The sequence below is a fragment of the Cyclopterus lumpus genome, chromosome 4, assembly GCF_009769545.1.
Source record: "Cyclopterus lumpus isolate fCycLum1 chromosome 4, fCycLum1.pri, whole genome shotgun sequence".
In the NCBI taxonomy this organism is placed as follows: Eukaryota; Metazoa; Chordata; class Actinopteri; order Perciformes; family Cyclopteridae; genus Cyclopterus; species Cyclopterus lumpus.
In genome coordinates, this window is record NC_046969.1 from 27595999 (window position 1) to 27668087 (window position 72089).

A 72089-nucleotide genomic window follows, 5' to 3' on the forward strand; every position below is an offset into this window, starting at 1 on the left:
TCAACACGTATATCAATACTACTGATCAACACGTATATCAACACTATTGATCAACACTATTGATCAACACGTATATCAATACTACTGATCAACACGTATATCAACACTACTGATCAACACGTATATCAACACTACTGATCAACACGTATATCAACACTACTGATCAACACTGTTGATCAATAGTGTTGATTAGTAGTGTTGATCAACACTATTGATCAACACTACTGATCAACACTACTAATCAACACTACTGATCAACACTATTGATCAACACTACTGATCAACACTACTGATCAACACTATTGATCAACACTACTGATCAACACTACTGATCAACACTACTGATCAACACTAATGATCAACACTACTGATCAACACTATTGATCAACACTACTGATCAATAGTATTGATCAGTAGTGTTGATCAGTAGTGTTGATCAACACTGTTGATCAACACTACTGATCAACACGTATATCAACACTATTGATCAACACTATTGATCAACACTACTGATCAACACTATTGATCAACACGTATATCAATACTACTGATCAACACGTATATCAACACTACTGATCAACACTATTGATCAACACGTATATCAACACTACTGATCAACACTACTGATCAACACGTATATCAACACTACTGATCAACACTGTTGATCAATAGTGTTGATCAATAGTGTTGATCAGTAGTGTTGATCAACACTATTGATCAACACTACTGATCAACACTACTGATCAACACTAATGATCAACACTACTGATCAACACTATTGATCAACACTACTGATCAACACTATTGATCAACACTACTGATCAACACTACTAATCAACACTACTGATCAACACTACTAATCAACACTACTAATCAACACTACTGATCAACACTACTAATCAACACTACTGATCAACACTATTGATCAACACTATTGATCAACACTACTAATCAACACTACTGATCAACACTACTAATCAACACTACTAATCAACACTACTGATCAACACTATTGATCAACACTACTGATCAACACTACTGATCAACACTACTGATCAACACTACTGATCAACACTACTGATCAACACTAATGATCAACACTACTGATCAACACTGTTGATCAATAGTGTTGATCAATAGTGTTGATCAGTAGTGTTGATCAACACTATTGATCAACACTACTGATCAACACTACTGATCAACACTACTGATCAACACTAATGATCAACACTATTGATCAACACTACTGATCAACACTAATGATCAACACTACTGATCAACACTATTGATCAACACTATTGATCAACACTATTGATCAACACTATTGATCAACACTACTGATCAACACTACTGATCAACACTATTGATCAACACTATTGATCAACACTACTGATCAACACTATTGATCAACACTACTGATCAACACGTATATCAACACTATTGATCAACACTACTGATCAACACTATTGATCAACACTACTGAACAGGAAGTAGGAAGCTGCAGACCAACAGATCTCATTTTTGCACCAGTTCAATGGAGTTTTATTTGAGTGTTTGAAAACAAACATTTGACAAGAAAGACTTCAAACGTTCCGCCGAACTGTGAATATAAAGTGATCCTTTGATCCTGAACGAGCATCAGAGAACATTAGTTACGCGGTAACAACAACCCGGAAACACTGAGTCGACTCTACAACACAGGAAGCTACATTTCCATTTTAATAAAACTATGTATACATTGAGGCACACCGTTCACTCCAAACACCGACATGTTTCACCATCATCAAAGGACCCGCCGTCTGTACCTGAAGCTCCACTCGTCACAGACGTACACCTGTATGGGCGCATTACGACACAGTGGGCGTGCGGACACCGGAAGTTATGCACGCCGTTTAGATTAATCCCATAATGTAGTTATTAATGAGACCCGAGTGTGTCGGGTTGTTGCTGCGTGCGCGTGCGAGTCGTGCGTGTGCACGAGGCCCCCGCTGGAGACCAGCAATGCTGCGGCGCTAACAGCTAACAGCACAGAAACAACTTTATCGACAGTTCAGAAGTCCACAACACGAACACCAGCGGACTTCCGGGTCACGTCGCCTGACGCCATGTTGACGCTGCTCGCTTTAGCGCGTGAGAGGAAACAGAGAAAAGACACATGAAGGAGAAGCCGCCGCAGAACTCACCCGTCCATCGCACAACGCGGAACTAGAGCAACAGGTCCCATGCAGCGCGCCGTCGGAGACCCCGCGCACACCGCTCCGACTGACAAAATGGCGTCCGGAAGGAGCTCCCTGATTGGCCCGTCAGCAAAACATTGTAGGCGGGCCAGACCGGAACCGCGTGCTGATTGGCTGAGTGGATAAAGCGCTCCGTGGAAATATAAAAGAACAGTTTTATACTTAACTTTAAAGGCCCAATGACGTTTCATCGATCAGAGCTCGTCTCTGACAGAGAGGTGTCACATCGATCAGAGCTCGTCTCTGACAGAGAGGTGTCACATCGATCAGAGCTCGTCTATGACAGAGAGGTGTCACATCGATCAGAGCTCGTCTATGACAGAGAGGTGTCACATCGATCAGAGCTCGTCTCTGACAGAGAGGTGTCACATCGATCAGAGCTCGTCTATGACAGAGAGGTGTCACATCGATCAGAGCTCGTCTCTGACAGAGGTGTCACATCGATCAGAGCTCGTCTCTGACAGAGAGGTGTCACATCGATCAGAGCTCGTCTATGACAGAGGTGTCACATCGATCAGAGCTCGTCTATGACAGAGAGGTGTCACATCGATCAGAGCTCGTCTATGACAGAGAGGTGTCACATCGATCAGAGCTCGTCTATGACAGAGAGGTGTCACATCGATCAGAGCTCGTCTATGACAGAGAGGTGTCACATCGATCAGAGCTCGTCTATGACAGAGAGGTGTCACATCGATCAGAGCTCGTCTATGACAGAGAGGTGTCACATCGATCAGAGCTCGTCTATGACAGAGAGGTGTCACATCGATCAGAGCTCGTCTATGACAGAGAGGTGTCACATCGATCAGAGCTCGTCTATGACAGAGAGGTGTCACATCGATCAGAGCTCGTCTCTGACAGAGAGGTGTCACATCGATCAGAGCTCGTCTCTGACAGAGAGGTGTCACATCGATCAGAGCTCGTCTCTGACAGAGAGGTGTCACATCGATCAGAGCTCGTCTATGACAGAGAGGTGTCACATCGATCAGAGCTCGTCTATGACAGAGAGGTGTCACATCGATCAGAGCTCTGACAGAGAGGTGTCACTCAAGAGCAAAAAAGTGGGCGTTAATAATAATATATAATATTATGGTGTAACAAAACAAACAGAGATCTGGGACTATAAGTGTTCCTTGGTGACCAACACTTCTTCAACAATCATCAAATGTATTAAAGAAGACAAACATTTATCTGTATATATATATAGATAAAGCGAGCGCATCGCTGCAGCTCGTCATCACAACAACAGTCCCCAAGAGCGAGATGGTGGCAACGACATGAGGAACTGTTACAGCTCCCCAGCACCCTCTACTCTTCCTGCTGACTCCACTCCCCAAAACCGGACTGGTGCACTCCAAGATGTCGTCCTTTCATGCAGTTCTTTGGTTCCCCTATTTTAGTTTGTCTGTTCTGCTTTATTTTGTATTTGTAATGTTCTATTCCTCTATTGTGTTCATTGCCTATATGGCATTGTCTCCTTTGCTTCATGTATTTTCTGAAATGTTTACTTGTTTTTACCTTGTAAACCCTGTTTTTAAAGTAATAAATAAATGTATTATTATATATATATTACATGTATCCAAAGCAACTTACAATCATGTTATATTCATACAGAGTAGAACAGCTACAGGGAACAACTCAGGGTTCAGTGTGTTGCTCAAGGACACATGGACTAGGGCGGGGATTGAACCACCAACCCCCTGATTGAAAGACAGAGCTGCTAACCACTGACCCACAGTCGCCCATTTAGAATTCAAATTTACAAAAGAATATATAGATATATTTTAATAATACAAAATAGATAAATGTTCTTTCAGCACAGCATGTTATGATTCAATCAATGTGAGATGATATAATAATGATATATTAATAATAATATTATAATACCAAGTCAACATATCGTCTGTTTGAAGCCTCTGAGGATTCTTTCAGGTCTAATAAGAAAATATCTTCATGCTGAGTTCAGCTTGTTCTGGACTTCATGGGTCCACGTGCAGGACCAGGTCCTGGTCCCAGCAGAGCATCCTGATGCTCGAGACTCCGGCTGGCATTGGGGATCGAACCTGTGGCTGAACCGCTCAGAGAGGAGTCGACTTACACGCTCATGAATAATTCATCTTTCAGGAGAATAAGAGCCAGCTGCTGAAACATGAATAATTCATCTCACACACACTTACACACATACGCATACACACTCACACACTCACACACTTACACACTTACACAGATATGCTCACACACACTCGCACACACACACACGTACACACACATATAAAAACACACACACACACTCACATACACACACATATGCTCGCACAAAGACGCACACACACACATAGATTTTTAAATATTATGTTAAAAAAAAGGAAAACGTTCAGTTTGGACTGGTCAGGGATGTCGTATGTGTACATTTATATATGTAATTCAATTAAATGTACACATACGACATCCCTGACCTTTGACCTCACATCGGATCAGGAAAAACTCCCCAAAAATAACCTTTGACAGGGAAAAAAGGGAAGAAACCTTCAGGAGAGCAACAGAGGAGGATCCCTCTCCCCGGATGGACAGATGAATAGATGTCATGTGACCTGATGAACAGAGTTACAGAGTTACATAAACATTACATGAATATGACAGAAATTATGAATAATTAGTATTAGGCATGATGAACATGTTACACCTACCAACAACAACAGTGGATGTATAGAATAATGATGGAGCAGTGATGGTATTGGCATAGCAGCAATGCAACTAATAATAATAATGATAAAGATAATAGCAGGAGGTGTTAGGCAGGACCAGGGTCCAGATAAAACCAGGTCCAGATGGTCCATGTCAACAGAAGGAGAGAAGGGGCATCAGCAGGGCCGAGGCAGGAGGAGATAGAACGCTGGTGTTTGTTTTTTACTTTCCAGATGAAAACTGTTCTCCTCAAAGAACTCAGGGAATTATTCTTAAATCTCTATCATGTGTGATTAGGAAAGGACTTCTAATTAATAATATTATTCATTTAATTAAATGAATAATGACTCTGTAATTAGACTGTATAATGTACTTTAAGTCCTCGTTTGATTGTATTGTAGGTTTACTGTTATTTTTTTCTATGTGTTTCTTTGTGTTATATATGTTTTTTTGTGTTATTTCTGTGTTTCTTTGTTTTCTTTGTGTTATTATGTGTTTCTTTGTGTTATTTATGGGTTTCTATTTGTTATTTATTGGTTTATTTCTGTATGAAATGTTCCTGTCTTATCTTGGTGACGTTTCTTTTATACAATATTTTAACTGTGAGCTTGTATTTTTGCTATTATCATTATATTGTGTAATACATACTAATATAATATAATAATAATTAAGGAATTTATTTATATATAATAATAAAAAACAATACAACGTTGATTTAAAATAATACAATTCCGCTTTAAAAAAAACATTCCTCCGTCTGACCATCCGGGGGCGATGTGGAGCTTCAGTCCGTTTGATCTGCCGACGACGACACAAGAAGGACACAAAGAAGACAAAGCGACACGTCATTGGTCAGAATTGTCCGGCAGCGCTTCCTATTGGCTGGTTGCGTTGCCGCGCCAGTGGAGGCGAGAAACAGCGCGACGATTCAACCGCGTCCATCTTTTGTCTTTTTGAGAGTTAAACCAGCAGATGAACTGAAGTCAACGTCCGGTTACCTTGTGTGGAGCTAACGAAGCTAGGGGAGCTAACCTCAGATGAGCTGAAGTCAACGTCCGGTTACCTTGTGTGGAGCTAACGAAGCTAGGGGAGCTAACCTCAGATGGAGATGAGCTGAAGTCAACGTCCGGTTACCTTGTGTGGAGCTAACGAAGCTAGGGGAGCTAACCTCAGATGGAGATGAGCTGAAGTCAACGTCCGGTTACCTTGTGTGGAGCTAACGAAGCTAGGGGAGCTAACCTCAGATGGAGATGAACTGAAGTCAACGTCCGGTTACCTTGTGTGGAGCTAACGAAGCTAGGGGAGCTAACCTCAGATGGAGATGAGCTGAAGTCAACGTCCGGTTACCTTGTGTGGAGCTAACGAAGCTAGGGGAGCTAACCTCAGATGAGCTGAAGTCAACGTCCGGTTACCTTGTGTGGAGCTAACGAAGCTAGGGGAGCTAACGGTTAGCTGTACTCAGCGCTGAGTTGCCGTTAATAGGGCCTCTCTGTCGGCCATAGCAGCGATGAGCTTCCCGGTGAACCTCCAGGATCTTCCGCCCGGAGTGTTGGAGGCGGTGTTTACTCCGGAGACCGTGAGAGGAAGGTGAGTCTGTTCAGGTACCAACAACAACAACAACAATGAGTCTGTTCAGGTACCAACAACAACAACAATGAGTCTGTTCAGGTAACAACAACAACAACAATGAGTCTGTTCAGGTACCAACAACAACAACAATGAGTCTGTTCAGGTACCAACAACAACAACAATGAGTCTGTTCAGGTAACAACAACAACAACAATGAGTCTGTTCAGGTACCAACAACAACAACAATGAGTCTGTTCAGGTAACAACAACAACAACAATGAGTCTGTTCAGGTAACAACAACAACAACAATGAGTCTGTTCAGGTAACAACAACATTACATGTCATTTAGCTGACGCTTTTATCCAAAGCGACTTACAATAAGTAACCTTGGTGTGACACTTGACAGTCAACTCTCCTACACTCACTTCGCTCGGCTTCTGCCAATCGGCTTGTAGCTCCTTCACTTCATCTCACGACTAGACTACTGTAACTCCTCCTTCAGGTCTACCTGCTAATACCATTCGACCTCTGCAGCTCATCCAGAATGCAGCAGCTCGACTGGTCTTCAACCTCCTAAATTTACCCACAATCCTCCGCTCCTCCGTGACCTTCACTGGTTACCGGTGGCTTCAGCATCCGCTTCAAAACATTGGTACTTGCGTACCGTGCTGGGAACAGATCGGGTCCAGTCTACATCCAGGACATGGTCTAACCTCACACCCAGGACATGGTCTAACCTCACATCCAGGACATGGTCTAACCTCACACCCAGGACATGGTCTAACCTCACATCCAGGACATGGTCTAACCTCACATCCAGGACATGGTCTAACCTCACATCCAGGTCATGGTCTAACCTCACACCCAGGACATGGTCTAACCTCACACCAGGACATGGTCTAACCTCACATCCAGGTCATGGTCTAACCTCACACCCAGGACATGGTCTAACCTCACACCAGGACATGGTCTAACCTCACATCCAGGTCATGGTCTAACCTCACACCCAGGACATGGTCTAACCTCACACCAGGACATGGTCTAACCTCACATCCAGGTCATGGTCTAACCTCACATCCAGGACATGGTCTAACCTCACATCCAGGACATGGTCCAACCTTACACCCAGGACATGGTCTAACCTCACACCCAGGACATGGTCTAACCTCACACCAGGACATGGTCTAACCTCACATCCAGGTCATGGTCTAACCTCACATCCAGGACATGGTCTAACCTCACATCCAGGACATGGTCTAACCTCACACCCAGGACATGGTCTAACCTCACACCAGGACATGGTCTAACCTCACACCTAGGACATGGTCTAACCTCACACCCAGGACATGGTCTAACCTCCACCAATCAGCTTGTAGCTCCTTCACTTCGAGCTAAACACTCAAAGTCAGACTGTTTGCTGTGCTGGCTTCTCATTGGTGGAACGAGCTCCCCATTGACATCAGGACAGGAAGTCTCTACAGACTAAAAACACATCTTAGTGACTACACCTTGAATAGGGAAGGTAGAGCCGTAGTAGCACTTTAGTAGCACTTAAATGTCTCTTACTGATAGCACTTTGTAGTTTAACACTTTAGTAGCACTTAAATGTCTCTTACTGATAGCCCTTTGTAGTTTAACACTTTAGTAGCACTTAAATGTCTCTTACTGATAGCACTTTGTAGTTTAACACTTTAGTAGCACTTAAATGTCTCTTACTGATGGCACTTTGTAGTTTAGCACTTTAGTAGCACTTAAATGTCTCTTACTGATAGCACTTTGTAGTTTAACACTTTAGTAGCACTTAAATGTCTCTTACTGATAGCACTTTGTAGTTTAACACTTTAGTAGCACTTAAATGTCTCTTACTGATAGCACTTTGTAGTTTAACACTGTAGTAGCACTTAAATGTCTCTTACTGATGGCACTTTGTAGTTTAGCACTTTAGTAGCACTTAAATGTCTCTTACCGATAACACTTTGTAGTTTGGCACTTTAGTAGCACTTAAATGTCTCTTACTGATAGCACTTTGTAGTTTAACAATTTAGTAGCACTTAAATGTCTCTTACTGATAGCACTTTGTAGTTTAACACTAGTAGCACTTAAATGTCTCTTACTGATATCACTTTGTAGTTTAACACTTTAGTAGCACTTAAATGTCTCTTACTGATAGCACTTTGTAGTTTAACACTTTAGTAGCACTTAAATGTCTCTTACCGATAACACTTTGTAGTTTGGCACTTTAGTAGCACTTAAATGTCTCTTACTGATAGCACTTTGTAGTTTAACACTTTAGTAGCACTTGAATGTCTCTTACTGATAGCACTTTGTAGTTTAACTTTATTGACTAAATTGTACTTTCTTGATTCTTGTTGTTCTGAGTTTGGACTCATGGTTTAATGCACTTATTGTAAGTCGCTTTGGATAAAAGCGTCAGCTAAATGACATGTGATGTATAGAGTACAATACTTGGTATAAGTAGAAAGTAGAATACTTATTAATAATTAGAATTATAGAAAGTAAGAACTTGAAGCTTTTATGGAGAAATAAAACAAAGACTAAAAATACAAACCATAACTACACAAGCAGTACAAATACACACAAACGGTTCCAGAGGAAACGTTTGTTTGTTTGTTTAACAGATTATGAAGAAGTATTATAATAATAATAATAATCATCATCATCATCAACAGAACCTCCAGGAACTCTCTCATCGCGTTGAGTTTCCCCAAATCCAGATCTGCTCTGTGGGACGGCAGCGCTGCAGGAGAGAAGCTCCGCCTCCAGCTCTGTGCTCACAGGTACACACAGATATACACACGCACACACACACACACATTATACATACAGATATACACACACACAGATATACACACGCACACACACACATTATACATACAGATATACACACACACAGATATACACACGCACACACACACACACATTATACATACAGATATACACACACACAGATATACACACGCACACACACACACACACACACACATTATACATACAGATATACACACACACAGATATACACACACACACACACATTATACATACAGATATACATACATATACACAGATGTACACACACACACACATTATACATACAGATATACACACACACAGATATACACACACACACACACATTATACATACAGATATACACACACACACAGATATACACACACACACACACATTATACATACAGATATACACACACACAGATATACACACACACACACACACATTATACATACAGATATACATACATATACACAGATGTACACACACACACACACACATTATACATACAGATATACATACATATACACAGATGTACACACACACACACATTATACATACAGATATACACACACACAGATATACACACACACACACACACACACACATTATACATACAGATATACATACATATACACAGATGTACACACACACACACACATTATACATACAGATATACACACACACAGATGTACACACACACAGATATATACACGCGCACACACACAGATGTACACACACGCACACACACATTATACATACAGATATACATACATATACACAGATGTAAACACACACACATATACACACACAGACACACACACACACATATATGCACATGCACACACACACACACACATACAGATATACACACACACATGTATACACAAACACACACACATTATACACATACAGATATACACACACAGATATATACACACACAGATATACACACACAGATATATACACGTGTACACACACGCACAACTTTATCACTTTTGAACACACCCAGAGAGACACGCACACACTTGTACACACACAGATATACAGTGTGTGTGTGTGTGTGTGTGTGTAGGAAGCCCCACCTACTGCTGATGGAGAAAGCTCTGCGTCTGGCTCAACGTCACGCCCGTCACAGCAACAAGCCCCGCCTCCTGAGCTTCCTCCTGGGGTCAGTGAGTGTCGACGCAGGTAAGAGTTCACCTGTTTGTTTATTCATCATATGTTTATTTTTTAATTATATGTATTTATTTTATACATTTGGTTTCGACTATTTTAATGAATTCAGATGTTTTTATGTTCGTCCTTTTTGAGAAACGTGTAATAAATGTTAATATACATTAAATAAACATTATATTTAATACACATTATAGATGTTAAACATTATAGTTGATAAACATTATAGATGATAAACATTATAGATGTTAAACATTATAGTTGATAAACATTATATTTAATACACATTATAGATGATAAACATTATAGATGTTAAACATTATAGATGATAAACATTATGGATGTTAAACATTATAGATGATAAACATTATAGTTGATAAACATTATAGATGATAAACATTATAGATGTTAAACATTATAGTTGATAAACATTATAGATGATAAACATTATAGATGTTAAACATTATAGTTGATAAACATTATATTTAAAACACATTATAGATGATAAACATTATAGATGATAAACATTATATTTAAAACACATTATGGATGATAAACATTATAGATGTTAAACATTATAGTTGATAAACATTATATTTAAAACACATTATGGATGTTAAACATTATAGATGATAAACATTATAGTTGATAAACATTATAGATGATAAACATTATAGATGTTAAACATTATAGTTGATAAACATTATAGATGATAAACATTATAGATGTTAAACATTATAGTTGATAAACATTATATTTAAAACACATTATAGATGATAAACATTATAGATGTTAAACATTATAGTTGATAAACATTATATTTAAAACACATTATAGATGATAAACATTATAGATGTTAAACATTATATTTAAAACACATTATGGATGATAAACATTATAGATGATAAACATTATAGATGATAAACATTATAGATGTTAAACATTATAGTTGATAAACATTATAGATGTTAAACATTATAGATGATAAACATTATAGATGTTAAACATTATAGTTGATAAACATTATAGTTAATAAACATTATATTTAAAACACATTATAGATGATAAACATTATAGATGTTAAACATTATGGATGATAAACATTATGGATGATAAACATTATAGATGATAAACATTATAGATGATAAACATTATGGATGTTAAACATTATAGATGATAAACATTATGGATGTTAAACATGGATGATAAACATTATAGTTGATAAACATTATATTTAAAACACATTATAGATGATAAACATTATAGATGTTAAACATTATATTTAAAACACATTATAGATGATAAACATTATAGATGTTAAACATTATATTTAAAACACATTATGGATGATAAACATTATAGATGATAAACATTATAGATGTTAAACATTATAGATGATAAACATTATAGATGATAAACATTATAGATGTTAAACATTATAGTTGATAAACATTATAGATGATAAACATTATAGTTGATAAACATTATAGATGATAAACATTATGGATGATAAACATTATAGATGTTAAACATTATAGTTGATAAACATTATAGATGATAAACATTATAGATGTTAAACATTATAGTTGATAAACATTATAGATGATAAACATTATGGATGATAAACATTATAGATGTTAAACATTATAGTTGATAAACATTATAGATGTTAAACATTATGGATGTTAAACATTATAGTTGATAAACATTATAGATGTTAAACATTATAGTTGATAAACATTATAGATGATAAACATTATGGATGATAAACATTATAGATGTTAAACATTATAGTTGATAAACATTATAGATGTTAAACATTATAGATGATAAACATTATAGATGTTAAACATTATAGTTGATAAACATTATAGATGATAAACATTATGGATGATAAACATTATAGATGTTAAACATTATAGTTGATAAACATTATAGATGTTAAACATTATGGATGATAAACATTATAGATGATAAACATTATAGATGTTAAACATTATGGATGATAAACATTATAGATGATAAACATTATAGATGTTAAACATTATGGATGATAAACATTATAGATGATAAACATTATAGATGATAAACATTATATTTAAAACACATTATAGATGATAAACATTATAGATGATAAACATTATAGATGATAAACATTATATTTAATACACATTATAGATGATAAACATTATAGATGATAAACATTATAGATGATAAACATTATATTTAATACACATTATAGATGATAAACATTATAGATGATAAACATTATAGATGATAAACATTATAGATGATAAACATTATAGATGTTAAACATTATATTTAATACACATTATAAATTATAAACATTATAGATGTTAAACATTATAGATGTTAAACATTATAGTTAATAAACATTATAGATGTTAAACATTATAGTTAATAAACATTATAGATGTTAAACATTATAGATGTTAAACATTATATTTAAAACACATTATGGATGATAAACATTATAGATGATAAACATTATATTTAAAACACATTATGGATGATAAACATTATAGATGTTAAACATTATATTTAAAACACATTATGGATGATAAACATTATAGATGATAAACATTATAGATGTTAAACATTATAGATGATAAACATTATAGATGTTAAACATTATAGTTGATAAACATTATAGATGATAAACATTATGGATGATAAACATAATAGATGATAAACATTATAGATGATAAACATTATAGATGTTAAACATTATGGATGATAAACATTATAGATGATAAACATTATATTTAAAACACATTATAGATGATAAACATTATAGATGTTAAACATTATATTTAAAACACATTATGGATGATAAACATTATAGATGATAAACATTATAGATGTTAAACATTATAGATGATAAACATTATAGATGTTAAACATTATAGTTGATAAACATTATATTTAATACACATTATAAATTATAAACATTATAGATGGTAAACATTATAGATGATAAACATTATAGATGATAAACATTATAGATGTTAAACATTATAGATGTTAAACATTATATTTAATACACATTATAAATTATAAACATTATAGATGATAAACATTATAGATGATAAACATTATAGATGATAAACATTATAGATGTTAAACATTATATTTAATACACATTATAAATTATAAACATTATAGATGTTAAACATTATAGATGTTAAACATTATATTTAATACACATTATAAATTATAAACATTATAGATGTTAAACATTATAGATGTTAAACATTATAGATGATAAACATTATAGATGTTAAACATTATAGATGATAAACATTATGGATGTTAAACATTATGGATGTTAAACATTAAAGTTAATAAACATTATAGATGTTAAACATTATAGATGATAAACATTATAGATGATAAACATTATAGATGTTAAACATTATAGTTAATAAACATTATGGATGTTAAACATTATAGTTAATAAACATTATAGATGTTAAACATTATAGTTAATAAACATTATAGATGATAAACATTATAGATGATAAACATAGATGTTAAACATTATAGTTAATAAACATTATAGATGTTAAACATTATATTTAATACACATTATAGATGATACACATTATAGATGATAAACATTATAGATGTTAAACATTATGGATGATAAACATTATAGATGTTAAACATTATGGATGATAAACATTATGGATGATAAACATTATAGATGATAAACATTATAGATGATAAACATTATAGATGATACACATTATAGATGTTAAACATTATAGATGATAAACATTATAGATGTTAAACATTATGGATGATAAACATTATAGATGTTAAACATTATGGATGATAAACATTATAGATGTTAAACATTATGGATGATAAACATTATGGATGATAAACATTATAGATGATAAACATTATGGATGTTAAACATTATAGATGTTAAACATTATGGATGATAAACATTATAGATGATAAACATTATGGATGATAAACATTATAGATGATAAACATTATAGATGATAAACATTATGGATGATAAACATTATGGATGTTAAACATTATAGTTAATAAACATTATAGATGTTAAACATTATAGATGTTAAACATTATAGTTGATAAACATTATGGATGATAAACATTATGGATGTTAAACATTATAGATGATAAACATTATAGATGATAAACATTATAGATGATAAACATTATAGATGTTAAACATTATAGTTGATAAACATTATATTTAATACACATTATAGATGATAAACATTATAGATGATAAACATTATAGATGATAAACATTATAGATGATAAACATTATAGTTAATAAACATTATGGATGATAAACATTATAGATGATAAACATTATATTTAATACACATTATAGATGTTAAACATTATAGATGTTAAACATTATAGATGATAAACATTATAGATGATAAACATTATAGTTGATAAACATTATATTTAATACACATTATAGATGATAAACATTATAGATGTTAAACATTATAGTTGATAAACATAGATGATAAACATTATAGATGTTAAACATTATGGATGATAAACATTATAGATGATAAACATTATAGATGATAAACATTATAGATGTTAAACATTATAGATGATAAACATTATAGATGATAAACATTATAGTTGTTAAACATTATAGATGATAAACATTATAGATGATAAACATTATAGATGTTAAACATTATGGATGATAAACATTATAGATGTTAAACATTATGGATGATAAACATTATAGTTGATAAACATTATAGATGATAAACATTATAGATGATAAACATTATAGATGATTAACATTATAGTTGATAAACATTATAGATGATAAACATTATGGATGATAAACATTATGGATGTTAAACATTATAGATGTTAAACATTATAGATGTTAAACATTATAGATGATAAACATTATGGATGTTAAACATTATGGATGATAAACATTATGGATGTTAAACATTATAGATGATAAACATTATAGATGATAAACATTATAGATGTTAAACATTATAGTTGATAAACATTATATTTAATACACATTATAGATGATAAACATTATAGATGATAAACATTATAGATGATAAACATTATAGATGATAAACATTATAGTTAATAAACATTATGGATGATAAACATTATAGATGATAAACATTATATTTAATACACATTATAGATGTTAAACATTATAGATGTTAAACATTATAGATGTTAAACATTATGGATGTTAAACATTATAGATGATAAACATTATAGATGATAAACATTATAGTTGATAAACATTATATTTAATACACATTATAGATGATAAACATTATAGATGTTAAACATTATAGTTGATAAACATAGATGATAAACATTATAGATGTTAAACATTATGGATGATAAACATTATAGATGATAAACATTATAGATGATAAACATTATAGATGTTAAACATTATAGATGATAAACATTATAGATGATAAACATTATAGTTGTTAAACATTATAGATGATAAACATTATAGATGTTAAACATTATGGATGATAAACATTATAGATGTTAAACATTATGGATGATAAACATTATAGTTGATAAACATTATAGATGATAAACATTATAGATGATAAACATTATAGATGATTAACATTATAGTTGATAAACATTATAGATGATAAACATTATGGATGATAAACATTATGGATGTTAAACATTATAGATGTTAAACATTATAGATGTTAAACATTATAGATGATAAACATTATGGATGTTAAACATTATAGATGTTAAACATTATAGATGTTAAACATTATAGATGATAAACATTATGGATGTTAAACATTATAGTTAATAAACATTATAGATGTTAAACATATTTAATACACATTATAGATGATAAACATTATGGATGATAAACATTATAGATGATAAACATTATATTTAATACACATTATAGATGATAAACATTATAGATGATAAACATTATGGATGATAAACATTATAGATGATAAACATTATATTTAATACACATTATAGATGATAAACATTATAGATGATAAACATTATGGATGATAAACATTATAGATGATAAACATTATATTTAATACACATTATAGATGATAAACATTATAGATGATAAACATTATAGATGTTAAACATTATAGATGTTAAACATTATAGTTGATAAACATTATAGATGTTAAACATTATAGATGATAAACATTATGGATGTTAAACATTATAGATGTTAAACATTATAGATGTTAAACATTATAGATGATAAACATTATGGATGTTAAACATTATAGTTAATAAACATTATAGATGTTAAACATATTTAATACACATTATAGATGATAAACATTATGGATGATAAACATTATAGATGATTAACATTATATTTAATACACATTATAGATGATAAACATTATAGATGATAAACATTATGGATGATAAACATTATAGATGATAAACATTATATTTAATACACATTATAGATGATAAACATTATAGATGATAAACATTATGGATGATAAACATTATAGATGATAAACATTATATTTAATACACATTATAGATGATAAACATTATAGATGATAAACATTATAGATGTTAAACATTATAGTTGATAAACATTATGGATGATAAACATTATATTTAATACACATTATGGATGATAAACATTACAGTTATGATCAATAACACAGTAAATTGATCAGAAATCAATAAGCCATATTGATAACTGCATTGGTAACCCCCAGATGAGGAGGGGGTCACTGTGACCCTGGACCGGTTCGATCCGGGTCGGGACCAGGCCGGGTCCTGCAGGGTCCCATCTGCTCTGCTGCCCGGAGACGTCCTGGTTCCCTGTCAGTTCTCCATGCAGACCGAGCCCACTGACGCCGTCGCCCAATCAGAGGCAGAGATTCACCTGTGCTTCAAGGTGAGCCTCACACAAGTATTATAAAGTACACGTTAAAGTATTATGAAGTACATGTTAAAGTACTATGAAGTACACTTTAAAGTATTATGAAGTACATGTTAAAGTATTATGAAGTACACTTTAAAGTATTATGAAGTACATGTTAAAGTATTATAAAGTACATGTTAAAGTATTATGAAGTACATGTTAAAGTATTATGAAGTACATGTTAAAGTATTATAAAGTACACTTTAAAGTATTATGAAGTACACGTTAAAGTATTATGAAGTACATGTTAAAGTATTATGAAGTACATGTTAAAGTATTATAAAGTACACTTTAAAGTATTATGAAGTACACGTTAAAGTATTATGAAGTACATGTTAAAGTATTATGAAGTACATGTTAAAGTATTATGAAGTACATGTTAAAGTATTATAAAGTACATGTTAAAGTATTATGAAGTACACGTTAAAGTATTATCTAGTACATGTTAAAGTATTATGAAGTACATGTTAAAGTATTATGAAGTACACGTTAAAGTATTATGAAGTACACGTTAAAGTATTATGAAGTACACGTTAAAGTATTATGAAGTACACGTTAAAGTATTATAAAGTACACGTTAAAGTATTATGAAGTACACTTTAAAGTATTATGAAGTACACGTTAAAGTATTATGAAGTACATGTTAAAGTATTATGAAGTACATGTTAAAGTATTATAAAGTACACGTTAAAGTATTATGAAGTACATGTTAAAGTATTATGAAGTACATGTTAAAGTATTATAAAGTACACGTTAAAGTATTATGAAGTACATGTTAAAGTATTATAAAGTACACGTTAAAGTATTATGAAGTACATGTTAAAGTATTATGAAGTACATGTTAAAGTATTATAAAGTACATGTTAAAGTATTATAAAGTACACTTTAAAGTATTATGAAGTACACTTTAAAGTATTATGAAGTACATGTTAAAGTATTATGAAGTACATGTTAAAGTATTATAAAGTACATGTTAAAGTATTATGAAGTACATGTTAAAGTATTATAAAGTACATGTTAAAGTATTATGAAGTACATGTTAAAGTATTATAAAGTACACGTTAAAGTATTATGAAGTACATGTTAAAGTATTATAAAGTACATGTTAAAGTATTATAAAGTACACGTTAAAGTATTATGAAGTACACGTTAAAGTATTATGAAGTACACGTTAAAGTATTATGAAGTCTCTCTCTCCCTGTGTCTGTCTGTCTGTCTCTCTGCCTGTCTGTCTGTCTCTCTGCTTGTCTGCCTGTCTCTCTGTCTGTCTGTCTGCCTGTCTGTCTCTCTGTCTGTCTGTCTGTCTCTCGGCCTGTCTCTCTGCTTGTCTCTCTGCCTCTCTGTCTGTCTGTCTCTCTGCCTGTCTGTCTGTCTCTCTGCCTGTCTGTCTGTCTGTCTCTCTGCCTGTCTGTCTCTCTGTCTCTCTCTCTGCCTGTCTGTCTGTCTGTCTGTCTCTCTGCCTGTCTGCCTGTCTCTCTGCCTGTCTCTCTGCCTGTCTCTCTGTCTGTCTGTCTGTCTGTCTGTCTGTCTGTCTCTCTGTCTGTCTGTCTCTCTGCTTGTCTGTCTGTCTCTCTGCCTGTCTGCCTGTCTCTCTGCCTGTCTCTCTGCCTGTCTGTCTGTCTGTCTGTCTCTCTGCTTGTCTGTCTGTCTCTCTGTCTGTCTGTCTCTCTGCCTGTCTCTCTGTCTCTCTCTCTGTCTGTCTCTCTGCCTGTCTCTCTGTCTCTCTCTCTGTCTGTCTGTCTGTCTCTCTGCCTGTCTCTCTGTCTGTCTCTCTGTATGCCTGTCTCTCTCTCTGCCTGTCTGTCTCTCTGTCTGCCTGTCTCTCTGCCTGTCTGTCTGTCTCTTAGGCGTTGCAGCAGTGTGTGAGCAGCAGACAGGCTCTGGATCTGTCTCAGCTGCTGAAGGTCAGAGGTCACGTGGTCGTCTCTCAGCAGTCTGACGCTGCAGCGTTCGTCCTCAGCTGGTCGGCCGTCTGTCCGTCAGTTGGCGTGGACGTCCATCCGATCCGCCCCGTCCCCGTCATCCCCACCGCACTGCTGCGGAGCCTGACCGGCCTCCACCGGGGGCCTCCGCCCCCCAGCCGGCAGAGAGGGTGAGAAGGAGTCTGAGGTCTGGGTCCCTCTGAAGGGGTCTGGGTCCCTCTGAAGGAGTCTGAGGTCTGGGTCTCTCTGAAGGAGTCTGGGGTCGGGGTCTCTCTGAAGGAGTCTGGGGTCTGGGTCCCTCTGAAGGAGTCTGAGGTCTGGGTCCCTCTGAAGGAGTCTGAGGTCTGGGTCTCTCTGAAGGAGTCTGGGGTCGGGGTCTCTCTGAAGGAGTCTGAGGTCTGGGTCCCTCTGAAGGGGTCTGGGTCCCTCTGAAGGAGTCTGAGGTCTGGGTCTCTCTGAAGGAGTCTGGGGTCGGGGTCTCTCTGAAGGAGTCTGGGTCTCTCTGAAGGAGTCTGGGGTCTGGGTCTCTCTGAAGGGGTCTGGGTCCCTCTGAAGGGGTCTGAGGTCTGGGTCTCTCTGAAGGGGTCTGAGGTGGGGGTCTCTCTGAAGGAGTCTGGGTCTCTCTGAAGGAGTCTGAGGTCTGGGTCCCTCTGAAGGGGTCTGGGTCCCTCTGAAGGAGTCTGAGGTCTGGGTCTCTCTGAAGGGGTCTGAGGTGGGGGTCTCTCTGAAGGAGTCTGGGTCTCTCTGAAGGGGTCTGAGGTCTGGGTCTCTCTGAAGGAGTCTGAGGTCTGGGTCCCTCTGAAGGGGTCTGGGTCCCTCTGAAGGAGTCTGAGGTCTGGGTCTCTCTGAAGGGGTCTGAGGTGGGGGTCTCTCTGAAGGAGTCTGGGTCTCTCTGAAGGAGTCTGGGGTCTGGGTCCCTCTGAAGGGGTCTGAGGTCTGGGTCTCTCTGAAGGGGTCTGAGGTGGGGGTCTCTCTGAAGGAGTCTGGGTCTCTCTGAAGGAGTCTGGGGTCTGGGTCTCTCTGAAGGGGTCTGGGTCCCTCTGAAGGAGTCTGAGGTCTGGGTCTCTCTGAAGGAGTCTGGGTCCCTCTGAAGGAGTCTGAGGTCTGGGTCCCTCTGAAGGGGTCTGGGTCTCTCTGAAGGAGTCTGGGTCCCTCTGAAGGGGTCTGAGGTCTGGGTCTCTCTGAAGGAGTCTGGGGTCGGGGTCTCTCTGAAGGAGTCTGGGTCTCTCTGAAGGAGTCTGATGTCTGGGTCCCTCTGAAGGAGTCTGAGGTGGGGGTCCCTCTGAAGGGGTCTGAGGTGGGGGTCCCTCTGAAGGAGTCTGATGTCTGGGTCCCTCTGAAGGAGTCTGGGTCCCTATGAAGGAGTCTGAGGTGGGGGTCCCTCTGAAGGGGTCTGGGTCCCTCTGAAGGAGTCTGAGGTGGGGGTCCCTCTGAAGGGGTCTGGGTCCCTCTGAAGGAGTCTGAGGTCTGGGTCTCTCTGAAGGAGTCTGGAGTCGGGGTCCCTCTGAAGGAGTCTGATGTCTGGGTCCCTCTGAAGGAGTCTGGGTCCCTCTGAAGGAGTCTGGGTCTCTCTGAAGGAGTCTGGGGTCGGGGTCCCTCCTGAAGGAGTCTGGGATGGGGGTCCCTCTGAAGGAGTCTGGGTCCCTCCTGAAGGAGTCTGAGGTGGGGGTCCCTCTGAAGGGGTCTAGGGTCGGGTCCCTCTAAAGTCTGTGTTTGTGTCTGCAGGTTTCTGACCATGGATCAGACCAGGAAGCTGCTCCTGCTGCTGGAGTCGGACCCCAAAGCCTCCAATCTGCCGCTCGTCGGCCTGTAAGTGATTCTGGATGATGAAGTTCTGGTGGTTTTATCTTCAACATTGATATCGAGGCTTCGTGTCTAACTGAACTTCCTGTCATGTGACAGCTGGCTGAGTGGAGTCGCACACGTGTCCAACCCTCAGGTGTGGGCCTGGTGCGTGAGGTACCTGTACAGCTCCGCCCTCCAGGACAGGTGAGTCCCCCGTCCCGTCCAGGAGTGTGTGTTGTTGAGGAGTCCCTGATTGTTCCTCTGGTTTTTCAGGGTTCTGTCAGAGAGCCGCTGTTTCCTCCTCGTCCTGTTCGCCTCCACCCACAGACCTCCTCAGTTCTTCCAGTGTCGAGGACCTGGACCGGGACCGGGACCGGCACCGCAGCTGGACTACCAGATGCTGACCGCCTCCCAGTGTGTCACCCTGTACCAGGTACCGACACACCTGTCGCCACAGAGACCGTATTATGATTATTGATGAAAAGGATGAATGTGGACCCATGTGGACCTTCAGCAGGTGGCCTCGGTGGAGGATCGGACTCTGCAGTGTGAACTAGGTTCAGAGGATCACAGCAGACAGACGGAGGTGTTCAGACAGGCCCAGACCTCCTTCAGCAGGTACCAGAACTCACCTGTGGGCTCATAATCTATAATCTGATCTGATCTGATCGGATCCTCTCCGTCTTCAGAGCCCGCCTGTCTGTCAGCGATCAGGACTCCGGAGTCGAGGACGAGGACTTGTCTCCGTGGCCGTCCCCGAGCCCCCACCCGCCCACTCAGCAGGTACCGTCGCCGTGATGTCATCGCCGTGATGTCATCGCCGTGATGTCACCGCAGGGCAGCCAATAGCAGCAGGGCGGCTGACTTCCTGTGTTTTCTGTTTCAGGCGCGCAGAGTTCAGCCGTCTGTTCCTGAACTCTCTCTGCTGATTGACAGCAGCGTCACCACCAATCGGAACGCTCGGCAGGACCCTGGCCCCGCCCACAGAGACCCTCCTCCTGCGCCTCCCACCAGAAACAACTCCACCACCACCTCCTCCTCCTCCGCTCCCAGACCTGCTGCTCCTCCTCACCTCCACAGCACCCCCAACTCCAACCTGCAGGAGCCCTGCTGCTGCTGCTCCACCCACACCTACGACTGCACCTCCATCTTCTCCTCCCCAGGACTTCACCCTGCTCCATCCCATCACACTCCTCCTCCATCCAGTCTCCACCTTGCTCCTCCTCCATCCTCCCACCATCACACTCCTCCTCCATCCAGTCTCCACCCTGCTCCTCCTCCTCCATCCTCCCACCATCACACTCCTCCTCCATCCAGTCTCCACCCTGCTCCTCCTCCTCCATCCTCCCACCATCACACTCCTCCTCCATCCAGTCTCCACCCTGCTCCTCCTCCATCCTCCCACCATCACACTCCTCCTCCATCCAGTCTCCACCCTGCTCCTCCTCCATCCTCCATTCTTGCTACACCCCTGTCCTCCCATCACCATACTCTATCTCCCTGCTCCACCCACCCTCCTCACAGCTCTTCCCTCCTCCACCCTCCTCCCGCCCCGTGGTGTGGTGCCTCCCCCTCTCCACCCCCCTCCCGCCCCCCCTGTGTGAATCGGTGCTGTGATCAGGTGGGGGTGGTGGTCCCATCTGACACCTACCAGCTCCTCCTCCATCAGGACCAACAGCTCCGGCTCCTGCAGGCACAGGTCTGTCTGTCTGTCTGTCTGTCTGTCTGTCTGTCTGTCTGTCTGTCTGTCTGTCTGTCTGTCTGTCTGTCTGTCTGTCTGTCTGTCTGTCTGTCTGTCTGTCTGTCTGTCTGTCTGTCTGTCTGTCTGTCTGTCTGTCTGTCTGTCTGTCTGTCTGTCTGTCTGTCTGTCTGTCTGTCTGTCTGTCTGTCTGTCTGTCTGTCTGTCTGTCTGTCTGTCTGTCTGTCTGTCTGTCTGTCTGTCTGTCTGTCTGTCTGTCTGTCTGTCTGTCTGTCTGTCTGTCTGTCTGTCTGTCTGTCTGTCTGTCTGTCTGTCTGTCTGTCTGTCTGTCTGTCTGTCTGTCTGTCTGTCTGTCTGTCTGTCTGTCTGTCTGTCTGTCTGTCTGTCTGTCTGTCTGTCTGTCTGTCTGTCTGTCTGTCTGTCTGTCTGTCTGTCTGTCTGTCTGTCTGTCTGTCTGTCTGTCTGTCTGTCTGTCTGTCTGTCTGTCTGTCTGTCTGTCTGTCTGTCTGTCTGTCTGTCTGTCTGTCTGTCTGTCTGTCTGTCTGTCTGTCTGTCTGTCTGTCTGTCTGTCTGTCTGTCTGTCTGTCTGTCTGTCTGTCTGTCTGTCTGTCTGTCTGTCTGTCTGTCTGTCTGTCTGTCTGTCTGTCTGTCTGTCTGTCTGTCTGTCTGTCTGTCTGTCTGTCTGTCTGTCTGTCTGTCTGTCTGTCTGTCTGTCTGTCTGTCTGTCTGTCTGTCTGTCTGTCTGTCTGTCTGTCTGTCTGTCTGTCTGTCTGTCTGTCTGTCTGTCTGTCTGTCTGTCTGTCTGTCTGTCTGTCTGTCTGTCTGTCTGTCTGTCTGTCTGTCTGTCTGTCTGTCTGTCTGTCTGTCTGTCTGTCTGTCTGTCTGTCTGTCTGTCTGTCTGTCTGTCTGTCTGTCTGTCTGTCTGTCTGTCTGTCTGTCTGTCTGTCTGTCGGTCTGTCTGTCTGTCTGTCTGTCTGTCTGTCTGTCTGTCTGTCTGTCTGTCTGTCTGTCTGTCTGTCTGTCTGTCTGTCTGTCTGTCTGTCTGTCTGTCTGTCTGTCTGTCTGTCTGTCTGTCTGTCTGTCTGTCTGTCTGTCTGTCTGTCTGTCTGTCTGTCTGTCTGTCTGTCTGTCTGTCTGTCTGTCTGTCTGTCTGTCTGTCTGTCTGTCTGTCTGTCTGTCTGTCTGTCTGTCTGTCTGTCTGTCTGTCTGTCTGTCTGTCTGTCTGTCTGTCTGTCTGTCTGTCTGTCTGTCTGTCTGTCTGTCTGTCTGTCTGTCTGTCTGTCTGTCTGTCTGTCTGTCTGTCTGTCTGTCTGTCTGTCTGTCTGTCTGTCTGTCTGTCTGTCTGTCTGTCTGTCTGTCTGTCTGTCTGTCTGTCTGTCTGTCTGTCTGTCTGTCTGTCTGTCTGTCTGTCTGTCTGTCTGTCTGTCTGTCTGTCTGTCTGTCTGTCTGTCTGTCTGTCTGTCTGTCTGTCTGTCTGTCTGTCTGTCTGTCTGTCTGTCTGTCTGTCTGTCTGTCTGTCTGTCTGTCTGTCTGTCTGTCTGTCTGTCTGTCTGTCTGTCTGTCTGTCTGTCTGTCTGTCTGTCTGTCTGTCTGTCTGTCTGTCTGTCTGTCTGTCTGTCTGTCTGTCTGTCTGTCTGTCTGTCTGTCTGTCTGTCTAACAGTGTTGACTGTCTTTAGGTCCAGATGCTGCTGGAGGCTCAGGGGAGACTTCAGTCATCAGGTGGGCAGGTGGAGGCTCTCACACCCCGGACCACTGCCAGCATTGCTGTGGGAACAGGTGAGACTGATGGGACAGGTAAGCAGCTGGAAACTGGTGTTAGTTCAGCATCACATGTCTTACTCGCTGGTTTTCAGGAGCCAGTCTGTTCTGGGGAGATCCTGTCCAGTCGCCCCTCCCCCATCAGGAGGTACAGGCTCCTCCCCCCTCCTCCCACACGCCAACCTCCTCACACGCCGACCTGTCCGTCATTGGGTCTGTGGGCGGAGCTGATGTCATTGACGGTCAGCACAGGTGAGACAAACGGCCGTTGGCATCAGATAGCACGTCTCTGTGAAAGGAGACATGGACTCTGACTGTGGTGTGTTCAGGTGCAGTATCAGCGGTCTGGAGAGTCCAGTTCTGGGAGAGAGTGCGAGCATGTACCGAGCTGATGGAGAGCAGCAGCGCTTCTATCACAACCTGATGGTAACAACACACGTCCACAACGAGTCCGCTCACATGATGGTCACTGTAAACATTCATCATGTGACCTCGTGTCCTCAGAGTCAGCTGACCAGTCGTCTCCAGGAGTCAGACAGTAAACAGGAAGTGGAAGAGGAGTCTAGCAGGAGGTCCCGCAGGAAGCAGAGCGGTAAAGGAGACCCAGTGCTCAGAGCCACCGTGAGGCAGCTGCAGCAGCTCGGAGTCCACGTGGACCCAGAAGACCTGACGGAGTCCGAGCGCCGAGTCCACCAAACCGTGGAGAGCAGCAGGTACATGTCTGTGATAACGTCCTTGTGATGCGTTCAGGCTCCGCTCAGTGAACACGAGTACTGGCTGAAGGTAAATGATAAAGTTCTCATGATGCGTTCAGTGGCTGAAGGTAAATGATAACGTTCTCATGATGCGTTCAGGCTCCGCTCAGTGAACACGAGTACTGGCTGAAGGGAAATGATAAAGTTCTCATGATGCGTTCAGTGGCTGAAGGTAAATGATAACGTTCTCATGATGCGTTCAGGCTCCGCTCAGTGAACACGAGTACTGGCTGAAGGGAAATGATAAAGTTCTCATGATGCGTTCAGTGGCTGAAGGTAAATGATAACGTTCTCATGATGCGTTCAGGCTCCGCTCAGTGAACACGAGTACTGGCTGAAGGGAAATGATAACGTTCTCATGATGCGTTCAGGCTCCGCTCAGTGAACACGAGTACTGGCTGAAGGTAAATGATAACGTTCTCATGATGCGTTCAGTGGCTGAAGGTAAATGATAACGTTCTCATGATGCGTTCAGGCTCTGCTCAGTGAACATGAGTACTGGCTAAAGGTAAATGATAATGTTCTCATGATGCGTTCAGGCTCCGCTCAGTGAACATGAGTACTGGCTGAAGGTAAATGATAACGTTCTCATGATGCGTTCAGGCTCCGCTCAGTGAACATGAGTACTGGCTGAAGGTAAATGATAACGTTCTCATGATGCGTTCAGGCTCTGCTCAGTGAACATGAGTACTGGCTGAAGGGAAATGATAATGTTCTCATGATGCGTTCAGGCTCCGCTCAGTGAGCATGAGTACTGGCTGAAGGGAAATGATAATGTTCTCATGATGCGTTCAGGCTCTGCTCAGTGAACGTGAGTACTGGCTGAAAGTAAATGATAACGTTCTCATGATGCGTTCAGGCTCCGCTCAGTGAACATGAGTACTGGCTGAAGGTAAATGATAACGTTCTCATGATGCGTTCAGGCTCTGCTCAGTGAACATGAGTACTGGCTGAAGGTAAATGATAAAGTTCTCATGATGCGTTCAGTGGCTGAAGGTAAATGATAACGTTCTCATGATGCGTTCAGGCTCTGCTCAGTGAACATGAGTACTGGCTGAAGGTAAATGATAAAGTTCTCATGATGCGTTCAGTGGCTGAAGGTAAATGATAACGTTCTCATGATGCGTTCAGGCTCCGCTCAGTGAACATGAGTACTGGCTGAAGGTAAATGATAACGTTCTCATGATGCGTTCAGGCTCCGCTCAGTGAACATGAGTACTGGCTGAAGGTAAATGATAAAGTTCTCATGATGCGTTCAGTGGCTGAAGGTAAATGATAATGTTCTCATGATGCGTTCAGGCTCTGCTCAGTGAACGTGAGTACTGGCTGAAAGTAAATGATAACGTTCTCATGATGCGTTCAGGCTCTGCTCAGTGAACATGAGTACTGGCTGAAGGTGAACGATAACTTCTCATGATGCGTTCAGGTGTAATCTAGTAAAATGTAGTGTTGCTGATAAATGTTTCCACATGAATATAAAATAGATATTACAGATGAATTATGAGCTGTTTAACTTAAGATATATTTTTTCACATGAATGTAATAAAACTTTTGAATACGTTTTTTTGTTCATATTTCTATATTCAGAATTGTTTAAGAAAATATTTATTAAACTTGATATTTAATAACTATATTTAGATAAACTCACTTACATCTCTGTTGTTAAAATACCGTGAAACATGTTGTTTTACACTAAAGCTAACAGGAAGTGTGGAACAGGAAGTGGATGGTGACGCACTGTTTGTTTCAGCACGCTGGCGAGCATCAACCCGGCGGCGGTTCTGTCCCGGCTGAGCGTGACCGAGCCGACGGCCAGCATTCTGGTCCCTGAAGGCAGCGTGGACCTGAGCCTGGAGGCCAACGCCATCGCCCTGCGCTACCTGAGTGACTCGCAGCTCAGCAGGCTCTGCGTCGGAGGCCACGCCCCCTCAGGTCCAGGCCCCGCCTCCAACCACTCCCTGCTGTCACCGAGCAACATGTCTCTGGCCACCAGGACGTACATGAGGAGATACGGCTTGATGGAGATGGAGGAGGAGGAGGAGGAGGAAGAAGAAGAAGAAGAAGAAGAAGAAGAAGCGCCAGCTCGCCCGCCGCTGAACGAAGCTCTGAACGTGAAGCTCCTCCCACAGAGTCAGCTGATCCGGGACCTGCGGCCCAAAATGCAGCTGTTAGCCGGTGCTGCCGACAAGGAGAACCGTTCCAGCAGGCGGCCATCTTTAATGAAGGCGAGCGGCCGTCAGCCTGAAGGATCGGTGGGAAACATTCTGGACCTCAGTCGCCTCCGACAGCTGCCCAAGCTCTTCTGACCCGGGAGTCTGGGCCACTCTGGGTCCTGGTTTTCTTTAGTCCGGTTGTGTCTTTTGGGTCAGGCTGGTTTCACATTCATCAGAAGTTTGTGTGTTTTTCACTTCCTGATTTAATGTAAAATATTTGTTTTAAATATTTATTCCACAAATAAAATTAATAATACTTTTAATATCTGAATACATGTTTATATGTGAATTTTAAACGGCCTGGGGGACGATTGGGACATTTTAACAGGAATACTTCCCGAAATGTTGAACTTTAATTTGAAATCCAGCAGTGAGCAGCAGGAGCTGACCAGAAGTACCCCTAGTGGACACCAGGAGAACAACATGTATTATCTCTATAATACAGTATTAATGCCCCTAGTGGACACCAGGAGAACAACATGTATTATCTCTATAATACAGTATTAATGCCCCTAGTGGACACCAGGAGAATAACATGTATTATCTCTATAATACAGTATTAATGCCCCTAGTGGACACCAGGAGAACAACATGTATTATCTCTATAATACAGTATTAATGCCCCTAGTGGACACCAGGAGAACAACATGTATTATCTCTAATACAGTAGTGATGCCCCTAGTGGACACCAGGAGAACAACATGTATTATCTCTATAATACAGTAGTGATGCCCCTAGTGGACACCAGGAGAACAACATGTATTATCTCTATAATACAGTATTAATGCCCCTAGTGGACACCAGGAGAACAACATGTATTATCTCTATAATACAGTAGTGATGCCCCTAGTGGACACCAGGAGAACAACATGTATTATCTCTATAATACAGTAGTGATGCCCCTAGTGGACACCAGGAGAACAACATGTATTATCTCTATAATACAGTATTAATGCCCCTAGTGGACACCAGGAGAACAACATGTATTATCTCTAATACAGTAGTGATGCCCCTAGTGGACACCAGGAGAACAACATGTATTATCTCTATAATACAGTAGTGATGCCCCTAGTGGACACCAGGAGAACAACATGTATTATCTCTATAATACAGTATTAATGCCCCTAGTGGACACCAGGAGAACAACATGTATTATCTCTATAATACAGTATTAATGCCCCTAGTGGACACCAGGAGAACAACATGTATTATCTCTATAATACAGTATTAATGCCCCTAGTGGACACCAGGAGAACAACATGTATTATCTCTATAATACAGTATTAATGCCCCTAGTGGACACCAGGAGAACAACATGTATTATCTCTATAATACAGTATTAATGCCCCTAGTGGACACCAGGAGAACAACATGTATTATCTCTATAATACAGTAGTGATGCCCCTAGTGGACACCAGGAGAACAACATGTATTATCTCTATAATACAGTATTAATGCCCCTAGTGGACACCAGGAGAACAACATGTATTATCTCTATAATACAGTAGTGATGCCCCTAGTGGACACCAGGAGAACAACATGTATTATCTCTATAATACAGTATTAATGCCCCTAGTGGACACCAGGAGAACAACATGTATTATCTCTATAATACAGTAGTGATGCCCCTAGTGGACACCAGGAGAATAACATGTATTATCTCTATAATACAGTAGTGATGCCCCTAGTGGACAGCAGGAGAACAACATGTATTATCTCTATAATACAGTATTAATGCCCCTAGTGGACACCAGGAGAACAACATGTATTATCTCTATAATACAGTATTAATGCCCCTAGTGGACACAAGGAGAACAACATGTATTATCTCTATAATACAGTATTAATGCCCCTAGTGGACACCAGGAGAACAACATGTATTATCTCTATAATACAGTAGTGATGCCCCTAGTGGACACCAGGAGAACAACATGTATTATCTCTATAATACAGTATTAATGCCCCTAGTGGACACCAGGAGAACAACATGTATTATCTCTATAATACAGTAGTGATGCCCCTAGTGGACACCAGGAGAACAACATGTATTATCTCTATAATACAGTATTAATGCCCCTAGTGGACACCAGGAGAACAACATGTATTATCTCTATAATACAGTAGTGATGCCCCTAGTGGACACCAGGAGAATAACATGTATTATCTCTATAATACAGTAGTGATGCCCCTAGTGGACAGCAGGAGAATAACATGTATTATCTCTATAATACAGTAGTGATGCCCCTAGTGGACACCAGGAGAACAACATGTATTATCTCTATAATACAGTATTAATGCCCATAGTGGACACCAGGAGAACAACAAGTATTATCTCTATAATACAGTATTAATGCCCCTAGTGGACACCAGGAGAACATGTATTATCTCTATAATACAGTATTAATGCCCCTAGTGGACACCAGGAGAACAACATGTATTATCTCTATAATACAGTATTAATGCCCCTAGTGGACACCAGGAGAACAACATGTATTATCTCTATAATACAGTATTGATGCCCCTAGTGGACACCAGGAGAATAACATGTATTATCTCTATAATACAGTATTAATGCCCCTAGTGGACACCAGGAGAACAACATGTATTATCTCTATAATACAGTATTAATGCCCCTAGTGGACACCAGGAGAACAACATGTATTATCTCTATAATACAGAGTTAATGCCCCTAGTGGACACCAGGAGAACAACATGTATTATCTCTATAATACAGTAGTGATGCCCCTAGTGGACACCAGGAGAACAACATGTATTATCTCTATAATACAGTAGTGATGCCCCTAGTGGACACCAGGAGAACAACAGGTATTATCTCTATAATACAGTATTAATGCCCCTAGTGGACACCAGGAGAACAACATGTATTATCTCTATAATACAGTATTAATGCCCCTAGTGGACACCAGGAGAACAACATGTATTATCTCTATAATACAGTATTGATGCCCCTAGTGGACACCAGGAGAATAACATGTATTATCTCTATAATACAGTATTAATGCCCCTAGTGGACACCAGGAGAATAACATGTCCTAACAAGGAGTTGATTAGGTGGTCAATCCAAAACACAGGTAGCAGCACGAATCTCTGCCTGTCTATCCGACATCTCTCAGTGGATGTCTGATTGACATCTCTCAGTGGATGTCTGACTGACATCTCTCAGTGGATGTCTGACTGACATCTCTCAGTGGATGTCTGACTGACATCTCTCAGTGGATGTCTGACTGACATCTCTCAGTGGATGTCTGATTGACATCTCTCAGTGGATGTCTGATTGACATCTCTCAGTGGATGTCTGACTGACATCTCTCAGTGGATGTCTGACTGACATCTCTCAGTGGATGTCTGACTGACATCTCTCAGTGGATGTCTGACTGACATCTCTCAGTGGATGTCTGACTGACATCTCTCAGTGGATGTCTGATTGACATCTCTCAGTGGATGTCTGACTGACATCTCTCAGTGGATGTCTGATTGACATCTCTCAGTGGATGTCTGACTGACATCTCTCAGTGGATGTCTGACTGACATCTCTCAGTGGATGTCTGACTGACATCTCTCAGTGGATGTCTGACTGACATCTCTCAGTGGATGTCTGACTGACATCTCTCAGTGGATGTCTGACTGACATCTCTCAGTGGATGTCTGACTGACATCTCTCAGTGGATGTCTGACTGACATCTCTCAGTGGATGTCTGACTGTCATCTCTCAGTGGATGTCTGACTGACATCTCTCAGTGGATGTCTGACTGACATCTCTCAGTGGATGTCTGACCGACATCTCTCAGTGGATGTCTGACTGACATCTCTCAGTGGATGTCCGCTCACCACCTGAAAATTAACCGGACAAGACTGAACTTCTCCTCCTTCCAGGAAAAGGCTCTCCCACCCACAACCTGACTATTAACTTCAACAACTCAGTGTTGGCCCCGCCCCCGACTGCCAGGAACCTCGGAGTGACACCTGTCAGTCAACTCTCCCTGACTGCCAACATCACCTCAACAACACGCTCCTGTAGGTACATGCTGTACAACATCAGGAGAATACAACCCCTTCTCACTCAGAAGGCGACACAGGTTCTGGTCCAGGCTCTGGTCATCTCACACCAGGACATGGTCTAACCTCACACCAGGACATGGTCTAACCTCACACCAGGACATGGTCTAACCTCACATCCAGGACATGGTCTAACCTCACACCCAGGACATGGTCATGGTCTAACCTCACACCAGGACATGGTCTAACCTCACACCAGGACATGGTCTAACCTCACACCCAGGACATGGTCATGGTCTAACCTCACATCCAGGACATGGTCTAACCTCACATCCAGGACATGGTCTAACCTCACACCCAGGACATGGTCTAACCTCACATCCAGGACATGGTCTAACCTCACACCCAGGACATGGTCATGGTCTAACCTCACACCAGGACATGGTCTAACCTCACACCCAGGACATGGTCTAACCTCACATCCAGGACATGGTCTAACCTCACACCCAGGACATGGTCATGGTCTAACCTCACATCCAGGACATGGTCTAACCTCACACCCAGGACATGGTCTAACCTCACACCCAGGACATGGTCTAACCTCACACCAGGACATGGTCTAACCTCACACCAGGACATGGTCTAACCTCACACCCAGGACATGGTCTAACCTCACACCCAGGACATGGTCATGGTCTAACCTCACACCAGGACATGGTCTAACCTCCACCAATCAGCTTGTAGCTCCTTCACTTCGAGCTAAACACTCAAAGTCCCGACTGTTTGCTGTGCTGGCTCCTCATTGGTGGAACGAGCTCCCCATTGACATCAGGACAGGAAGTCTCTACAGACTAAAAACACATCTTAGTGACTACACCTTGAATAGGGAAGGTAGAGCCGTAGTAGCACTTTAGTAGCACTTAAATGTCTCTTACTGATAGCCTTTGTAGTTTAGCACTTTAGTAGCACTTAAATGGCTCTTACTGATAGCACTTTGTAGTTTAACGTTATTGAAGAAATTGTACTTTCTTGATTCTTGTTGTTCTGAGTTTGGACTCATGGTACAACATGTTAGCATGCTTACATGTTAGCATACTAACATGAACATGTAAGCATTTTGATGTTGGCATGCTAACTTGTTGATGTTAGTATGCCAACATGTTGATGTTAGCGTGCTGATGTTAACATGTTGATGTTAGCATGCTAACATCAACATGTTAACATGTAACTTCTTGATGTTAGTATGCTGAGGTTAGCATGTAGCCATCAGATTGACCAAAGGAATTAAACATTTAAATATGATGAAACTATGAATTATATAATATATAAAATAACAAATCCCAACAACAAAAAGACACCACAGGACCCGATCGATCACAGGTTATTGATCAGTTCACACTTGAACATATACAGTAACTCTCCTCATACATAAGTTCACATGACAGCTGAGGTTCAACTCGTGATATTGAACACAAAGATGCAGCTTGTTGTGTTGACCAACAGACGGTCGATGTCTCAAAGGTTGCTGCATGTTTGAGCGCTCTGCAGGACACTGACCTGAGAGCAGCTGACCTGAGAGCAGCTCACTCTCTCACACGCAGACGTCTACCTGTTCAGGTGAGACTTCACCAGCTTCCACTCTTTTATTAAGTTATTGTTTCCCTGTTCACGGGTTCTGATTTGATCTGTTTTATGGTTGTTGTTGTTTTTCACATCGGAGTTTAATCTTCAGAACAAAATCTGAATACTAACAAAGCTTTTCACGACGGCGCAGTGTTGTTATTCAAGTTTATTAATCTGAAAATGAACTGAAAGCTTCGCAGCTCAAAGTGAGTTAAATCTGAAAACTGAAGAAACTTTTCTTTGAATTCTGTGTAAAATAATCAATAATCTCGTAAAACTAAACATTCTGATCCAAACCAGTTATTTTTTAAATGGAGTCTCTGAAACTATTTGTGTAGTTTTGTTTATTTACATTTACACCTCTAAGTGATTCAGTATCAACCTTCTTACGTATGTCAGAACATATATTAATAATATTATTAATATTTTCCGATTCACACGAGGCAGCAAAATAAAACATTCTTGCACGTGAGATCAATAAATAAAAGGAAACGCTTGTTAATAGAACTGAGATTTAAACTCGCCTATGATTGGCTCTGTGCAGAATGAGGGCTGCTGATTGGCTGTTGGTTCTGGCGTTACTGCCCCTCGTCTCCCTCGCCTCCCATCCGGACATCTGCAGCGCCAAACCCAAAGACCTTCCCCTGGAGCCGCGCTGCAGCTACCGCAGCCCCGACCCCGAGGCCGGCGAGGGCCCGACCCCGGAGCCCGAGCCGGTCCCCGAGTCCACCAACCCCCGAGTCTGGGAGCTGTCGAAGGCCAACAGCCGCTTCGCACTGTCTCTGTTCAGACAGCTGGGCCTCGGCAAGGCCCCCGAGGACAACATCTTCATGTCCCCCATCAGCATCTCCACCGCCTTCGCCATGACCAAGCTGGGAGCCTGCAACCAGACGCTGCAGCAGATCATGGAGGTCTGTATTATTATTATTATTTATTATTATTATTGTTATTGTTATGATAACGCTGAAGCAGATCATGGAGGTCTGTATTATTATTATTATTATTATTATTATTATCATGGAGCAAACAGAAAGCTACAGATTAAATCCCGTCTGTGTTTCTGTCTGCAGGTATTTCAGTTCGACACCATCAAAGAGAAGACGTCGGACCAGGTCCACTTCTTCTTCGCCAAACTCAACTGCCGTCTGTACAGGAAGAAGGACGAGACCACGGAGCTGATCTCCGCCAACCGGCTGTTCGGAGACAAGTCTCTGGTCTTCAACGAGACGTACCAGAACATCAGTGAGACGGTGTACGGGGCCAAACTACTGCCTCTCAACTTCAAGGTAGTCCACTTCGCCGTCACCTGAACCACTCAGGGTTCAGACCTTAGGGACTCAGACTGGTATCGGAGAGAGGTTTTACTTGTTACCGCGGGTTCTGTGCTGCAGGAGAACCCGGAGAAGGCCCGAGTCACCATTAACAACTGGATCTCCAACAAGACGGAGAACCTGATCCAGGACACGCTGCCGGAGGGGGCACTGGACTCCAACACAATCCTGGTCCTTGTCAACACCATCTACTTCAAGGTACCTGAGCTAGTACCTCTTTCACACTGTAGCTATTGAGGCTGGCTCTGGTGTAACACGTCCCTGACAGTAAAGTCTCACTTGTATCAAGATTTAATTTATAGTCAGAAATATGAAGCATTACATGGCCCGCCACGGGTTAATAAACTCTTACTTTGATACTTAACATTGGGGGATTGTTTGTGTTTAGTGCTACTAAAGTGTTAAACAACAAAGTGCTATCAGTAAGAGACATTTAAGTGCTATTAAAGTGTTAAACTACAAAGTGCTATCAGTAAGAGACATTTAAGTGCTATTAAAGTGTTAAACTACAAAGTGCTATCAGTAAGAGACATTTAAGTGCTACTAAAGTGCTACTACGGCTCTACCTTCCCTATTCAAGGTGTAGTCACTAAGATGTGTTTTTAGTCTGTAGAGACTTCCTGTCCTGATGTCAATGGGGAGCTCGTTCCACCAATGAGGAGCCAGCACAGCAAACAGTCGTGACTTTGTTGAGTGTTTAGCTCGAAGTGAAGGAGCTACAAGCTGATTAGCAGAAGCTGAGCGAAGCTGGGATGTGAGGTTAGACCATGCCCTGGGTGTGAGGTTAGACCATGTACTGGGTGTGAGGTTAGACCATGCCCTGGGTGTGAGGTTAGACCATGTACTGGGTGTGAGGTTAGACCATGTACTGGGTGTGAGGTTAGACCATGCCCTGGGTGTGAGGTTAGACCATGCCCTGGGTGTGAGGTTAGACCATGTCCTGGATGTGAGGTTAGACCATGTCCTGGGTGTGAGGTTAGACCATGTCCTGGGTGTGAGGTTAGACCATGTCCTGGGTGTGAGGTTAGACCATGTCCTGGGTGTGAGGTTAGACCATGTCCTGGGTGTGAGGTTAGACCATGTCCTGGTGTGAGGTTAGACCATGTCCTGGGTGTGAGGTTAGACCATGTCCTGGTGTGAGGTTAGACCATGTCCTGGATGTGAGGTTAGACCATGTCCTGGGTGTGAGGTTAGACCATGTCCTGGGTGTGAGGTTAGACCATGTCCTGGTGTGAGGTTAGACCATGTTCCGGTAACCAGTGAAGGTCACGGAGGAGCGGAGGATTGTGGGTAAATTTAGGAGGTTGAAGACCAGTCGAGCAGCTGCATTCTGGATGAGCTGTAGAGGTTGAATGGCATTAGCAGACCAGAGGTAGACCTGAAGGAGGAGTTACAGTAGTCTAGCCGTGAGATGACCAGAACCTGGACCAGAACCTGGACCAGAACCTGGACCAGAGCCTGGACCGCCTTCTGAGTGAGAAGAGGTCGTATTCTCCTGATGTTGTACAGCATGTACCTACAGGAGCGTGTTGTTGAGGTAATGTTGGCAGTCAGGGAGAGTTGACTGACAGGTGTCACACCAAGGTTCCTGGCAGTCGGGGGCGGGGCCAACACTGAGTTGTTGAAGGTGATAGACAGGTCGTGGGTGGGAGAGCCTTTTCCTGGAAGGAGGAGAAGTTCAGTCTTGTCCGGTTTAATTTTCAGGTGGTGTGAGATGTCAGTCAGACATCCACTGAGAGATGTCAGTCAGACATCCACTGAGAGATGTCAGTCAGACATCCACTGAGAGATGTCAATCAGACATCCACTGAGAGATGTCAATCAGACATCCACTGAGAGATGTCAGTCAGACATCCACTGAGAGATGTCAATCAGACATCCACTGAGAGATGTCAGTCAGACATCCACTGAGAGATGTCAGTCAGACATCCACTGAGAGATGTCGGTCAGACAGGCAGAGATTCGTGTTGCTACCTGTGTTTCAGATTGGGGAAACGAGAGGATCAGTTGGGTGTCGTCAGCATAGCTGTGGTAGGAGAAGCCATGAGAGAGAATGACAGAGAGAGAGAGTTGGTGTACAGAGAGAAGAGAAGAGGACCAAGTACTGAGCCCTGAGGGACCCCAGTAGTCAGAGGACAAGGCTCAGACACAGATCCTCTCCAGGTTACCCGGTAAGAGCGGTCGGTGAGGTAGGATGAGAAGAGTGAGAGCAGAGCCTGAGATACCAGGTCCTGGAGGGAGGACAAGAGGATCTGGTGGTTCACTGTGTCAAAGGCAGCGGAAAGGTCTAGATTCTAGATTCTGTCCTCATCCTTCTAGAGTCTAGAAGGATGAGGACAGAGGAGAGAGAGGCTGCTCTAGCAGTGTGAAGCTGCTCAGACAGCAAGGAGGGCAGTCTCTGTTGAGTGGCCTTGAATCCAGACCGGTGGGGGTCTAGAAGGTTGTTACTGTGGAGATAGGAGGAGACTTGGTTAAAGATAGCTCCCTCTAGAGTTTTGGAGAGGAAGGGGAGGAGAGAGACAGGTCTGTAGTTGTTGACTTCAGGTCTGTAGTTATTGACTTCAGGTCTGTAGTTGTTGACTTCAGGTCTGTAGTTGTTGACTTCAGGTCTGTAGTTGTTGACTTCAGGTCTGTAGTTATTGACTTCAGGTCTGTAGTTATTGACTTCAGGTCTGTAGTTGTTGACTTCAGGTCTGTAGTTGTTGACTTCAGGTCTGTAGTTATTGACTTCATGTCTGCAGTTATTGACTTCAGGTCTGTAGTTGTTGACTTCAGGTCTGTAGTTATTGACTTCAGGTCTGTAGTTGTTGACTTCAGGTCTGTAGTTGTTGACTTCAGATGGGTCGAGAGTGGGTTTCTTCAGGAGAGGGTTGACTCCGCCTCCTTCAGAGAGTTAGGGAAACAGCCGGTTGAGAGGGAGGTGTTAATAAGATGGGTGAGAAAGGGAAGAAGGTCCGGAGCAATGGACTGGAGAAGGTGAGAAGGGATGGGGTCAAGGGGGCAGGTGGTTGGGGGGTCAGAGGTTACCAAGGTAAGAACTTGATTAGGAGATGGGGGGATGAAAGAGGAAAACGAGGGGGAAGAAGGTGAAGTTACTGGAGGTGTAGTTATAGAAGATGGATTAGTAAATGAGGAGCGTATGTCGTCTATCTTTTTTGTAAAGTAGTCAACAAAGTGTCTTGGTAGAAGGGTGGAGGGAGGGGGGGGAACAGGGGGGTCAAGGAGGTTGGAAAAAATTGAGAAGAGCTTTTTAGGGTTAGATAAAGAGGATTCGATTCTGAATTGGAAGAACAGACTTTTGGCTGCAGAGATGGACGCAGAGAAGGAGGAGAGAAGAGATTGATAGGCGAGCAGGTCGTCGGCGTGTTTGGATTTTCACCATTTCCTTTCCGATGCTCGCATAGTGGCTCTCTGAGCACCGAGTCAGACAACCACGGAGACGGAGAGGACTTGAGGACCTTTAGAGTCGTAAGAGGACTTGAGGACCTTTAGAGTCCTAAGAGGACTTGAGGACCTTTAGAGTCGGAAGAGGACTTGAGGACCTTTAGAGTCCTAAGAGGACTTGAGGACCTTTAGAGTCGTAAGAGGACTTGAGGACCTTTAGAGTCCTAAGAGGACTTGAGGACCTTTAGAGTCATAAGAGGACTTGAGGACCTGCTGGGTCCTAAGAGGACAGAGAGAATCAAGAGAGGAAGACAGCGTAGAGAGAAGAGTGTCAGTGGCGAAGTCAGGATGCATGAGTGAGGAGTCAGTTAAAGGGAGGGCTGACAGAACAGACGAGGCCAGAGAGGAGGGTGAGAGGGTGAGAGGGTGAGAGGGTGAGAGGGAGAGAGGGTGAGAGGGTGAGAGGGAGAGAGGGTGAGAGGGTGAGAGGGTGAGAGGGTGAGAGGGAGAGAGGGTGAGAGGGTGAGAGGGAGAGAGGGTGAGAGGGTGAGAGGGAGAGAGGGTGAGAGGGTGAGAGGGAGAGAGGGTGAGAGGGTGAGAGGGTGAGAGGGAGAGAGGGTGAGAGGGTGAGAGGGTGAGAGGGAGAGAGGGTGAGAGGGTGAGAGGGTGAGAGGGTGCGGATGTTGCGATGGACAGGTGCAGAATCCGTTGTTGGAGGGTTGTCAGTTCCAAAGAGTGGGAGAGAGTAAGAGATGAAGAAGTGGTCAGAGACAGGAAGTGGAGTTACAGTGAGGTTAGCTGTAGAGCAGTTTCTGGTGAACATATAGTCAAGGTGGTGTCCAGCTTTGTGAGTAGGAGGGGAAGGACTGAGAGAGGGAGAACAAAGGAAGACAGGAAGAGTAGCAGGTCACATGATTTCAGTCTGGATGTTGAAGTCACCCAGAAGGATGAGCGGGGGGCCGTTTTCTGGGAAGTTTGATAGGAGGACGTCTAGTTCTTCCAAGAAGTCTCCAAAGGAACCAGGTGGACGGTAGAGAACAACAATGATTAGATGAACCAGATGAGTAACCGTCACTGCATGAAACTCAAAAGACAGTGGGGTAAATGGAAGCGGGTAGAGAGCAAAACTCCATTTGGGTGAGATGAGTAGACCTGAACCACCACCCCGACCAGAGGGTCTGGGTGTGTGGCTGAAGGAGAAGGCCGAGCAGAGAGCAGCAGGGGTTGATGTGTTGTCTGGTGTGATCCAAGTCTCAGTGAGAGCCAGGAAGTCCAGCGATTGCTTGATAGCGAAGCCAGAGATGAAGTCCGCCTTGTGGTTAGCTGACTGGCAGTTCCAGAGGCCCCCTGTGACGAGGCGCTGGGTCTGTGTAGAGCGGGCGGGATAAATAAGAGAGGAGGGATTTTGATGCATATGTGACCGAGTCTGCGGTCTATAATATCTACGAGTAGATGTGCACACAGGTATGGAAAGAAAACACATTATCACAGAGAAATGTTTATACTCAGCCGCCCTCAGCCACCACCGAAGACTCCCATGAAAAACTCCTAGGTCTTTATCCTCCGAGTCTTGACTCCCACGAAAGACTCCTAGGTCTTTATCCTCCGAGTCTTCATACGAGGAGGCTTCCCTGACGCTTCAAGCCCCCACCTGGTTTTATACCTGAGTTGGCGAAAATTAGCTACAGCAGTGTCGATCCCGCCCACAGGTCGTTGAAGGAATTGCCCACTTATCGATCGATACTGGTAAGAGTCGGCACTCAGGCAGGGGATTCCTTGCCACCAGTGAAGTTTCAGTTTTGCTAGAATGTGAAATTCTTGCCAAACTGAATAAGGACAAAGATCTGTTTACCTCAAAGTAGAAAGTAGAATATAGTTTAGTCACTAGTAGATTTGGATTACAGAACAAATACTTAAATCCTAGCCGGTGGCGTAGCGGCGGTAGCGTAACACCTGACTTAACACAGAAAAATGAACCCTGGTTAGGGCGGTAACACAGATCTTCGTCGTCGTCGGTCAGTTGGTGAAACTATTGAAATGGTTGTTGTTGTTGTCTCTGATCAACGTTCTCCTCTCAGGGTCAGTGGAAAAACAAGTTTGACAAAGACAACGTGTACAACTCGGACTTCCACGTCAGCCGGTCCCTGACCTGCTCAGTTAACATGATGTACCAGGAGACCAGGTTCAGGTACAGGAACTTCCCCAACGACCAGGTGCAGCTGCTGGAGATGCCGTACCGCGGAGACGACATCACCATGGTGATCATCCTGCCGAACAAAGGCACCGCGCTCAGTCAGGTAGCCCATCACCTCCTGGTTTTACTGTCTATTAGTCAACTGGTTCATGAGTTAACTGGTTCATGAGTCAACTGGTTCATGAGTTAACTGGTTTATGAGTTAACTGGTTCATGAGTTAACTGGTTCATGAGTCAACTGGTTCATGAGTTAACTGGTTCATGAGTTAACTGGTTCATGAGTCAACTGGTTCATGAGTTAACTGGTTTATGAGTTAACTGGTTCATGAGTTAACTGGTTCATGAGTTAACTGGTTCATGAGTTAACTGGTTCATGTGTTAACTGGTTTATGAGTTAACTGGTTCATGAGTTAACTGGTTTATGAGTTAACTGGTTTATGAGTTAACTGGTTCATGAGTTAACTGGTTTATGAGTTAACTGGTTTATGAGTTAACTGGTTCATGAGTTAACTGGTTCATGAGTTAACTGGTTCATGCGTTAACTGGTTTATGAGTTAACTGGTTTATGAGTTAACTGGTTCATGAGTTAACTGGTTTATGAGTTAACTGGTTCATGAGTTAACTGGTTCATGCGTTAACTGGTTCATGAGTTAACTGGTTTATGAGTTAACTGGTTTATGAGTTAACTGGTTCATGAGTTAACTGGTTCATGAGTTAACTGGTTTATGAGTTAACTGGTTCATGAGTTAACTGATTCATGCGTTAACTGGTTTATGAGTTAACTGGTTCATGCGTTAACTGGTTTATGAATTAACTGGTTTATGAGTTAACTGGTTCATGAGTTAACTGGTTTATGAGTTAACTGGTTCATGAGTTAACTGGTTTATGCGTTAACTGGTTTATGAGTTAACTGATTCATGAATTAACTGGTTTATGAATTAACTGGTTTATGAGTTAACTGATTTATGAGTTAACTGATTCATGCGTTAACTGGTTTATGAGTTAAGTGGTTTATGAGTTAACTGATTTATGAGTTAACTGGTTTATGAATTAACTGGTTTATGAGTTAACTGGTTTATGAATTAACTGATTCATGAATGAACTGGTTTATGAGTTAACTGGTTTATGAGTTAACTGATTTATGAGTTATCTGGTTCGTGAGTTAACTGGTTTATGAGTTAACTGGTTCATGAGTTAACTGATTCATGAATTAACTAGTTTATGAATTAACTGGTTTATGAGTTAACTGGTTTATGAATTAACTGGTTTATGAATGAACTGGTTTATGAGTTAACTGGTTTATGAGTTAACTGGTTTATGAGTTAACTGATTTATGAGTTATCTGGTTCGTGAGTTAACTGGTTTATGAGTTAAGTGGTCTATTAGTTAATAGTTATATTGTAAACAGCGTCCTGGTGGTGATGATGTGCCTTTGTGTTGCGTGGAGGTGGAGGAGCGTCTGGACCTCAACAATCTGACGTCCTGGTTGGATGAAATGAAGGAGACTACGGTGTCGGTCCACGTCCCTCGCTTCAGGGTGGAGGACGGCTTCAGTGTGAAGGAGAAGCTGCAGGACATGGGCCTGACGGACCTGTTCAGCTCCGAGAGGGCCAGTCTGCCAGGTGACCGTCTCTTCTTCTTCATCCATTCGTGAGGTTCCTCCACGTGTTCCTTGTACCTTCACCATTCAGTCTGGTTCACCAGAAGGAAAGTGTGGGGCGTTCAGGTTGCTGGTTAAATCTGTTTCTTTTCCCAAAACCTTCACATTCAACTCTTCTGATACAAACGTTTATGGTTTATTACTATTTGTATATCTTGGTTTACTTGTTCTTCATTAGGTTTTTTTCTGTTTGTGTTGAATGTTTTTAATTGTTTTTGAGAAGTTAAAGTGCAGCTTTCAGCAACTTTGTTTGTTTGTTTGTTTCAGGGATGTTGGAGGATGGAAGTGAAGGTCTCCACATATCAGACGCGTTCCATAAGGCCTTTCTGGAGGTCAGTCACTGATGGACAGGTGGTCAGATCAGAGACCCTGATCCAGGGTCAGACCAGACACCAGATCAGAGACCCTGACCCAGGGTCAAACCAGTCTGGTCCACAGGACCCTGAATGTGTGTTTTGTGGTCTGCAGGTGAACGAGGAGGGCAGCGAGGCGGCAGCAGCCACCGCCGTCGTGGCCGTCGGACGCTCCTTCAACTTAAATCGGGAGGTGTTTCTGGCCAACCGGCCGTTCCTGCTGCTCATCAGAGAGTCCACCATCAACACCCTGCTGTTCACCGCCAGGGTGGCCAACCCCTGCAACCAATGAGAACGGATCCAACAACCACCTCCAGTCCACAAAACAGACACGACGACGTGAAAACCATCGTTCAGTAACTTCACATCTAGTGTTTCGTTCCACCACAGACCGTAAACCAGAGAAGTTATTAATCATGTGAAGGCGTGTCAGGATGTAGGGAGGCGGAGTCCTGATCCCGTTTGAGTTACACAAAGGATGTTGGTACATTTAAAAGATCATTTAGAGCGAAGAAAGAGGCAGTTTGTCGTAACACTCATATAAGAGACGAGAATTAAAGTCTTCTGTTCCATCGATGTCTGTCTTTGTTTAAGCTCTGAATGAAGCTGTGTGTTTGGGACCACCATGTTAATAATTATATATATTAACATTTGGTTTCTCTCAATACATACAGTGACTAACTCTCCAGGAACACCTTTAGAAACCATAGTCAACTAATCAATCTTCTTGGTTCACTAAAATCTCCAGAAGGGGCTCGTTAACCAGCCAGTCTCTAGAAGGCGCTCGTTAACCAGCCAGTCTCAAAGGGGCTCGTTAACCAGCCAGTCTCTAGAAGGCGCTCGTTAACCAGCCAGTCTCAAAGGGGCTCGTTAACCAGCCAGTCTCTAGAAGGGGCTCGTTAACCAGCCAGTCTCAAAGGGGCTCGTTAACCAGCCAGTCTCTAGAAGGGGCTCGTTAACCAGCCAGTCTCTAGAAGGAGCTCGTTAACCAGCCAGTCTCCAGAAGGGGCTCGTTAGCCAGCCAGTCTCTAGAAGGGGCTCGTTTGCCAGCCAGTCTCAAAGGGGCTCGTTAACCAGCCAGTCTCAAAGGGGCTCGTTAACCAGCCAGTCTCAAAGGGGCTCGTTAACCAGCCAGTCTCCAGAAGGGGCTCGTTAATCAGCCAGTCTCCAGAAGGAGCTCGTTAACCAGCCAGTCTCCAGAAGGGGCTCGTTAACCAGCCAGTCTCAAAGGGGCTCGTTAACCAGCCAGTCTCTAGAAGGGGCTCGTTAACCAGCCAGTCTCAAAGGGGCTCGTTAACCAGCCAGTCTCAAAGGGGCTCGTTAACCAGCCAGTCTCTAGAAGGGGCTCGTTAACCAGCCAGTCTCAAAGGGGCTCGTTAACCAGCCAGTCTCTAGAAGGGGCTCGTTAGCCAGCCAGTCTCTAGAAGGGGCTCGTTAACCAGCCAGTCTCTAGAAGGGGCTCGTTAACCAGCCAGTCTCAAAGGGGCTCGTTAACCAGCCAGTCTCCAGAAGGGGCTCGTTAACCAGCCAGTCTCAAAGGGGCTCGTTAACCAGCCAGTCTCTAGAAGGGGCTCGTTAACCAGCCAGTCTCTAGAAGGGGCTCGTTAACCAGCCAGTCTCAAAGGGGCTCGTTAACCAGCCAGTCTCTAGAAGGGGCTCGTTAACCAGCCAGTCTCAAAGGGGCTCGTTAACCAGCCAGTCTCAAAGGGGCTCGTTAGCCAGCCAGTCTCTAGAAGGGGCTCGTTAACCAGCCAGTCTCAAAGGGGCTCGTTAACCAGCCAGTCTCTAGAAGGCGCTCGTTAACCAGCCAGTCTCTAGAAGGGGCTCGTTAACCAGCCAGTCTCAAAGGGGCTCGTTAACCAGCCAGTCTCTAGAAGGGGCTCGTTAACCAGCCAGTCTCTAGAAGGGGCTCGTTAACCAGCCAGTCTCAAAGGGGCTCGTTAACCAGCCAGTCTCTAGAAGGGGCTCGTTAGCCAGCCAGTCTCTAGAAGGGGCTCGTTAACCAGCCAGTCTCAAAGGGGCTCGTTAACCAGCCAGTCTCTAGAAGGGGCTCGTTAACCAGCCAGTCTCTAGAAGGGGCTCGTTAACCAGCCAGTCTCAAAGGGGCTCGTTAACCAGCCAGTCTCAAAGGGGCTCGTTAACCAGCCAGTCTCTAGAAGGGGCTCGTTAACCAGCCAGTCTCTAGAAGGGGCTCGTTAACCAGCCAGTCTCAAAGGGGCTCGTTAACCAGCCAGTCTCAAAGGGGCTCGTTAACCAGCCAGTCTCAAAGGGGCTCGTTAACCAGCAAATGCGATCAAACATTATTATTACTTTATAGCCTCTAACTGCTGACTAGCGTACATTTGGTGGAAGAGGAGGGACTTGCCTCTATCTAACAGAACATTAAGCAGACAACATAATCTAGTACCAATAATTCATAACATGTTTATTCATAACCTTGTGAGGAGTACAGGCTGTTACCTGGCCAGCTGAATTGTGGGTAAAGAAGGAGACGAGTGGACACTTAAAGTGCTTTATTTCCTCTGGAGGAGACCTGTGAGTGATCGAGTGGTCATGGTGAGAGAAGCTTCTTCACATTTAAACCCCAACAGAGACATGCGACATAAAAGATCTGCACATGAAACCCTGTACCTCTGAAAATCAAATGTACAGTACTCAAAGTTAATTTACTAAACGCTTCTTCTTTGATATATTAGGATATATTTGAGGAGTCGACAGTAAAGAGTAATCTCATTAAGTGAGTATATATCTAAATGATTTGATTCATAATTAGACGTGTTGTGGTCGTCGACATAATAAAACAAAGAAACATGAAACCTGGAGGACCAGAGGGCGATGACAAGGAGGAAGAGGAGGATGAGGAGGAAGGGGAGGATGAGGAGGAAGAGGAGGAAGGGGAGGATGAGGAGGATGAGGAGGAAGATGAGGAGGAAGAGGAGGATGAGGAGGATGAGGAGGAAGATGAGGAGGATGAGGAGGATGAGGTTGAGCTGTTTTCACAGTTTGAAGATGAACCTGAAGAACCATCGAGCAGGAGAAGCCGGATTGTTAAAGCTTGTATCCGTTATTTCAGAACCAGAACAAGTGTCACATTTATGTGTTTGGTTCTGACGGAACGGAATGAAGAACAAGGACTTCACAGTAAATCTGTCGGTTCTGATCCGGTTTAACAAAACCTAAAGGTCCATCGGACCTGAGTTCTGATCCCACTTCTCCTTCTTTATAGATTCCTTCAGACCAGACTGAACCAGACCAGACTGAACCAGACTAGACCAGGCTAGACTGAACCAGACTAGACCAGGCTAGACCGAACCAGACGAGATTAGACCGGGCTGAACTTGACTGGTCTGTAAACTATGAGGCGGTCTGGACTGGTTCAATCTGGTTTAGGAAGGAAATGAAACAAATGAAACCTGTCATTAGTTTCATGAATCTGAAGAATGAATTGTGGATGTTTTGATGCGAGAGCTGAGCAACATGAGGTCGTGATCTTCATCAGAAATACTTTGGGATGTTTCGGGACCTTCAGCGTGTTTCTATTTTAGTGTTTACGAAGTAACCGGGTAACGTAAAGTAGTTCAATAATTAATCTGATCGGCAGCCAAAATATTAAAGTAGACATTTACCTCAAGTGGTTTAGTGACGTACAGGTGTACTGCAGGGCGCTGTGACATCACTGAGGGGTGTGGCTACAGGTGTACTGCAGGGTGCTGTGACATCACTGAGGGGTGTGGCTACAGGTGTACTGCAGGGCGCTGTGACATCACTGAGGGGTGTGGCTACAGGTGTACTGCAGGGTGCTGTGACATCACTGAGGGGTGTGGCTACAGGTGTACTGCAGGGTGCTGTGACATCACTGAGGGGTGTGGCTACAGATGTAGTGCAGGGCGCTGTGACATCACTGAGGGGTGTGGCTACAGGTGTACTGCAGGGCGCTGTGACATCACTGAGGGGTGTGGCTACAGGTGTAGTGCAAAGATTTTCCAATGTGAACCAGGTTTTATGAGGAGAAAACTTTTATGTTCTAGATTTCTGGGAGTAATATTTTCACTATTTTGTGTCTAATATTCCGAATGAACAGTCAACAAACTGAATGTCCCGAAACAAGTCTAGCTGTCAGACAATCAGGAAGCAGTACTTCCTGTTGCCGTATAGGTTGCCGTGACAACTGATTCCATATCCCATGTTGCCCAGTGCCTGGTTATTTACAGGTGAGTTTCTGAGGTTGAGCCGTTAGCAGTCTGAATACCTGATACTTCCTGGTTTAGCCTGAAGACAACATGTAATGTAATGTAAAGGACGAGCCGCTGGCTTCACTTGCATAAAAAAGTGTATCAGCCACGTAGAAAACTGCTGATCCATGTGCTACCAGCTCATGAATATTCATGTACTACCAGCTCATTAGTATTCATAGGTTTAAATACGTGGTTCTGTAGAAAGTTCTGCTTTTGATCCTCGTTCTCTGAGAAGTGCTGGAGTTGTTTTGGAGTTCCAACGTGGTCTTTTCTTTGGTCGCCCGGTGGCAGGTGACCTTTGACCTCTGGAGGGTTCAGTTCTAGTCCAGCTCCATTGGCCGGCTACATCCATCTGGTCTGACGGTCAGGACTCGATCAATGAGCCGATCAGGACCGTTTGTCGGCATGACGCATTACCTCTACTGCACATGTGCAACTGTAGAAATACTAGATCAATAGTTCAACAAGTATTCAATACAAGACTAATTAGTTTGAGCTAACATACCAATGTACAGCTAGGCTAGTATGCCCCCTGCTTCCAGTCTTTGTGCTAAGCTAAGCACAACCTGGACCTACACTGAAAAATCGAGCGAACTAGCTCACCTACGTGAGCTAACTAGCTAGCTCAGCTACGTTAGCGCTTTTAGAAACTAAATGTAGTTCTCGAACACAATAGTAGCAAAACAGCTGGAGGATTGTTGTTGTTTTCTGTGTTTTTCAGGAACATTATTGTAGCTAAATTCCTCTGTGTTGGCTTTAGTTCACAAACGTTTTAGGAGGTTTAAGTTCTGAACTAGAGCTAGCATTTGAGCTAATTCTAATGTTCTGTGTCTAAAGAAAACTAGATCAAGTTGATTTAACGTTAATTTAAACAAAGCTAACAGTCAGCTCTTTATGCCACACAGCTCTGAATAATTAAAGTGGAAAACGTATGTTAGCTTGCTAGCTAATGCTAGCATAGCATAAAGATGACACAGCTGGCTTTCTTCTGTTAATTCTGCCGGATTGATTCTACAGTTCTGTGTCATCTCGTTAGTTTTAGTACGTTTATTTTGCTGCAGCAGATTTAATGCGTCATCAACAGAACCGGTCCTGAAGGTTCTGTTGACCATCTCAAACATTGTCAGAGCAAAAAGAAGAAAAAATGCCCAAGGAAAACAATAAAACACAAGTTTGTTTATAAAAAATAAATCAGAGTAGACGGAGCTCTGTGTAGATCAGAGCACCCCCCACCCCCCAGGTGGAGCAGAGCCCCCTACCGGTGGATCGGAGTGCCCCCCTGGTGGAGCCGTGTGGAGCAGAGCCCTCCTGGTGGAGCAGAGAGCCCCCTGGTGGAGCCGTGTGGAGCAGAGCGCTCCTGGTGGAGCAGAGCGCCCCCTAGTGGAGCCGTGTGGAGCAGAGAGCCCCCTAGTGGAGCCGTGTGGAGCAGAGCGCCCCCTGGCAGAGCCGTGTGGAGAAGAGCCACTCTGGTGGAGCAGCAGCTGTATTGCGTAGTGTGAGAGGTAACTGTGTAGCTTATCTGAGGCTTCCTGCTTTGAGTCTGTAATCTGAAAGAATTGATCAGTGTGATCGGAGCTCTGCACCCCTAACCCTAACCCTGACCCCCTAACCCTGACCCCCTAACCATAACCCCCTAACCATAACCCCCTAACCCTGACCCCCTAACCCATGGCCTCCCTCTGGTTAGCTGGACAGGTGCTGAAGTCAAATATGTCGTTTCTAAATTCTTCTGCAACTATTTTGACTATTACTAATTTGAGGTGATTTTGAAGTCAAAGTGAGGAAGGTAATCTTCAGCTTCTTAATTCTGTGACGATAAACTGAATATTGAAAGACTTTACAGACCAGATTATTGATCTACTGATCAATAAACTAAGCGGCAGATTAATCAATAACACAGTTTTGTTCCAGAAGCTTCACAAGGAAGTAAAGAAGCTCTGATCACACCGGAACTAATATTTATATGCCCATGTGGCATATAAGAGCCCGCAGGATTATTATTACTATTATTATTATTAACCTTGCTGCTCCAGATTGTCTCAAGGCAAATATGAAGGATTTGATCTAACTGGCACCGAGCAGCTTGGCAAAGTTCCAGCAGACTGTTGTGAACCTGCGACACAATATAAAAGTAGAAATCTGTAACATAAAGCAGACGGAGGCAGGCAAGGACCATGAGGTCCACGAAGACCACGAGGTCCACGAGGACCACGAGGTCGTCGGTGCATGAGGTTGTTGGAGTGTGTGGCGCTTCTTCATTGTAGCTTAAATCTGTTCGGTTTGTGAAGGTAGATGCGGTTTAAAGCGGAGTAATCCTCTCAGTTCGGACTCTTCCGTCCTTTCTGGCGCTGGTCCACTTCAGCGGTTCAGCGTCCTTTTGGCTTCAGGTGCAAAAGGATCAGAGCGGCCCTCCACGACTGTGACCCCCCCTACCCTGATTTGGACCCTCCCTCGAGGTCAGTCGGGCCCCGTGGTGGAGACCGAGGCCTGGGGACCCTCGCTGTACTGGCCACCGCTGCCCTCGGGCTCCTCCTGGCTGGGGGAGGCCTCGTCGCTCGGCCCTCCCCTGGATGTGACGGAGGCGGTGGTGGTCTCGGGGGAGGCGCTGTGGGCCTCCTGGGGGGCGCAACCCGGGTGGTTCTTGCGGAAGTGCTGGTTGAGGATAGCCTGGAAGGGGAAGCTCTTGCCACACACATGGCAGTGGAAGGGCTTGTTGCCGGTGTGCTTGCGGATGTGGTACTCCAGCTGGTCCTTGCGGGTGTACTTCTTACCACAGATGCGGCAGACGAAGGGCGTGATGCCCATGTGCAGCCGCATGTGGCGGTCCAGGCTGCCTTTCTGGTTGAAGGACTTGCAGCAGTAGATGCAGGTGAGCCGGGGGTTGTAGCGGTACCAGCGGTCCCCTACCTGCTCCCTCAGGTAGTCCTCGTAGCCACCCATATCAAACGCTGCATGCTCCTCCCCCTGACAGGCAGAACAAAAAGTTAATGAAGACCAGAACCAGAACTGACTACATCACACTTTAATCTCTGGATCAACACAGAGCTCTGAACTAGCTTAGCTTCAGGAGTAGTCCCAGAGGCGCCATTTTAGTGGTTTGGTGTTGGCCCCGTAAGTGTACTGACAAGGTTCTTTCAGAGGTTCTAGTGGTTACTAAAGAGGTTCTTTAAGAGTGTTTAGTGCTTACTGACGAGGTTCTTTCAGAGGCTCTAGTGCTTACTGACAAGGTTCTTTCAGAGGTTCTATTAGTTACTGACGAGGTTCTTTCAGAGATTCTAGTGGTTACTGACAAGGTTCTTTAAGATATTCTAGTGGTTACTGAAGAGGTTCTTTCATAGGTTTTAGTGGTTACTGAAGAGGTTCTTTAAGAGGCTCTAGTGCTTACTGAAAAAGGTTCTTAAAGAGGTGCTGGTGGCTGGTTCTAGGGTTCCTTTAGGAGTTTCTGGGGGTAATTTGGGATTTAGCTGGTTAATCAGAAGGTTCTAGGAAGGTGGAGGTTCAACGGATATCTAGGAGGATATAGTGGTCATGAGGAGAGATCCAGTGGGGCAACTTAGGAGGTTCTATCAGGCATATTTTAGGGGTCAACAGTTCCATGCACTGAATTGAAGCCGTTTCTAACACACTGCATGTTGTAGTTTACTGAACATTATTTAGAGAACCTACAGGCGGTTCTAGGGGTCAGGTTTGAACAATGTGTCAGACTGCTGTTGAGGTTCTCTGCCATGTTCTTTATCAGTTTCGGTAGTTTTGCTTTGAGTTGCTGAGTGTTGGAGATATCCACGTCTGTCTTTTATACAATAAATTGGAGCTAAAAGTCTCTGAAGCTTGTGGCTCACAGCTCTTTCTAGAAGTCCTGATCTGGTTACTGAAGGTAATCCACAGGAACTACTTTCTAGAGGTCCTGACCTGGTTACTGAAGGTAATCCACAGGAACTACTTTCTAGAAATCCTGACCTGGTTACTGAAGGTAATCCACAGGAACTACTTTCTAGAGGTCCTGACCTGGTTACTGAAGGTAATCCACAGGAACTACTTTCTAGAGGTCCTGACCTGGTTACTGAAGGTAATCCACAGGAACTACTTTCTAGAAATCCTGATCTGGTTACTGAAGGTAATCCACACAGGAACTACTTTCTAGAAGTCCACAGGAACTACTTTCTAGAAGTCCTGACCTGGTAACTGAAGGTAATCCACACATGAACTACTTTCTAGAAGTCCTGACCTGGTTACTGAAGGTAATCTACAGGAACTACTTTCTAGAAGTCCTGACCTGGTAACTGAAGGTAATCCACACATGAACTACTTTCTAGAAGTCCTGACCTGGTTACTGAAGGTAATCCATAGGAACTACTTTCTAGAGGTCCTGACCTGGTTACTGAAGGTAATCCACAGGAACCTTCTAGAATTCCTGAACTGGTTACTGAAGGTAATCCACAGGAACTACTTTCTAGAAGTCCTGACCTGGTTACTGAAGGTAATCCACAGGAACTACTTTCTAGAGGTCCTGACCTGGTTACTGAAGGTAATCCACAGTAACTTTCTAGAATTCCTGAACTGGTTACTGAAGGTAATCCACAGGAACTACTTTCTAGAAATCCTGACCTGGTTACTTAAGGTAATCCACAGGAACTACTTTCTAGAATTCCTGAACTGGTTACTGAAGGTAATCCACAGGAACTACTTTCTAGAAGTCCTCACCTGGTTACTGAAGGTAATCCACAGGAACTACTTTCTAGAGGTCTTGACCTAGTTACTGAAGGTAATCCACAGGAACTACTTTCTAGAGGTCCTGACCTGGTTACTGAAGGTAATCCACAGGAACTACTTTCTAGAAGTCCTGACCTGGTTACTGAAGGTAATCCACAGGAACCTTCTAGAATTCCTGAACTGGTTACTGAAGGTAATCCACAGGAACTACTTTCTAGAAGTCCTGACCTGGTTACTGAAGGTAATCCACACAGGAACTACTTTCTAGAAGTCCTGACCTGGTTACTGAAGGTAATCCACAGGAACTACTTTCTAGAGGTCCTGACCTGGTTACTGAAAGTAATCCACATGAACTTTCTAGAATTCCTGAACTGGTTACTGAAGGTAATCCACAGGAACTACTTTCTATAAATCCTCATCTGGTTACTGAAGGTAATCCACACAGGAACTACTTTCAAGAAGTCCTGACCTGGTTACTGAAGGTAATCCACACAGGAACTACTTTCTAGAAGTCCTGACCTGGTTACTGAAGGTAATCCACAGGAACTACTTTCTAGAAGTCCTGACCTGGTTACTGAAGGTAATCCACAGGAACTACTTTCTAGAGGTCCTGACCTGGTTACTGAAGGTAATCCACAGTAACTTTCTAGAGTTCCTGACCTGGTTACTGAAGGTAATCCACAGGAACTACTTTCTAGAGGTCCTGACCTGGTTACTGAAGGTAATCCACAGTAACTTTCTAGAGTTCCTGAACTGGTTACTGAAGGTAATCCACAGGAACTACTTTCTAGAATTCCTGAACTGGTTACTGAAGGTAATCCACAGGAACTACTTTCTAGAAGTCCTCACCTGGTTACTGAAGGTAATCCACACAGGAACTACTTTCTAGAAGTCCTGACCTGGTTACTGAAGGTAATCCACACAGGAACTACTTTCTAGAAGTCCTGACCTGGTTACTGAAGGTAATCCACAGGAACTACTTTCTAGAGGTCCTGACCTGGTTACTGAAGGTAATCCACACAGGAACTACTTTCTAGAATTCCTGACCTGGTTACTGAAGGTAATCCACAGGAACTACTTTCTAGAGGTCCTGACCTGGTTACTGAAGGTAATCCACAGGAACTACTTTCTAGAAGTCCTGACCTGGTTACTGAAGGTAATCCACAGGAACTACTTTCTAGAAGTCCTGACCTGGTTACTGAAGGTAATCCACACGGGAACTACTTTCTAGAAGTCCTGACCTGGTTACTGAAGGTAATCCACACGGGAACTACTTTCTAGAAGTCCTGACCTGGTTACTGAAGTTAATCCACACAGGAACTACTTTCTATAGGTCCTGACCTGGTTACTGAAGGTAATCCACAGGAACTTTCTAGAAGTCCTGACCTGGTTACTGAAGGTAATCCACAGGAACTACTTTCTTTCTACATAACTACACCAACCGAATCACCACCAAGTACGACGCGCTCATCTACTCGATGGCGAGAGGCTCATGTTCATGCCCTGAGTAATGGTACGAGTAGTAATACTAGTACAAGTAATGAGTAGTAGTACTAGTACAATAAGTAGTACTAGTACAATATGTTAATAGTAGTAGCAGTAGTACTAATACTATAACTACTAGTAGTAGTTACACTAATAGTATTACTAGAAGTAGTAGTTGTAGAAGTACTAATAGTATTACTATTAGTATTACTACTAGTAGTAGTTGTAGAAGTACTAATAGTATTACTACGTGTAGTAGTTGTAGTAGTACTACTACTAGTAATAGTAGTAGTTGTACTACTAGTATTACTACTGGTAGTAGTTGTAGTACTAATAGTATTACTACTAGTAGTACTTGTAGTAGTACTAATAGTATACCTATGAGTAGTAGTTGTAGAAGTACTACGAGTAGTAGTTGTACTAATAGTATTACTACTAGAAGTAGTTGTAGAAGTAGTACTAGTTGTAGAAGTAGTAGTTGTAGTACTAGTACTAGTAGTAGTTGTAGAAGTAGTAATAGTAGTAGAAGTAGTACTAGTAGTAGTACTACTACTACTAGTGCTAGTAGTAGTAGTTGTAGTAGTAGTACTAGTAGTAGTACTAGTAGTAGTTGTAGAAGTAGTAGAATAAGTAGTAGTAGTAATTGTAGTACTACTACTAGTAGTAGTAGTAGTAGTAGTAGTAGTAGTAGTAGTAGTAGTAGTAGTAGTAGTAGTAGTAGTAGTAGTAGTACTAGTAGTACTAGTACCTGGGAGCTCGGCTGTCGCAGCTCGTCTGCTCTGCTTGGAGATTCACTCTTTGCTCTCTGACGCTCCGCCAAGACGACCACACTGCCAGAGGGACTGAACCTGATAGAGAACACAAGAGAACACATGAGAACACATGAGAGCACATGAGAACACATGAGAACACATGAGAACACAAGAGAACACAAGAGAACACAAGAGAGCACAAGACAACACAAGAGAACACATGAGAGGACACATGAGAACACATGAGAACACAAGAGAACACAAGAGAACACAAGAGAGCACATGAGAACACAAAGGAACACAAGAGAACACATGAGAACACATGAGAGGACACATGAGAACACAAGAGAACACATGAGGACACAAGAGAACACAAAGGAACACAAGAGAACACATGAGAGAACACATGAGAGAACACATGAGAACACATGAGAACACATGAGAACACAAGAGAACACAAGAGAACACAAGAGAGCACATGAGAACACAAAGGAACACAAGAGAACACATGAGAACACATGAGAGGACACATGAGAACACAAGAGAACACAAGAGAACACAAGAGAACACAAAAGGAACACAAGAGAACACAAAGAAAGACGTGAGAACACAAGACAACACAAAGGAGCACAAGAGAACACATGAGAGGACACAAGAGAACACATGAGAACACAAGAGAACACATGAGAACACAAGAGAGCACATGAGAACACAAAGGAACACATGAGAACACAAGACAACACAAAGGAACACATGAGAACAAAAGAGAACACAAACAAGAGCACACAGGAAGTCCTCTCGGGACTCACCTGTCTGTCCTCTCTCGACTCACCTGTCTGTCCTCTCGGGACTCACCTGCCTGTCCTCTCTCGACTCACCTGTCTGTCCTCTCGGGACTCACCTGTCTGTCCTCTCTCGACTCACCTGTCTGTCCTCTCGGGACTCACCTGTCTGTCCTCTCTCGACTCACCTGTCTGTCCTCTCTCGACTCACCTGTCTGTCCTCTCTCGACTCACCTGTCTGTCTCGCTGAAGCTGGAGGACGGTTGGGTGCTGCGGTTCCCCGGCGTTCCCCCCGGCGCCGTCACCAGCGTGCTGCGCCCCGAGGTGTCGATCATCACGGTGGCCCCGTCCTCCACCGCGCCCCCCTCCTCCTGGTGGTCCCCCGCTCCGATCCAGTCCTCCATCCTCTCCGTTTTGATCCTCACGCGGTCCGCGGCTACGCCCTCTTCGGCGCTGCCGGTCCGCTCCGGCTCGCTGTTGGTCTCCATGTACCACTGACCGGCCCGGTTGATGCGAAGGATCGGTTCTTTCCCCGCTCTGCAGGGGGCCCCGGTCCCCTCTAGCCCGCCGTGCTCCACGGTCAGCAGCGGGCTGAGGGTCTCCTCGGCGGGGCTGACGTCCTCGCGCGCCTCGGCGCCCCCCCTGGCGCCGAGCAGCCGCAGGCCGGTGCGGTGGCCGCCCGCTCGCACCGCGGCCTCCAGGGTCCTGCTGTTCCTGGAGCCCCGAGCCGACTCCTCCTCACGGGGGTCCTCGTCCAGGTCCGCCAGGCTGATCTTTAGGTGGATGCCCTCCAGGATCTGGGTGCAGCGGTCGATGATGTGCTGCATCTGCAGGAAGCTGGCGGCCGTCAGGTAGCTGATGATGTCGGCGAGCTGCAGGCAGAGCCGGCCCGTGTAGCAGAAGGACAGCAGCTGCTCGAACACGGACGGGCTGCGGATCACCGTCAGCGACACGGTGCTCATCTGGCCCAGAGACATGTGGTCCCGAAAGTACGGCGAGCTGGCGGCGAGGACCACCTTGTGCGCCCGGAAGCTCTGACCCTGCACGTTGACCACGATGTCGCAGAGGCGGCCCTGAACGCGCAGCTGGTTCAGGTGAGACAGGACGGAGTTACTAAAGTCCGGGATGTCCAGCTGGATGCTGCCGGAGCGCTCCATGCTGCAGCCTGCAGGGACACAACAGGACCAGGACCAGGACACACAGTTCAGAGTTGTTTCCATCTCTAAACACCACAGAAACAATCACTTCTTGGCTGAAGTCTGGTTTGCATGTTTAAATAAGTCTTACTTTCCTCCAATCAGTGACCACGATATGTAGTGATGTCATCATGAGTCATGTGACTCCAAAGAAAACAAAGAACTGGTGATGTCATCAGTGACCTGATCCTGGACCTACCCTAATTCTGGACCACCAGCCCTGATCCTGGACCTACCCTGATTCTGGACCACCAGCCCTGATCCTGGACCTACCCTGATTCTGGACCACCAGCCCTGATCCTGGACCTACCCTGATTCTGGACCACCAGCCCTGATCCTGGACCTACCCTGATTCTGGACCACCAGCCCTGATCCTGGACCTACCCTGATTCTGGACCACCAGCCCTGATCCTGGACCTACCCTGATTCTTATAATCTATAATGTTGCAGCATTTATCAGTTGATAAATATTCTGAATCTGCAAAGTAACTGTCAGATAAATGCAGTAAAAAGTACAATATTTACTAATATGTAGTAGAACACAGTAGCAGAGAGTAGTAAAAGTACTCGTTCATGTTTGTTTACGAAGTTTAAAGATTCATTTTTGTTTCTGCTATTAAGAGTTTATTAAAGTCTAATAAAGTTCTGGTTCTGGTCTGATACCTACTCTCCTCAGAACTCAATCGGGGCCCGAGTTAGACCTGAACCCGAGTCTGTGGTGTCACCTGGAGGAATTGATGAGTCAACACCTGGTTCCTTCCAGGTCCACATGGAGGCTCGGTTCAGGTACCACAGAACCTGGTTTCAGGGTTCACCTGTTTCAGTCTGACCACAGGACCGAGAACCAGATCAGCATCAGACCAGATCCAGATCAGGACCAGACACGCCTGACCGTAGGACCCCGAACTAGATCAGTGCCGGTCTCAGGGGACCAGGTGAACCTCCAGGTGTGCAGCCTGACTCTCACCTGAAAGGGGACAGGGGGTGATCGGGTCTGGTTTCAGGGTGCGGTGTTGTTGAAGCTTCAGTCCAGCAGCCAGCTGAGCATCGTCAGCAGGGCCGGAGACAACGGCTCTGCTCGGCCCGGCTTAGCACGGCTCGGCCCGGCAGGCTGCCGCTCCTCCAGGCTGCAGAGCTCCGGGGCTCCAGCGGCTCCAGCGGCGGTCGGGACGGGTTCAAGGCCGGGGAACAGCAGCTGAGCTCTGGCTCCGGTCCGTCAGCAGCCGCTCCGCCGCCATTCCGCTGGAAGTCAGGCTCGGTTCAGACCCGGTTCAGACCCGGTTCAGGCCCGGTTCAGGCTCGCTTCAGGCTCGGTTCCGTGTCGGCGCGCCGCTGCTGCTCATCTTCCTTTTTCACGGCAGAAGGGCCGAGGCTGCAGGAAGGAAGGAGGGAAGGAAGAAAACGCGCAGGGCATGCTGGGAAATGTCGTTCGCGTCCGGCAGTTGAGTCGGTTTAAGCGTGGCTTTAAAGACTTCACCTCCCAGCATGCATCTGTGAGGAGAGGGGTCATCATGGCACTTGGAGTTTAGCAAAACTCACGCACACACACAAAGTATGTACCATGTTTATTTTATATATAATATTAACACTTAAAACATATTATTTTATTTTAATTTATTTTGTATTTATTAAAATGTGTTTGTTTAAATTTTTTGGGTTGTTCATGTCAGAATCCTGAATACGTTTTATTAACCTCTTTGATTTATTCATCTTTAAGTTTAAATCAGGTTTGTCTGCTTTAATTGATATTTATATTGACCTTTTATCATCTGAACTAACTATTAACTAACTGTTAAAGTTTAGATGAACGCCTCAGAGCATGGTCGAGCCATCAGCCAGCCCCGCCCCTCGCTTCCAGTCTAGGTTAGCTAGGTTAGCTCCCCACGTTAGCGCTGTCAGTCAGCCTTTCAGTCAGTACGCCCCCAGCCCGCCCCTCAGACCCGTAGCTCCGCCCCCCACAGAGGAGCCGATGCAGCTGGGACGAGCTCGTCTTCCTCCGTCAGAGCAACAACGGTGAATTAAGGCTGCCTGTGCATCTACTGCGGCCTGGCTGACCACCTCACTTCCTGTCCTCTCCTGCCAAAAGATTAGGCTCATCAGCAACAGGAGGGGTTCTGATGAGCCAGACGGTCACCTCTTCTACAATCTCCCATTCCTGCATGCAGATTGGCGCTTCCCTCATATGGGGAGGGAGGTCCATCCCACTCCAAGCCTTGGTGGATTCCGGGGCAGATGCCAACTTTATTGACGCCGCCTTTGTGGCCCAAGCTGGGATCTCCACCAAAGCCCTCTCTGTCCCAAGTGAGGTATATGGACTAGATGGACCATTCCTGGTCCATATCACTCACCACACCATTCCCCTGAGCCTTCACTTATCGGGTAACCACCACGAATCGGTGAGGTTACTGATCATTCCCTCCCCTCATGCCCCAGTGGTCTTAGGACAACCTTGGCTTAAACTGCACAATCCCCACATTGATTGGTCTACGGGATCCGTAGCTAGTTGGAGCACCTTTTGCCACTCTCACTGTCTCCAGTCGGCCCCAGCTCGCACTGGATCTGCTGGCACTCCCACTATTGAGGCCCCGGACCTTACGTTAGTCCCTTCCACTTACCATGATCTAAGGGAGGTGTTCAGCAAGCAACAGGCCCAAACACAACACTGCCCCCACCCTATGACTGCGCCATCAACCTGCTCCCAGGCGCCCCCTTACCCTCTAGCCGTCTCTTTCATCTGTCTCACCCAGAAAGAGAGGCTATGGAGAGCTACATCCACGACTTCTTAGCAAAAAGTTTCATCCGTCCCTCCTCCTCCCCTGTTGGCGCTGGGTTCTTCTTCGTGGGCAAGAAGGACCGCACGCTACGCCCGTGAATCGATTACCGTGGCCTTAATGAATACACCATTAACAAATACCCTCTCCCTCTCATTGACCCTGCCTTTGAGACCCTCCTCAAGGCCACGGTGTTCTCCAAACTGGACCTCCGCAATGCCTACCACCTCATTCGGATCCAGGAGGGAAACAAATGGAAAACGGCCATCGACACTCCCCTGGGCCATTTCGAGTACCTTGTCATGCCCTTCGGCCTCACCAATGCCACTGCAGTTTTCCAGACCTTGATCAATGATGTCCTCCACAACATGCTCAATCGTTTCATCTTCGTATACCTGGACGATATCCTCATCTCTCTCCCGGGACCCGGAGGAAAACACCCAACACGTCAGTCTTGTGTTGCACCGACTACTGGAGAACAAGCTTTTTGTCAAGGCGGAGAAGTGTGAGTTTCATGTAACCACCGTCAGCTTCCTTGGCTTCATCATCCAGCAGGGCCAGGTGAGGGCAGATCCAGCAAAGGTGCAGGCAGTGGTTGAGTGGCCCACGCCCACCACTCACAAACAGCTACAGCGGTTCCTTGGATTTGCCCATTTCTACAGACGGTTCATCCGAGACTACAGCAAAGTAGCTGCCCCCCTCATGCAACTCACCTCCACCCCACTTGTTTCGCTCAAAGCATCCAAGGACTCTCCGATACGTGGAAGAGGGAAAGCATCTCGCCGTGTTCTCACATTAAGTTGCCTGTAATCCACACAGAGCTGTGCTATATGCATTTTGACTTCCTCATACTGGCTTGGGGGTATACGTCGTTAACGCTGCCTAACCTGGGCTCCATCTAGGACCGGAATCTCATGCTCTATCATGTTTGTAAATCCCAAATCCATGTCTGACTTCGCGAAGACCCCAGAATGTTTACTCAAGAGCTGCCTTACTTTCTGTACCTGTTCACCAGTCAGCCCTGACAATTCTGCGCCTCCGCAGCACAATCAGGTTGTTCGCACAACAAGATCAACATCTGAACTTGAATCTGCTCCATGAGGACAGAACCAGAACTACAGGATCACTGTGACCACAGGGGGGCAGCGTGGACTCACACAGACCTGAAGACCTGATTCTCCAAATCCAGTCTGATGGACTTTCAATGTTAAATTATTTTAAATTATGTTAAATACATGTTTTTATATATATATATATATATATATATATATATATATATATACACATATGTATATGCATATACATATATCTATATGTATACATACATATATGTATTCATGTCAATAGAAAACACCATATGGATGTTTTGTACTGATGTATAACTAATATTACATTTTAACTATGTTTGGTGTTTTATTTGATTGAATCTGAACCGGTTCCAAGACTCATGTGGATCACATGTTTACTCTCCCTGACTAAACCCCCAGGATGCACTGCGGTTTCTAAAACACACCTGTAAAACCCAACCAGGTTTCATCTGTTTCTCACTGATTACTGATCATTGATTAACGTCATTGATGTCCCCAACACTAGCTTTTGTTTTGTCCTGATACTAAAACTACATGTCACCATTCACTCACACGTCACTATTCACTCACACGTCACTATTCACTCACTCACACGTCACCATTCACTCACACGTCACCATTCACTCACACGTCACCATTCACACGTCACTATTCACTCACACGTCACCATTCACTCACACGTCACCATTCACACGTCACTATTCACTCACACGTCACCATTCACTCACTCGTCACCATTCACTCACACGTCACCATTCACTCACTCACACGTCACCATTCACTCACTCGTCACCATTCACTCACACGTCACCATTCACTCACTCACACGTCACTATTCACTCACTCACACGTCACCATTCACTCACTCGTCACCATTCACTCACACGTCACCATTCACTCACTCACACGTCACTATTCACTCACACGTCACTATTCACTCACACGTCACCATTCACTCACACGTCACCATTCACACGTCACCATTCACTCACTCGTCACCATTCACTCACTCACACGTCACTATTCACTCACTCGTCACCATTCACACGTCACCATTCACTCACTCACACGTCACCATTCACTCACTCGTCACCATTCACTCACTCACACGTCACTATTCATTCACACGTCACCATTCACTCACTCGTCACCATTCACTCACTCGTCACCATTCACTCACTCGTCACCATTCACTCACTCGTCACCATTCACACGTCACCATTCACTCACACGTCACCATTCACTCACTCGTCACCATTCACTCGTCACCATTCACTCACTCGTCACCATTCACACGTCACCATTCACTCACACGTCACCATTCATTCACACGTCACCATTCACACGTCACTATTCACTCACACGTCACTATTCACTCACACGTCACCATTCACTCACTCGTCACCATTCACTCACTCACTCGTCACCATTCACACGTCACCATTCACTCACACGTCACCATTCACTCACTCACACGTCACCATTCACTCACTCACACGTCACCATTCATTCACACGTCACCATTCACTCACACGTCACCATTCACTCACACGTCACTATTCACTCACACGTCACCATTCACTCACACGTCACTATTCACTCACACGTCACCATTCACTCACACGTCACCATTCACTCACTCGTCACCATTCACTCACACGTCACCATTCACTCACACGTCACCATTCACTCACTCACACGTCACCATTCACTCACTCGTCACCATTCACTCACACGTCACCATTCACTCACTCACACGTCACTATTCACTCACTCACACGTCACCATTCACTCACTCGTCACCATTCACTCACACGTCACCATTCACTCACTCACACGTCACCATTCACTCACACGTCACCATTCACTCACACGTCACCATTCACACGTCACCATTCACTCACTCGTCACCATTCACTCACTCACACGTCACTATTCACTCACTCGTCACCATTCACACGTCACCATTCACTCACTCACACGTCACCATTCACTCACTCGTCACCATTCACTCACTCACACGTCACTATTCATTCACACGTCACCATTCACTCACTCGTCACCATTCACTCACTCGTCACCATTCACTCACTCGTCACCATTCACTCACTCGTCACCATTCACACGTCACCATTCACTCACACGTCACCATTCACTCACTCGTCACCATTCACTCGTCACCATTCACTCACTCGTCACCATTCACACGTCACCATTCACTCACACGTCACCATTCATTCACACGTCACCATTCACACGTCACTATTCACTCACACGTCACTATTCACTCACACGTCACCATTCACTCACTCGTCACCATTCACTCACTCACTCGTCACCATTCACACGTCACCATTCACTCACACGTCACCATTCACTCACTCACACGTCACCATTCACTCACTCACACGTCACCATTCATTCACACGTCACCATTCACTCACACGTCACCATTCACTCACACGTCACCATTCACTCACACGTCACCATTCACTCACACGTCACTATTCACTCACACGTCACCATTCACTCACACGTCACCATTCACTCACTCGTCACCATTCACTCACTCGTCACCATTCACTCACTCGTCACCATTCACTCACTCGTCACCATTCACTCACTCGTCACCATTCACTCACACGTCACCATTCACACGTCACCATTCACTCACACGTCACCATTCACTCACTCGTCACCATTCACTCACTCGTCACCACTCACACGTCACTATTCACTCACTCGTCACCATTCACTCACTCGTCACCACTCACACGTCACCATTCACTCACACGTCACTATTCACTCACTCGTCACTATTCACTCACACGTCACCACTCACACGTCACTATTCACTCACTCGTCACCATTCACTCACTCGTCACCATTCATTCACTCACTCGTCACCATTCACTCACACGTCACCATTCACTCACTCGTCACCATTCACTCACACGTCACCATTCACTCACTCGTCACCATTCACTCACTCGTCACCATTCATTCACTCACTCGTCACCATTCACTCACACGTCACCATTCACTCACTCGTCACCATTCACTCACACGTCACCATTCACACGTCACCATTCACTCACACGTCACCATTCACTCACTCACACGTCACCATTCACTCACACGTCACCATTCACTCACACGTCACCATTCACACGTCACCATTCACTCACACGTCACTATTCACTCACACGTCACCATTCACTCACACGTCACCATTCACACGTCACCATTCACTCACACGTCACCATTCACTCACACGTCACCATTCACTCACTCGTCACCATTCACTCACTCGTCACCATTCATTCACTCACTCGTCACCATTCACTCACACGTCACCATTCACTCACTCGTCACCATTCACTCACACGTCACCATTCACACGTCACCATTCACTCACACGTCACCATTCACTCACTCACACGTCACCATTCACTCACACGTCACCATTCACTCACACGTCACCATTCACTCACACGTCACTATTCACTCACACGTCACCATTCACTCACACGTCACCATTCACACGTCACCATTCACTCACACGTCACCATTCACTCACACGTCACTATTCACTCACTCGTCACCATTCACTCACTCGTCACCACTCACACGTCACCATTCACTCACACGTCACTATTCACTCACACGTCACCATTCACTCACACGTCACTATTCACTCACTCGTCACCATTCACTCACTCGTCACCACTCACACGTCACCATTCACTCACACGTCACTATTCACTCACACGTCACCATTCACTCACACGTCACCATTCACACGTCACCATTCACTCACACGTCACCATTCACTCACACGTCACTATTCACTCACTCGTCACCATTCACTCACTCGTCACCACTCACACGTCACCATTCACTCACACGTCACTATTCACTCACTCGTCACCATTCACTCACACGTCACTATTCACTCACTCGTCACCATTCACTCACTCGTCACCACTCACACGTCACCATTCACTCACACGTCACTATTCACTCACACGTCACCATTCACACGTCACCATTCACTCACACGTCACTATTCACTCACTCGTCACTATTCACTCACACGTCACCACTCACACGTCACTATTCACTCACTCGTCACCATTCACTCACTCGTCACCATTCACTCACTCGTCACCATTCATTCACTCACTCGTCACCATTCACTCACTCACACGTCACCATTCACTCACACGTCACCATTCACTCACTCGTCACCATTCACTCACTCGTCACTATTCACTCACACGTCACCATTCACTCACACGTCACCATTCACTCACTCGTCACCATTCACTCACACGTCACCATTCACACGTCACCATTCACTCACACGTCACCATTCACTCACTCGTCACTATTCACTCACACGTCACCATTCACTCACACGTCACCATTCACTCACTCGTCACTATTCACTCACACGTCACCATTCACTCACACGTCACCATTCACTCACTCGTCACTATTCACTCACACGTCACCATTCACTCACACGTCACCATTCACTCACACGTCACCATTCACTCACTCGTCACCATTCACTCACTCGTCACCATTCACTCACTCGTCACCATTCACTCACTCGTCACTATTCACTCACACGTCACCATTCACTCACACGTCACCATTCACTCACTCGTCACTATTCACTCACACGTCACCATTCACTCACTCGTCACCATTCACTCACTCGTCACCATTCACTCACTCGTCACTATTCACTCACACGTCACCATTCACTCACACGTCACCATTCACTCACTCGTCACCATTCACTCACACGTCACCATTCACTCACACGTCACCATTCACTCACTCGTCACCATTCACTCACACGTCACCATTCACTCACTCGTCACTATTCACTCACACGTCACCATTCACTCACACGTCACCATTCACTCACTCGTCACTATTCACTCACACGTCACCATTCACTCACACGTCACCATTCACTCACACGTCACCATTCACTCACTCGTCACCATTCACTCACTCGTCACCATTCACTCACACGTCACCATTCACTCACACGTCACCATTCACTCACTCGTCACCATTCACACGTCACCATTCACTCACTCGTCACCATTCACTCACTCACTCGTCACCATTCACTCACACGTCACCATTCACTCACACGTCACCATTCACTCATTCTCTAACTTCTTTCTTGCCTTCTTGAACCGTTTTATTTAAATTGACTTTTTCTTGTGAAACGTATGAAAAGCAGCGTTTCTATTTGTCTTTACTAGATTCTAACGGACCGACATTGAGGAGTTAAACGATTAACAGGTTACTGGATCAGGTCCTGATAGAGGACTGGTTACCGTGGTAACAGGATCTACGGAAGCTCCTTATGCTGAAACGATGAAGAAGACCATGTGATCAAAAGCTCCTGAGAATCTGGTTTTAAGAATAAACTTTTAATCTAAATTACATTTTAAAAACATGAACAATGTTTTAATAGTTTGAGTTTTTCTTTTGCAGAAATGAGCTTCCGACTCAACTAAACATTTACGTGACAAACAAAGTGATGTTTTCTTCCTGCTTTCAAATATAAATTAATTTGACTACACCAACAACAACAACACAGACAGGAAGTAGAAAAACTGTTTCTAACGTTTACAGTTAACTTTTTACAAAAATCTCCCAAAAACACATCAATTCAAGATCAGGTTCTCCTCTTCCTCTTCCTCACCTGTTTACATAGACGGAGCATAATATGAATCTTGAAAACAAATAATAATAATTATTGTTATTATTAATGCAGGTTTAATATGAAATATTTATCACTAAATAAGCAGAAGAGGACAGAGGTCACGTGATCAGGAGGACAGAGGTCACGTGAATAGGAGGACAGAGGTCACGTGATCAGGAGGGCAGAGGTCACGTGATCAGGAGGACAGAGGTCACGTGAATAGGAGGGCAGAGGTCACGTGAATAGGAGGACAGAGGTCACGTGATCAGGAGGACAGAGGTCACGTGATCAGAGGTCACGTGATCAGGAGGGCAGAGGTCAGGAGGACAGAGGTCACGTGATCAGAGGTCACGTGATCAGGAGGGCAGAGGTCAGGAGGACAGAGGTCACATGACCAGGAGGGCAGAGGTCACGTGATCAGCTGACGATGAAAAGCACCTGAACGCTTGAAGTATTTGAAGGATGAATTTAAATACTAAAGGTTTGTTCTTAGATCTTCAGTTCACTTGAACCTGGACCACCAGGATCCACAGCAGCGGATCCAGCTGATGGTCCTGCAGGTGTGAGTTCTCTACATGAGGGTCCCTGTTGAACCACTTTGAGAGTCTCATAAGTGCGGTGAGTCCTGATTGGCTGACGGTTCAGGTCACAGCATCTCTAGGAGGATGAGGTGACGCGCCCCGACGTCGTCACCTTCGGCGAATACTCCGCCTCCTCCTTGTTGGGGTGGGAGGAGTTATCCGACCTGCTGCGGCTGAACTCCGCCCCCACGATGGGCCCGCTGGACTTGGCGTTGGGGCGCAGGCAGGCGGTGCAGCACAGCAGCGTCTTCAGGAAGGCGCGGCGCATCTCGTTGCTGGTCAGCGTGTAGATGAGCGGGTTCATGGCGGAGTTCAGGACGGCGAGCGCCAGAAACCATTCGGCCTTGTAGAGGATCGAACAGCTCAGCGTCTCGCAGGCGGCGTCCAGCAGCAGGAGGATGAAGAGTGGCGCCCAGCAGGCGATGAAGCAGCTCAGGACGATGATGACGGTCTTCAGCAGCGCCATCGACTTCTCCGAGCTCTTGATGTTGGCGGCGCCGCCGGCGCGGCCGTTGGTCACCTTGCGGAAGACGAGCGTGCGGCTGCGCGTGCGCACCAGGGCGTAGATGCGGGCGTACAGCACCACGATGGCCAGGAGGATGACGCTGAACACGGTGGTGCAGAACAGGATGTAGGTCTTGTGGTAGAGCGGCAGCACGGTGGAGCAGCGCGTCACGCTGAGGATGCAGTTCCAGCCCATCACCGGCAGGCCGCCCAGCGCTGCCGCCACCATCCACACGGCGCTGATGAGCAGGAAGACGCGGCACGTGTTGCCGTTGTTGTGCAGCTTCATCTGCAGCATGGTCAGATGGCGCTCGATGGCGATGGCCAGCAGGCTGAAGACAGACGCCGCCAGCGCCACGAACATGCTGCCCTCCCGGATGAACCACTGCGTGGGCGTCAGCTTGTAGGTGTTGGCGCCCGACAGCAGGATGTTGGCGGTGTACACGACGCCGGCCAGCAGGTCCGACAGCGCCAGGTTCCCGATGAAGTAGTACATGGGCTTGTGGAACTTCTTGGTCCTCCAGATGGTCGTCAGGACCAGGATGTTCTCCAGGATGATGAAGCAGCACACAATGATGAAGACCACGGAGTCCGCCTTCAGGCCCGAGTCCTGCTGCGTCTTTCGGAACTTCCCGGTGTAGTTGTAGTGTTTGGCGATCAGGTCGGAGTAACCGGGCTCAGCCATGGCCTGCAGGGTTAGCAGGAGTCCAGCAGGGGAAGCAGGAGTCCAGCAGGAGGCAGCAGGAGTCCTGCAGGGTTAGCAGGAGTCCAGCAGGGGAAGCAGGAGTCCAGCAGGAGGCAGCAGGAGTCCAGCAGGAGTCCTGCAGAGTTAGCAGGAGTCCAGCAGGGGCACCAGGAGTCCTACAGGGGCAGCAGGAGTCCTGCAGGGTTAGCAGGAGTCCAGCAGGAGTCCAGCAGGAGGCAGCAGGAGTCCAGCAGGGGCACCAGGAGTCCACCAGGAGGCAGCAGGAGTCCTACAGGGGTAGCAGGAGTCCAGCAGGGTTAGCAGGAATCCACCAGGAGGCAGCAGGAGTCCAGCAGGGGCACCAGGAGTCCAGCAGGAGTCCTACAGGGGTAGCAGGAGTCCTGCAGGGTTAGCAGGAGTCCACCAGGAGGCAGCAGGGGCACCAGGAGTCCAGCAGGAGTCCACCAGGAGGCAGCAGGAGTCCAGCAGGAGTCCAGCAGGAGGCAGCAGGAGTCCAGCAGGAGGCAGCAGGAGTCCTGCAGAGTTAGCCGGAGTCCAGCAGGGGCACCAGGAGTCCACCAGGAGGTGCTGCGCCCTCACACTCAGTCCTTTATGTCAGGGAGAGGCCCTGAAGACCTGGTCCTGCTGCTGGAGGGGGTCATGGTCCTGGTCCTGCAAAGACATTCAGATCATTAGTGACTGAAAAAACGTCAGCCACTAAAATAAATAGTTACTTTATAAATATAAATGTACAAATATAAATAAAAGTTCCTAAACATTCAAACTGGTTCTAACAGCTCAATAAACATAACAATATAACATTTCTGTCTTTGAGGACAAAGTTCATAGAAACTCAAAACCAAACAGTAACTGACCTCTGATCAGCTGCTCAGGAAGGAACAAACAAACAAACAAACAAACAAACAAACAAACAAAAACATTATAAACGGCTTCTCATTCACAAACACAGGATTTTTAGAAGTTTCCTTTAAGAGAATTAAACCACAGACTTCATTTTAAACCTTCACACATAAACATAAAGTTATTGATTATTCATCAAGAAAGAGTTTAGTGTGAATCGAATATTAATTAGTTCTCATTCATGTTTAAACGTCCGTTGGAAATTCATTATCAAAAAGGACTAAAAGTCTTCATCTCTTTATTATTATTATTATTTCCTTATGGTTGTTATTATTAATACTGTCAAGTCTTTATTGTGTCTCCCTCCGTTAAAACCCGTCGACGTTAAACTGAACTCTCGTTCTGCGGATTAAAACTTGAATTTAATTCATAAAAACATAAACATTAAAAAAATATTCACGTGAATATCAAAAGATCATAAAACGTGTTTAAAAGGAGAAAAATGTTACATGTTACCTTCAGAGCCACGAAGAAGACCCGACCGACCGACAGCGGAGCCTCATGAAGAAGAGGGAGGGGAGGGGGGGGGGGGGGGGGGGGGGACCGACAGCGGAGCCTCATGAAGAAGAGGGAGGGGGAGGGGGGGGGGGGGGGGGGGGGGACCGACAGCGGAGCCTCATGAAGAAGAGGGAGGGGGAGGGGGGGGGGGGGGGGGGACCGACAGCGGAGCCTCATGAAGAAGAGGGAGGGGGGGGGGGGGGGGGGGGGGGGACCGACAGCGGAGCCTCATGAAGAAGAGGGAGGGGAGGGGGGGGGTGGGGGGACGACAGCGGAGCCTCATGAAGAAGAGGGAGGGGAGGGGGGGGGGTGGGGGGAGACAGCGGAGCCTCATGAAGAAGAGGGAGGGGAGGGGGGGGGGGGGGGGGGACAGCGGAGCCTCATGAAGAAGAGGGAGGGGAGGGTGGGGGGGGGGGGGGGGGGGACCGACAGCGGAGCCTCATGAAGAAGAGGGAGGGGAGGGGGGGGGGGGGGGGGGGGGACCGACAGCGGAGCCTCATGAAGAAGAGGGAGGGGGGGGGGGGGGGGACCGACAGCGGAGCCTCATGAAAGAAGGAGGGAGGGGGGGGGGGGGGGGGGGACCGACAGCGGAGCCTCATGAAGAAGAGGGAGGGGAGGGGAGGGGGGGGGGGGGGGACCGACAGCGGAGCCTCATGAAGAAGAGGGAGGGGAGGGGAGGGGGGGGGGGGGGGGACCGACAGCGGAGCCTCATGAAGAAGAGGAGGGGGGGGGGGGGGGGGGGGGGGGGGGACCGACAGCGGAGCCTCATGAAGAAGAGGGAGGGGGGGGGGGGGGGACCGACAGCGGAGCCTCATGAAGAAGAGGGAGGGGAGGGGGGGGGGGGGGGGGGGGGGGGACCGACAGCGGAGCCTCATGAAGAAGAGGGAGGGAGGGGAGGGGGGGGGGGGGGACCGACAGCGGAGCCTCATGAAGAAGAGGGAGGGGAGGGGTGTATATATATATATATATATATATATATATATATATATATATATATATATATATATATACACAGGGGTATATATATATACAGTGGGTACAGAAAGTATTCAGACCCCTTTAAATGTTTCATTGCAGCCATTTGCTAAAATCAAAAAAGTTCATTTTATATCATTAATGTATTCAGCACCCAATCTTGCCAGTAAAAAAACAGATTTATTAAAAAAGAAAAGTGAAATATCACATGGTCATAAGTATTACTTTTATAACTATTATAACCTTTTTGAGCTAGTACGGCCATGAGTGTTCTTGCAAATGATGCAACAAGTTGTTCACACCTGTATTTGGGGATCCTCTCCAGTTCCGTCAGGTTGGATGCTGAACGTTGGTGGACAGACGATTCCAGGTCTCTTCAGAGATGCTCCACTGGGCGCTCTGGAAGAGGTCTTCTTCCAGGAGGTCTCTGGACAGTCGTCCCGTCCCTGCAGCTGAAGAACACCGTGTGTCTGTTGGGGTTGTAGTGGGCAGGTGATGAGCAGAGCCTGGTTTTTCTCCACACATACCGCTTAGAATTAACGCCAACAAGTTCAATCTTGGTCTCATCAGACCAGAGAATCTTATATAGTCTGGGAGTCCTTCATGTGGGCTTTCATGTCTTGCACTGAGGAGAGGCTTCGTCGGGCCACTCTGCCATGAAGCCCCGACTGGTGGAGGGCTGCAGTGATAGTTGACTTTGTGGAACGTTCTCCCATCTCCCTACTGCCTCTCTGGAGCTCAGCCAGTGATCTTTGGGTTCTTCTTTACCTCTCACCAAGGCTCTTCTCCTACGATTGCGCAGATTGACTGGAAGGCCAGGTCTAGGAATAGTTCAGGTCATCCAAAACTTCTTCCATTTAAGGATTATGGAGGCCACTGTGCTCATAGGAACCTCGAGTGCTGCAGACATTCTTGTGTAGGATCTCCAGATCTGTGCCACCATTCTGTCTCTGAGCTCCTTGGCAGTTCCTTGGACCTCATGGTTCTCATTGGCTCTGCCATGCAATGTGAGCTGTAAGGTCTTCTATAGACAGGTGTGTGTGCCTTTCCTAATCAAGTCCAATCAGTTTAATTAAACACAGCTGGACTCCAATGAAGGAGTGGAACCATCTCAAGGAGGATCAGAAGAAATGGACCGCATGGGAGTTAAATATGAGTCACAGCAAAGGGTCTGAATACTTATGACAAGGTGATATTTCAGTTTTTCTTTTTTAATAAATTTGCAAACATTTCTACATTTCTTTTTTTTCCTGTCAAGATGTGGTGCTGAGTACATTAATGAGAAGTAAAATGAACCTTTTCGATTTGAGCAAATGGCTGCAATGAAACAAAGCGTGAACAATTTAAAGGGGTCTGAATACTTTCCGTACCCTCTGTATATTTTTATATATATATATATATATATATATATAGAGGGGGCATCGGGAGGCGGCACAGAGGGGGGCATCGGGAACCAGACTGGGCTGCAGCACGGAGGCGGCAGCGGAAACTCAACGCCGTCCGGAAGCGGCAGTTGCAGCCCGACACAGACCGGGGGTTCGGTCCCCCAGCTCCAGGACTGGGGAGGCGCGAACCTTGCCCGGAGGCTACGTGGCCCACCATAAGCCAGGCGGGTCCCCTTGAATGGGTCAGGGGCACAGAACCCAACACAGTCCGAGGGTTCGGACCCCCAGCTACGGGACTGGGGAGGCGCGAACCCCCGGACTTGCCCCTGTATCCTAAAACATCCCCCAGCAGCCTATAAGCCTATAGCAGCATATCAAGGGCTGGACCAGGGCAAACCTGATTCAGCCCTAACTATAAGCACTATTAAAGAGGAAAGTCTTAAATCTGTTCTTGAATGAGGTGACTGTGTCTGCCTCCAGGACTGAAAGTGGATGCTGGTTCCATAAAAGAGGAGCTTGATAACTGAAGGCTCTGGCTCCCATCCTACTTTTTAGGACTCTAGGAACCACAAGTAGCCCCGCATTTAGTGAGCAGCTCTCTAGTGGGGAAATATGGTACTACAAGCTCCTTAAGATATGATGGTGCATCACCAATCAAGGCTTTGTAGGTGAGGAGAAGAATTTTAAATGTGATTCTTGATTTTACAGGGAGCCAGTGCAGAGCAGCTAATACAGGAGTCATGTGATCTCTTTTCTTAGTTTGTGTGAGTACACGAGCTGCAGCATTCTGGATCAACTGGAGGGATTTAAGAGACTTATTAGAGCAGCCTGATAATAAGGAGTTGCAGTAATCTAGTCTGGAAGTAACAAACGTGTGAACCAGCTTTTCTGCATCTTTTTGAGACAAGATGTGCCTGATTTTTGAGATGTTACGTATCTATATGAAATGTGATCAGCTCTTTGAGTTTCATTTCTTCCAGTGTTTCAGTTTTTTCTAAGAATCATCGCTGAATTATTTCCACCAACTAATGAACTAACCTTGCATCTCCAGATGTGTTTGTGATAAACTGAAGGATGTCCTTAAAAGGACTCTGGAATCAGAACCAAACCAAGAACACATGAAACTGAAACTGAACCAGGATCTGACTGTGGGTTCCAGTAAGATTCCACTCTCATTCCACTATAGTGCCAGTATAAATCAGATACATTCCCAGTATATTCCCAGTAGTTTATTGAGAGTACATTAACTGGGAATGCCTGAAGAAACATGTTGAAAGACGGTGAAATCTTACTGGGAACATAATGGTTGTTGGTCATATGACCAGTCTCCAGTTTGCCGCTCAGAGTCTGAAAGTGGAGCTGAGATGAGGTAGGGGGATCTGCGGTGGGGTGAGGGTCTGAAGAGGGGGGTTTGAGGGGGTCTGAAGAGGGGAACAAAGGTCTTTTTCCTCAGAGCTGCATAGCTGAGCATCACCATGACGACGACTGGAGGAAACCAGAGGAACCGAGCAGAAGAACAACTTAGTTAGACCCTGTTAGAGCTTGGTAGACACTGTTAAACTCTGTTAGACCCTGGTAGACCCTGGTAGACTCTGCAGGTTGGACACAAATCTACCCAGAATGCAT

At 44.6% G+C, this 72089-nt stretch overlaps 5 protein-coding genes across 14 annotated transcripts in view; 2 read left to right on the forward strand and 3 right to left on the reverse strand.

Moving 5' to 3' along the window:
- Positions 1-2690, reverse strand: part of ptbp1b (polypyrimidine tract binding protein 1b) — a 29147-nt gene extending 26457 nt beyond the window's left edge. For 4 of the 10 annotated variants that reach the window (XM_034530010.1, XM_034530009.1, XM_034530013.1 and 1 more), the window contains exon 1: positions 2184-2681. Coding sequence is in view for 4 of the 10 variants with exons in the window: in XM_034530005.1 (XP_034385896.1) it covers positions 2184-2428 (245 nt within the window). In the remaining 6 variants the exon portion in view is untranslated. Of the gene's footprint in view, positions 1-1805; positions 2149-2183 lie in introns of those variants that run through there. The other 6 variants (XM_034530005.1, XM_034530006.1, XM_034530007.1 and 3 more) reach the window with 5 other exon arrangements.
- A 3099-nt stretch (positions 2691-5789) lies between these two features.
- On the forward strand, positions 5790-27859 carry stil (STIL centriolar assembly protein). Its single transcript, XM_034531367.1, has 17 exons — positions 5790-6506; positions 9180-9287; positions 10375-10490; positions 17255-17436; positions 19311-19555; positions 21111-21194; positions 21288-21374; positions 21444-21603; positions 21685-21788; positions 21860-21953; positions 22057-22407; positions 22528-22869; positions 24547-24646; positions 24724-24880; positions 24958-25054; positions 25133-25341; positions 27134-27859. Exons 1-17 carry the CDS (start codon positions 6427-6429, stop codon positions 27687-27689), a joined length of 3072 nt encoding a protein of 1023 aa, XP_034387258.1. The 5' UTR covers positions 5790-6426; the 3' UTR covers positions 27690-27859.
- A 5922-nt stretch (positions 27860-33781) lies between these two features.
- On the forward strand, positions 33782-42895 carry serpinc1 (serpin peptidase inhibitor, clade C (antithrombin), member 1). The gene is made up of 7 exons (XM_034531163.1): positions 33782-34147; positions 34307-34522; positions 34628-34765; positions 40030-40248; positions 41593-41767; positions 42073-42137; positions 42274-42895. The coding sequence occupies exons 1-7, from the start codon at positions 33782-33784 to the stop codon at positions 42448-42450; spliced, it is 1356 nt and encodes a 451-aa protein (XP_034387054.1). The 3' UTR covers positions 42451-42895.
- Positions 42896-44656: 1761 nt separating this feature from the next.
- zbtb37 (zinc finger and BTB domain containing 37) lies at positions 44657-56688 on the reverse strand. Its single transcript, XM_034531024.1, has 4 exons — positions 56286-56688; positions 54357-55287; positions 53337-53436; positions 44657-49357 (listed from the first exon to the last, which is right to left on the reverse strand). The coding sequence occupies exons 2-4, from the start codon at positions 55277-55279 to the stop codon at positions 48851-48853; spliced, it is 1530 nt and encodes a 509-aa protein (XP_034386915.1). The 5' UTR covers positions 55280-55287; positions 56286-56688; the 3' UTR covers positions 44657-48850.
- Positions 56689-64706: 8018 nt separating this feature from the next.
- s1pr1 (sphingosine-1-phosphate receptor 1) lies at positions 64707-66684 on the reverse strand. Its single transcript, XM_034531058.1, has one exon. It carries the CDS (start codon positions 66682-66684, stop codon positions 65572-65574), a length of 1113 nt encoding a protein of 370 aa, XP_034386949.1. The 3' UTR covers positions 64707-65571.
- Positions 66685-72089: the final 5405 nt, after the last annotated feature.

Bases quoted from the DNA above. Each gene is read 5' to 3' on its own strand.
- stil (XM_034531367.1), top strand. From the start codon at position 6,427: ATGAGCTTCCCGGTGAACCTCCAGGATCTTCCGCCCGGAGTGTTGGAG. The intron at 9,288-10,374 runs GTACACACAGAT...GTGTGTGTGTAG, and splicing joins CTCCAGCTCTGTGCTCACAG to GAAGCCCCACCTACTGCTGA. The intron at 24,647-24,723 runs GTGAGACTGATG...GCTGGTTTTCAG, and splicing joins CAGCATTGCTGTGGGAACAG to GAGCCAGTCTGTTCTGGGGA.
- zbtb37 (XM_034531024.1), bottom strand. From the start codon at position 55,279: ATGGAGCGCTCCGGCAGCATCCAGCTGGACATCCCGGACTTTAGTAAC. The intron at 53,437-54,356 runs GTGAGTCGAGAG...GTTCTCTATCAG, and splicing joins AGCTTCAGCGAGACAGACAG to GTTCAGTCCCTCTGGCAGTG. The intron at 49,358-53,336 runs GTACTAGTACTA...TCTGCCTGTCAG, and splicing joins TGCGACAGCCGAGCTCCCAG to GGGGAGGAGCATGCAGCGTT.
- s1pr1 (XM_034531058.1), bottom strand. From the start codon at position 66,684: ATGGCTGAGCCCGGTTACTCCGACCTGATCGCCAAACACTACAACTAC.
- serpinc1 (XM_034531163.1), top strand. From the start codon at position 33,782: ATGAGGGCTGCTGATTGGCTGTTGGTTCTGGCGTTACTGCCCCTCGTC. The intron at 40,249-41,592 runs GTAGCCCATCAC...TGTTGCGTGGAG, and splicing joins AAGGCACCGCGCTCAGTCAG to GTGGAGGAGCGTCTGGACCT. The intron at 42,138-42,273 runs GTCAGTCACTGA...TGTGGTCTGCAG, and splicing joins TCCATAAGGCCTTTCTGGAG to GTGAACGAGGAGGGCAGCGA.